General features: G+C 42.7%; 1 protein-coding gene and 1 pseudogene across 1 annotated transcript; one reads left to right on the top strand and one right to left on the bottom strand.

Annotated features, from left to right (window-relative positions):
- The first annotated feature begins 14606 nt into the window (after positions 1–14606).
- On the top strand, positions 14607–36692 carry EMB1793 (LYR family of Fe/S cluster biogenesis protein). Its single transcript, XM_086488091.1, has 2 exons — positions 14607–15289; positions 36559–36692. Exon 1 carries the CDS (start codon positions 14674–14676, stop codon positions 15112–15114), a length of 441 nt encoding a protein of 146 aa, XP_086344217.1. The 5' UTR covers positions 14607–14673; the 3' UTR covers positions 15115–15289; positions 36559–36692.
- A 710-nt stretch (positions 36693–37402) lies between these two features.
- LOC147436085 (histone-lysine N-methyltransferase ATX4-like) lies at positions 37403–38237 on the bottom strand (annotated as a pseudogene).
- Positions 38238–72089: the final 33852 nt, after the last annotated feature.

The raw sequence follows: 72089 nt of genomic DNA, 5'->3' as shown, positions 1-72089 counted from the left end.
CCTTACAGTCTTCTACGCTTTGTGCTATATAGCACGTGTTGTTCCCGCTCCGTTTCTCCTATTTTCGAGCAGTTTTCACATCAAGTGCAACATTTACCATGGCTGACAACAACACAGATGTCTTCAAGATGTTTGCTGCTGAGGACAGGTTGGATGAGGACAATTACCCTATGTGGGCTTATATGATGCAACACGTTCTTGTGGCAAAGGGCATCTGAAATATTGTGCAGGGCATTGATGTACGTCCTGGTTCTGAGGATGTAGGCGATGTTGAGGATGTTGCAGATCTTGCTGCAAGGATTGCTGCTATTAGAGTTGTTTTGCCTACGACAGAAAAAGCTTGTTGGGATGTAAACGATGCGCAGGCTCATGCATTGATTGCGTTGTCTGTGAAGCGCACCATTGTTCCTCACATCCGTTCAACAAAATCTGCAAAACAGGCTTGGGATATTTTGGCTGGTCTTTATGCAAGTCGCAATGAAGCTAAAATTGCTTTGCTGCGTAAAGAGCTGGAGTCGAAGATTATGCATGAGGAAGATGATATGGACACTTTCCTTGCTAGTGTCAAGGATATCAATGAGCAACTTATTTCTGCAGGTGAAGTCATTTCAGACAGTTCCCTTGTGCATACTGTCCTTGATGCCTTACCAGATTCTTACCAGACTTTGCTAGTACCTGGAGACTTATGACCCAAGGAAATCCAGAAGTTGCAAGTTTGATGCATCATGCACATTGCTGTTGCAAGAGTCACTTTCTAGAAAAAACAGAACTAGACAACGTGCAGTTGAACAGGCTTTTATTGCTTCTCAAAGAAAGGGTGGTAACAGCAATGCAGCCACTTCTTATGGTTCTGCTGCGAGTGGCAAAACTTATGTTCCCGATGCTTCTGCTAGCAGCACTTCGTCTGGCAATTCTGGTGATAAGGGCAAAAAGAAGATGCGTTGCCATTATTGTAAAGCTAATGATCACTTGATCAAGCAGTGTCCTAAGTTGAAGGCAAAAGAGGCTAAGAAGAAAGAGGGTGGTTCCACTCCAAATGCTGGTTCCACTACAAATGCATCCATTGTTGAGTCTTCTGTAAAAGGAGACAGTAATGCTGACATTGATGCAGAATAGGCTTTTAGCGCAGAGTGCACTTACAATCCTGCTGTCCATGATGCATGCTTGTCAGTTGCTACAGATTCACATGTGTGGTATTTCGACAGTGGTGCTACAAAGCACATTACCTCAAATCGTGAATTGTTCACCTCTCTCGAGTCTGTCCCACATGGGAATTCAGTCACTTGTGTCAACAATGCCTCTTATCCGGTTCAGGGAGTCGGAAAGATCGTGCTTACTGCTGCAAATGGCAGTTCCTTCACACTTGTTGATGCACTTTATGTACCTGGGATCAAGAAGAATCTCTTGCCTGTATCCGCACTTGCTAGACTTAGACTTGTAGTCAAATTTGTGGATGATAGATGTACAATTCATGATCTCAGTTTTGGTGATGAAATTGTTGCATCTCGCCTTTTGTGCTGTGGGTTGTATAAGCTCACTTTGTATGACAAGTGTGGAATTTTTTTTGCAAATGATGTTGCATATTCAACGGCTATTTCAGATGCAAAACTTTGGCATGCACGTTTTGGTCATCTGAATTTTGCCAGTTTGCTGCGTTTGCAGAAATCTGATATGGTTGCTTCTTTGCCGCCTCTTGAAGCACCTGTCAAACATGTTTGTGAAGGCTGTATTTTGGGTAAGATGCAGCGTTCTAAGTTTCCAAAGGATGGTTCAGTTCAGGCCACATACATGTTGCAGCTTGTGCATAGTGATGTTTGTGGGCCCATGCAAACTCCGTCCTTGGGCAATTACCTTTACTTCGCGACTTTCATTGATGATTACTCCAGGCATGCATGGGTATTTTCTCTTAAAGTGAAGTGCGAAGTTTTTATGTGCTTTAAACAATTTCTGGCTATGGCTAAAAATGTCTCGAAATGTACTATGGGCACCCTCCGTTCCAATCAAGGGGGGGAGTATATGTCTCATGAATTCAATGCAATTCTGGCTAGTCATGGGATAAAACACCAATGTACAGTGCCTTATACACCTCAACAAAATGGTGTTGCTAAGAGGAAAAACAGGTCACTTACGAAAATGGCACAATGTACGGTCAAAAGTCAAGCTTTGCCGCATTCTTTTTCGCTTGAGGCCATCATGTGTGCCACTTATGTACTAAACAAGTGTCCTACGAAAGCTTTGCAGTCTATTACTCCATATGAAGCATGGCATGATAGAAAGCATTCTATTGAGCACATGCGTGTTTTTGGCTATTTGGCATATGCTTTGGTGCCACAAACACAACGCTGAAAATTGGATGATAAGGCTGTCAAATGTATTTTTGTTGGCTATAATGCTGAAAGCAACGGTTACAGGTTGTATCATCTGCAAACAAAACGTATTCTGGTTTCACGAGATGTAGTGTTTGTGGAAGATTCTGTTCAGCCCTTGCTGTCATGTACTAGAGACAGTAATGTGAGCTCACAGGACATTTATGACACTTTGTTGCCTCTTTTTAGTGGTGGAAATACGAATGTAAGTTCCAATGAGGCAAATGTACAGCCTATGGGGGTTTCTGAAAATGTTACAGGTCAGCCTATTACTGATGCAGATGTACATGATGTACTTGATGAGGAAAGGGCTGAAAATGATCAGGCTAGAGGTATGCCAAAATGGCTGGTGCACACTTTGCGTGACAATAAATTGGATGCACCTTTGTCTAGTCGTACTCGTTCAGGCTCTCGCCATGCATCTTATGCATCAGATTGTTATGCTTTGACTGTGTCTAGCTTACATGATGTTGAGGAGCCTCTATCTTTTGATGAAGCACAGAATTCAAAAAATTGGATGGATACCATGCAATCGTAATATGATGCACTTATAGAAAATGACACATGGTCTTTTTGTGATTGCCTCTTGGCAAAAAGGCCATTGGTACGAAGTGGGTTTACAAGTTGAACCGCAAGCCGGATGGTGAGATCGATTGCCATAAGGCTTGACTTGTTGCAAAGGGTTATGCATAGCAAAAAGGCATAGATTATGAAGAGACTTTTGATCCCACTTGTCGTATGACTACTGTGCGTTTTCTATGTGCATTAGCAGCTCATTTTGGTTGGGATGTACATCAATCAGACATTGTTACTACTTTCTTGAATGGTGATATATTTGAGGAAGTTTATGTAACGCAGCCTCGCGGTTTTGTCATAAAAGAACAAGAGGACAAAGTGTGCAGATGTAAGAAGGCTTTGTATAGGTTGAAGCAATCTCCTCGTGCTTGGTATGAGAAAACTGACACTCATTTGGTCAAACGAGGCTTTCGTAACAGTCCAACAGAAAGCACATTGTATGTAAAGCATGAGGGTGATGTACTTCTCATTGTGGTTCTTTATGTAGATGATTTGCTGATCACTGGACCAAATGAGAGACATATTGCTGAATTTAAGGCTGATTTGAATGCTACTTTCAAGATGAAAGATTTGGGGTTGTTGCATCATTATTTGGGCATATAGTTTAAGCAGTGTGACGGTGGTATTGCCTTGTGTCTGAAAAGTTACATAGAGACATTGCTATGTAAGTTTGGACTTGAGGATTGCAAACCTATTGCCACTCCCATGGAAACAGGTTTGAAGTTGAGTCTACATGATGCTGGCAATCCTGCTGATGTCACTCTTTATCAAACTACTGTTGGCTGCCTCATTTATGTATGCAACACGAGGCCGGATATTCAGTTTACAGTCTCACAGGTTGGTAGATTTATGCATAGCCCAGAATCTAAGCATTAGGAGGCTGTCAAGAGGATTTTCCGCTACCTTAGTGGCACTTTACAGCTTGGCTTGTTTTATCCTAAGGGGGAATCATTGCCGCCAGACTTACATGCTTTTTGGACTCAAGTTGGGCTGGTTGTTTTGACACGCGAGTGTCCACAAGTGGTTTTTGTTTCATGCTTGGCAGTTCATGTATATGATGGTTGAGCAAGAAGCAACCTATTGTGGCCACTTCGAGTTGTGAGGCTGAGTGCAGGGCAGTCTTCACAGCTACGGTTGAGTGTGTATGGCTCAGACGCCTTATGGATGATTTGGGTGTTGGACAGGACACTGCCAACTCTATCTACACTGACAGTCAGAGCGCATTGGCAGTTGCGAGGAACCCAGTTTTTCATGCTTGCACAAAGCCCATTGAGGTGCATTACCACTATGTCAGGGAGAGGCTCTCAGAAGGAGAGATCATCTTGGCTTATGTGCCAACACAAGACAACCTTGCAGATCTTTTCACAAAGGCATTGTCTTGTGAGAAGCTTGAAGCTTTTCGCAAAGCTTTGGGCTTACTCCCTTTGTGTACTGATCATGTCCTGAGGGCATGTCACTTCCCTTTACTTATGTGCTAGCTCTCGTTCACCGCATCACTCCAGAGGGGATTTGTTACCATATACATGTGGTAGTGATGTGTGTGAACACACTAGGACCGCCGGGGCATTTTTTCCCTCTTTAGGAGGTTTTTTCCCCCGAGCATTGTATATACGCCCATCACTCTAGGGCTATATATCTTTTCCATTGCACACTAAGTAACATACTCTCTATTGTGTGCCTTGAGCTTCCTTCATCTTCTCCTAGCTGTGTGCATTTCTCTGCAACCCTAATTCCAACACCCTTGCCCTAGAGAGAAGTGGTTTGGCTACTGTTCTCGCTATTTTGGAAGGCGTGTAGAGGGCCTTCCTCCTTTCCCCATACAACTCATCTAAAGAAACTATCTACCACGGGTGAAACCCAGTGGGCCAAAGATGAGCTACAATTAAATGGTGTGGAATTCATACAACGAGCCGATTACAATAACTACTTGCAACTACTGCTAGCTAAAAGGCTAAGAGTGGTCAAACACGTCACCATTACTCAGGGTATAAGTGAGTACTCTACACTCTGTGCATAATGGATAACAGATCAATCGCTTTTCCATTTAGATTTTTGAAACACATGCACGTACATATCTATGTAGATAGAAAGATCTTCTATCAGCAAAAGATTGTGTTTTTGTTTGGTGTTGCGGTTCTAGGAGAGATTCTTAGCTCCCCAAATCCCATTATCCTCCCCGTGTTGGATTACCATCACTACTTTAATGTTTCAATTTTCATCCTGTTTTGATCTATCCACCCAACCTTGTAAGAAGCCGCTAAGCTACTTGTGTTTATAAAAAAATAAAAAAGATAAAAAGAGATTGAAAATCATGTTTTGCAATGGCAAACGTTTCCTTCCCAACCTTCATGGGTAAGGTGGGGAAGATGCTTCGTATTTCTTAGATAATCTTGAAATAGCATGTGTCGTCTCTGGAAGGGATGACGATGCTTCGTGTCTGCGTATGTTTCCACTGTTGATAAAAGTGGAAGCAAGATCATGGTACAACGCCTTGGTGCAAGCCACCAAGGAGAGGTGGGACCTGCTAAGAGCAGCATTTATAAGGCGCTTTGGAGAAGATACCACATCGGACAAATTATGGCAATTGCTATGGAGTTGAAGCAAGGAAGTATGGCCGAATATGCAGCATACGAATCAAAGTTCGTGGACCTATGGGGACGATGGGTTGCATCGCTGAGGGAGGGTGAAGGGGCACCCGATTTCCTAAAGAAAGACCGGTTTGTGGCTGATTTATGGCCAATTATTAAAGAGAGGTGAAGGGAAGGTTTTCTACTATGTATGAGGTAACAGTTGAAGTGGCTCGCCTTAAAGATAAGAAATTGCGTCTACAAGGCACGACTATCGAGGAAGAGGAATCGGGTAGGGCCCGACCACACCTAGTGACACCTGTAGCAGCCGTCCAAAGGAATGAGCCACAGGAACCGGCTGAAGATCAACAAGACCTTCTTAACCGAATCACCAACCAGTTAGAGAATCTTTCAGTACATCTGGTGCAGCAAGTGCATGATCCTAATATGCCAATGTAGCATTTGGGAACGGGATTTTCCTCAACCTCCTCATAACCGTAGTTTGCAATGTAGCCAAAATCGAGAGTTGGCAATTTTATTTTATGTATTGCCAAACGCAGCGTGTTGTCATTGATGGCCACTACCACCCTACAAAACCAGATGTATACCTTTATTACAAACTTTTTTCTCAAATCCATGTACCATTTGATGTTGACAACACTTTGTTGATAGATGACACACCACAAAATGGTTTGCTTAATCCACTAGGCACAACTCTCTCCCCGCGCTCATTTGAAGGGCATGAGCATGACTTCTATCTAGGAGATATTTTGATCCGTATCTGCAAAATTTGTATTATAGCCCATTGACTGTTTCAATATTTATACTTACAAATACTCTTTAAAATGTTCTCTATACATTAATATGATTCTTTGTACCTATCGATGTGGTGCCAATGAAGTGTGTGTGTGTGTGTGTGTGTGTGTGTGTGTGTGTGTGTGTGTGTGTGTGTGAGAGAGAGAGAGAGAGAGAGAGAGAGAGAGAGAGAGAGTACATAAGACAGCAAACTCTATATATGTTGTACTAAATGTAAAGAAATGTTACATACTTGCACAAAGAGAGACACAGATAGACAGATAAATTCAGTTAAAATAGAGATACGACCAAATGTCGGAATCATCTCACTGTTGAATTATAAGATTTCAATTGAAAGAGACAGTACAATGGAATTCGTGAGTATAGATTTCAATTGAAGGAAAAATCACACCCAAAAGAATTCATCCAAGTTACGTTGGGATAATTTGAACTTGGCCACTTTGCTTTCTACAAGCAATCTCTTTTTCCCTTTGTTGCATTACTTTGCGTCCACCTAGTAAAGAAATAGATCTGTGAGGGTTCATTGTCTGTAGTCTCCTATACTATGTCATGCCAGAGGTGAAGAAGGTTGCATTGCTCCCTTATTGTGATCAATTTTCACAAAGTTGAGCTCTTTGTCCACCACCTCCACATCTATGACAGTGTTGTCCTCCAAGCCTATAGACTTTTGATAAATAGGCACAAACTAAGAGCAGTCTACAACAAATTGAGCGTGCTTGTATCAGAAAGAGATGAGAAGTGACTATGCGCCAATCGTACTTGGCCACCAAAAGTGTCCAGTGTAACCTCACAATGTATGTCGTCCATCCTCTATGAAGAAGCTTGTCACAGAAGCAAGAGTCTAGAGATTTACATACTAGCATAGTCTTCGCAACATGTATGTGGTAGGTGTGAAAAAGCTCCACAAATAAACTTATAGGATAGAAATTAGCAATCTTCACAAATTTGGTGGGTACAGAGGTTCTTAGGGACCTTTGCACATCCCTAAATAGCTTGCTCTGGAGAGCTTCACTCACTGTCGTTTTTGGGACTAGCTAGTCCATAGAGTTCCAATTGGTAGGGAGAGGGAGTTTAACCAACATACCTTTTTGATTTCTCTGGTTGAGCTGGTAGAAGTGTTTGTAGAAGAAAAAGCCCTCATTTGCAAGGCTCTTGCTAGATCTTCCAGCATACTAAAAAACACCAATGTGAGCATGGATTACAAATATGAGCCCTACAATACACTCCACTGGCTCCCATTCCTCATATGAACAAGGATAGACATCTGCAAGTGTAATAACCAAATGTAAGAGACCCTTGAGCCTTGAGACCTCCATAGAATGTAGACATGTGAATAGAATGTAAGAGACCTCCATAGAATAGAACTCTTGAGAGCGGTGACTTATACATTTACATAGCTTATTGACTAACCCTACTGATAGTTCTTTGTTATTTCCTTGTTATTTCTTCTAATACAATTCTACCTCTTCAAAAGGAAAAAAAAAGTAAGACACTAAGTCTAAAAGGCAGACTACAAAAGGAAGGCTAAGAAAGCACTTACAATTGCATCATGGGTGATGCACCATTGAGACATTGCCGCCATTCGCAATCACATCAGAGTAAGTGTAGGCATGCTGAACTAAAACCTCCTTCACAGTCTTCTTACCAACCTCCACTTTGAAATCTAGCACTCGTGCTTTCCGTGCTAAATGAAATAGATTTGTTGTAGAGGATCTCTTTCGCCTTCTTGGTTGCATGAGAACCCATGAACCTTTGCATATTGTCTGCTCTTTCCATTGACTATCTATAGTAATAGACTTTGAGATGGATATAGAGCAGATACTGCTGCTTGTTCTCCTCGGTAGACTAATGATCAGGCTAGCTAGAGAGAGAGTAGAACAACCCCTAGAGCTTTTAGGTCAGGAAGAAGAAGAAGAAGAAGTCATGGTTCTTTCTGAGTGGAAGAAGAAAGCATCAACTTTCTTACAATGGAGGGAAGATCAATTTTGAAAGCTTCCTTAGTGGAGGAATACGTTTTTTTGGTGGGAGTGTGGTAGCTTTTTGTAGCTGTCTTTCAATACCTTCAAGGCTATTAGAATTTGTTTACAGGCGGGTCCACATATGGATATTGAAAACCCCGTAAAAACAAGAATTTACCTCATGTTTGAGCAATTTTTATTATTTCTTCATTTATTTTAACTATTTTCTACGTTAAGTTGCCTTGCTTCTCATTGGACGTGCTTCATTTTCTCTCTCTCTTCAATATGGCCCTCTAAAGAACCTCCAAAATCTCCTAATGCAGAATGCAAGGGGGAGGGAGTAAAGGGGGATGTCCTGGGATAGGCGATGAAAATTGATCAATTGCCCAAATGGAGAAATAAGAGGTGCTTCAAAAAATTCCAACCCACCATATTGTGTTGTGTTGGACAAAGGGATTGAAGGGAAATTCTTTTCACCAAGTAGCACAAACGACGCGAGGGCAGCCCTTCTCACCAAGTTAAACTAGGCCTTATTGCACCATGCAAGACATAGAAGGTATGGGAGTCAATTTCTTGAACGACGCAAGGAAGGGGGTGCAAGCATGAATGGAAAGCCCGTATCGCATCGTGTGGGATGTTGGAAAAATGGGAAAGAAAATGAGGGAAAAATCTAAACATGCGAGGTGGACCGTAAGATACGGAGCAGGGAGTGACAACAACGTGCACGTGCCATTATGTATTTATATGACTGACATTCCGTATAAGTGACCATTTGACACTTTCCATGTGACACACGCACACACTTTCCACATGTCACCAACGCTCAATTTTGAATGGCATATATATGCTCTTGGGTCACTTTTCCATTCCATCCCATACCCACCATGCACGATGCGATACAGGCTCTTCGTGTTTCTTGCAAATCCCACTATCTTGCCATTTTGTCATGCCTCCACTGTCTTAACGGCACTTTCCTCTTCTCCCCACATGATGCGATTGGGCCCTTTCGTACATTCTCTCTCCCTTTCTCTTCACGTCATTTGGGTACGGTCCCATTATTCTCATTCAACCATCCATTGTGGTCTCTTTGCATCGTTTGGGTACGGTCCTATTATTCCCTTTCAACCATCCATTGTGGTCTCTTTGCGTCGTTTGGGAACGGTGTCCGTGTTCCCTTTTGGCCATCCATTGTTCCATTTATGTTCTTCTATCATCCACTTTCTTTCCATTAATCACTTCCCTTTCTCCCTCCTATCAATTCTTCCCCAAAGCTAGAGCAAAAGTATGAGTCTAATTCTTGAAGGTTGAGAGGAGATTTTGGGAGAGAGCCCAAGTGAGAAGATGTTCATTGTTGTCATGATGGTGGTGACATGAAAGTGATATGGGTAGTCATTTCCTTATATTGCTGATGTAGAAGGAATATATACAAGAAGTGATATGGGTAGTCTAGATTAGGGTCTAAAACCTGGATGATCAAAGGGAAAATACCCAGTGGGAAAAAAGTGCCTTTGGTATACGCTCTTATTGGAGTTGAGAATTTGTGGACTTTAAGTACATGTTCATGCAAGGTGAGTGCTTCAGAGAAACAAAAGAAGAGTGCCTAGTGCAAGTATAAATTATGGGACACTCTATATATGCTTACAGGAAATTTGTCAAACAAAATCATTCACTATGAAAGATAGGATTGAGATAGGCATGGAGAGCATGTCAAGCACTACAATTTTAGCCTATAAAACCACATTTTGACAACATCACTGCATCTTGGCATGTAGGCATCAAATCTCATTTAATGGCCCCAAAACCCACAGTTAGCATACATTCCAACCATAATAAAATCTACCATAGATCATAAGATTGCCAAAACTCAAAAATACATGCAGATCTTTGTCTTTCATCCTGCGCCCCCAAAGCAACACAACATCCACCCCCTCTAAACATGCACATCCTCCGGCATGTGTTAACCTTTAGAAGTCATCTAAGTCATTATTTTCATGTGAAAACTCATCTTCATCATCCAAATTGTTCAGGCACACTCATATATTCATCTTCAATTTGAAGCTCTGCATCTCTCTTTTTATACATTTTGACACGTTTACCTACACTTGGAACCCTCAGGTCCGTGCCATCTATTTCACTCAACTTGTAGGTAGAATCAGGAAAAGCATGTTTAACCACATAGGGACCAAACCACCACTTAACCATCTTGCATTTAGATGTGTACTAATTATCCAAACTGCTATCAGAAATAAGAACCCAATGCCCTTCTTGAATAGCACTTGGCCTTAGCCTATGCTGTTTGTCAAAAGCATCCTTATTCTTTAAACGAGCATTCCTCAATTTTTCTTTTGTAGCTTCACATCCTCGCTTATCCTTTCCTCGCTTATCCTTTTTAGCTGTCTCTTAAAGCAAGAAAATCTTCTCTACTCATTTCTCTATCCCAAGACAATATACTCCATGTAGCTACCACCTTCTCAAGAGGCATAATAGGCTTTCGACAATATGATGGCATGAACCCTGTAACTATACTATGTGTAGTACGGTATGTTGGGTTTGTGGCCTTTGGCCTAAACAACGACAATTGGTGCGAAAACTATCTCTTACTTATGAAAATCCTATGTGAGGATGAGAGATTGTGTGGCAAGAGATTTGTATGCTTTTAAGAAAGTAAAGGACTCTCATCCGGATAGACTTTGGGCCTTATAAATAAAGGCTTTTCATGTACATAAGAGATTCTATGCTATGCAAAAGTGAATGTTTATTGAGTGCTGCAAGTGTTTACTTTTTCTCTCTCTATCTCTCTCTTTCCTCTCTCTCTCTCTCTCTCTCTCTCTCTCTCTCTACTATGTGTAGCTATGGTTGCTCTCATTTTCAAGCCACACTGAGCTCAATTGCATCCACCTGATCCTTACAACTTGTATCAGAGCTTACGATTAGGGTGCATTTTGAGTCTAATCCTATTAGCCTAATCACTTTCTCTCTCTACTCAGTGGTTCTACTCAGTATCTCTCCATTATAATAAGCTCACTTGTTGAGCATCATCTAAGATAGTTTGATTAATATTATACGTGTGTACTTATTATGCTCTAAAAAGTCCAATCTAGCATTGTGCAGGCACCTCAAGAGTCGGCAGTAAGATCGGCAAGTTCATACACAATATCTGCAATTGGTAGCGTGGCACATAGCTGCCCACTGCATTTTTTCAAGCACATCAAGGAGGTAGTGAATGTCTTGTAGTCTTGCCACCTGATGCAAACATTGGCTCAACATATTGGGTGTAGCTCTTGGTGTGTGAACACATAGTGTTTGGCAACTTGCAAAGTTGTGGCCAACTCGCATACACAGATCTTGAACACTCTCTTGAAAATACAACCCATGGCTTCAAGCCCAGGGCAAAGGAAGGCATCCTAACATTGTTAAGAAGATAATTGATAGCGTAGTAGCAACTTGTTATGCATAGAGTTTCCACACACTCAAACTCTCAGAAGCATAAAAAAATACCAAACTTGCTCGAGCTCTCAGCAATACAATAGCAAGGCAGTGCTAGTTCAAGCACATCAACACTTGAGCCTCCACGGGCTTAATAGTTGCAATTTTTTGCAATCATTGGCAATAGCTCCAGAGCATCGAACCACACACACACCCACGTACCCACACGTGTTTAATATTTGCCATATCTTGCTCAACAACGCCTCGACCCGCATTCATGGATGCAAAATCAACAGCAGGGCGACCCCATCTACATTCTTTGGTCACGCAAAACATTGAAGCTCCATCAAGTCGCCATTGAATGACATATGATGCTCCTCTCTCACTTCACCATTTTCCAGTTTCAATTTTTTACTCGCCCGCCATTACACACTCTCTATAACCTTTTTTTAAAAAAAGGTGATCTTTAATATTTTGTGGGCTAGTGGAGCTTCACACACCAAAAGTCGTCAAGCCTGACATCGTCGCCAAGCTCAACATCGGCAAACATCTTGTGACCCGTTTTTATTCAACCAAGCTTTTGAGATTCATAACTTCAAATCTTCCGAGCTTTTAAACCTATGAGCTGTCAAACTTCTGAACTTCAAAAGCGGCAAGCAAAGCTTCACTCGAGCTTTAAAGGAGAGCTTCTTCAAGCATTCAAAGGTATCCCAGTCAAACTTCAAGGCTATTCAAAATCAAATCCAGGGCTTCACCAACGATCTTCAAGCTTTGATTTATTTATTGTGAAGAGGCACTTCAACTTGGTGAAGAGGAGCTTCACATAAAGATAAAACTTTCTCTCTTGCAATTAAGTCTAAAAATTTTGCAATCAAGCACCATTTGCATTGTATGTCATAATCTACATTTATGGAGATGATTTTCTAGTTGTGCTCGTTTAAAGAGGTAGACACTGGCTAGAAGAGTCTCCTAAGCTAAGACCCCTCTATTAGCACAATGGGGGAGAAGGGAATAGAGAAATTTTATGGGGAAGGGTTCCATACATGGAAAAGTTAAGGGGATGCCTTATGAAGAAATGTTTGTGGTTTGTTATCAACACAACCTTAGCAAGTGCACATAATTTAGCCAAAGATGAACAAGCTTTAGTAATTATTATCACTTCCTTGCATGACAACTATGTGCATTTCATAGACGCATGGAAGCATGCACATGAAGCTTTGCAAGTTCTAGAGAGAAATTTTGGAGCTAGGGCTAAAGAAGTAAAGTTAGACTCAAAAGAAAACTTTACAAGCTCACTATGATTGAAGGGGAGGATATTGCTAGCCTAGTTTATAGGCTTAAGAGCATTGTCACGCAGTTCGCTTACATCTAGCGTGAGGTACCAGAAAATGACAAAGTGGCCATGCTTTTAAGTGCACTTTCACCCTCTTATGACCACTTAGTCATCATCCTTGAAGAAAAAGAAGCGGCTCCAACATTACAAGACGTCATCAATTCACTTCAAGCAGAAGAGAAGAAGCAAAAGGGCTCATTGACATCAGCAGGAGGATATTTTGTTGCATCCTCATCATCAAATGTAAAGAAGCGTTATGATTGTGGAAGAATGGGACATGTAGCAAAGGATTGCTACACCAAAAAATATTGCAACAAATGTGGTAAGAAGGGGCATCCTCCTTCTTGATGCTACTCAAGTGGAGGCAACAACATTGGAGAAAGCAGTAGTGGCAGCAACAACATCAGAAGCTACCAAGGCAAGAAACCTGTAAGAGGATCAACTCATGTCTCAAGATTTTATCTAGAAACATGGTGCTCTTTGTCTCCGACTCACATGAAGACTCTTTGCTTGTTGAAGTATGATTCCATGCTGTGTGTGCAAAGTAGCGGGTGAGAGACGAGATTGTGGAAGCAATCTTAAGAGACCATAAAGATGGTTCAACCCTTGTGACATGCGGGAGTGGGTGTGGGGGCGCAATCCAGTACAACTAGCTGGTTACAAAAGAAAAATCAAACTACTTTCCTCATTTTATTCAATTAATTCCAAAATTCCTAGCGATTCCGCTTCTTAGGACTCAGGGATTGATCTCACACCCTCATAGACGGAACGAGCCGGATTTGAACTCGCATGGAATGGGAATCCACCCCGATAGTGTTGCGGTAGACCATGAGGGGGCCTTGCTCGTGCACTAGAATGCTCGCCCATAATATTTTGAGTGTTCCCCTTCCGACTCCCACTTGCGGGTATTCTGCATCCCCCCCCCCCCGGAACCACGCCTCTTTCGCCTCCTGCTTGTGCGACTTGTGCCTACCCCCCTGTGCGCAATCTTTTCTCACACCTTCTCGCTGATCCAATGCAAAGCCCTAAAGCGAATATACTCTCCTAATGAGAGATTTTTTGATTTTACTCCAATTGCGTACCCCTACTTCATGCTGCAGTCGGGACTTCTAGTATGGTTGCATCTGCCAAGATTCGCCACGACTTTCTTTTTCCTAAGTCGTGGGCACATCCTCGCTTATATTTGACACGGGGTCCAACTCGCGGGATTGACGGCAGGGGCGAGTTCACGGCAGGGGCGCACGATTTGGGCCGTCGGATCTCCGCAACAGGGGGGGACATGGTTTATGTACACCTGCAGTCGCAGTACCTGCAGTGATGCGCGATAGGCGGGTTGGATAGAGCTGGGGAGTGTGGCGGGGGAGGTCCGGGGTTCAAGGCACGACGGCCGGCTGGGAACCCTAACTTTTTGTTCTCCTGGAGCTTTAATCGACGGTGGATCTCTCCAACGCCGTCGATCCCTCGAGTTGGCCCCGTGTCCTTTATGGACGAGGTGGGCACATGGCAAAATAAGAGAGAGAGAGAGAGAGAGAGAGAGAGAGAGGCGTTAGAAGCCAAAGCCACAAAAAGATTAATCTCCATGTTGGTCCCGGAGTTGCCAACAAGAAGACCTTAGACCTTCTTCTGCGTCCATGTTGAGAGCATTCGCTGTACGTAGAGGTAGGTGGAGGAAAGGAACCGGCTGCGGCAACCGTGCTCTGTGTGTCCACAGTGGACCAGACAATCTCGAAGAGCTGTTGGACAAGCACGTCGTCACTGGTAGCAGCAAGAAACCGGCAACCGAAGAGGAGGGTCGTCGACGCCTCACCAGCACTCGTAGAGAATCCCTTGCTCTCTACCGAGACATTTTTCGTGCTACCAGGCTCTTTTTGTGGCCCAATGAGCAGGGCATCCTGTGGAGGGATGTCCTGCGCTCCAGCACCCGCAAGGAATTTGAAGAGGCTCGTTTCGAACAGGACCCTGAAATCATAGCTCGCTTGCTTGTGGGTGGACGCGATGCTCTCCAGCAGGCTGTGGAAAATGCAATCAAGCGGGCCCAAAAGAAGGCACCCAACAATGATCCGCCTCAGTGATTAATGGTGATACACATAAATGGTGCAGAGACTAATGTCAATACTGAAAGAGTACATGTGCATGCCAATGAGAGCAGACTCATGCATACTGTTTTCCTTTTCTCAAATTACACCCAAGGTTCAATAAAGCTGGATATGGCCACAAAAATTGAGGGTGTACCCTTGTCTTGTAAATGTAAGTCCAAGCTTGCAAACTATTGAAAAGGTCTCAATTTGTCCTTTGAGCAGTAAGAAATTTCATTTTTTAGACCAATCTCACATGTAACTTAATGGGGTTTTGATGGATATTGTTTTGTTTTTCTATGCTTGTGTGGCATTATTAGTAAAGGTACAGGAGTTATTGCTATACCCCTTCGTGTTGGATGTGGACATGGACAAGATCTTTGAAATCAGTAAAAGCACGATTGTTAGTATTCTTACGGTTTGCAATCTCCAATAACTTCTATCTCTAATCTCCTCCTGCCAGGTGATTTATGTAAGGACAATGGGCTGCCAAGGAATGGCTGATATTTCCGATGTATTGCCAAAGCCGCAAAGCTTGCCAGAGATATGCCAATTTGCGTGCTGCAGGAGGGTTGTACTTTGGCTTCTACCGTTTGTCTGAGATGGCTGCAAAAATGCCATAGAGAGGCAAGGCTGTCAAGATGAAGAAGGCTGCCTCTGCGTGCCCCGATCGGCAAATGATCACCGAGGCTATAGGTAGTCTGCGTACTGATGAGTGTATGAAAATGAGATGTATTACTTCATTCTCAGGGTGTAGTGAGGCAAAAACACAGGAGCTTCTTTGATAACTGGCTGTGTAAAATGCAGCATATGGGGGGTTTGTCTGTCATCCATGACGGCTGAGAGCAACGGGGAAGCTAGTGTCTGAGGTAGAGCACCAATGGTGGTTGCAAGGTGCTGAAGTGTAGGATATCATACATGCCTGAATGCTTGAACTACCTCCCTTTCGCTTGGTAATGTCTGCCCTAGGCCTCACTTTTGTACCCTTTTATTAGCTTAGAGTTGAAAAGCCTATAAGTGACTATGCTTCAATTTTGACCTTCAATTAGGTATTTGCCAAAAAAGGCAAATTGTCACAATTGTATAGCTTTAACATCTGCTTGGTAGCTCATAGTGGACATAATAAGGATGGGGAAGTTGATGTAGAAGCTACCATGGACACCCTAGCAGTATATCTACTATTGAATAGATCTTGGAGAATGCAACCCCATAGAAACGCAGGCTTGAACATCATCAGTACGACTACTATTAGATACACCTTGGAGAATGCAACAACTTGTTTCCATAGAAATGCAAGCTTGAACATGAGTCGCTTCATAGAAAGTTGAATGCAGACCACTCAATGTCCAAGGTTTCCCATGGATTGAATTTTGAGCACCACGTTCAAGACTCTTGAAGACAATAACCTTAGAAACACATCTTACTGTTAGATGCAACGGAATTGGGAGGAGAGAGAGAGAGAGAGAGAGAGAGAGAGAGAGAGAACACTGGTGTTTTCTCTCATCAGAAGGCCTAGCGTTTTTGCACCAAATCAGCCAGCGTTTTTGCACTTGCAGATTCCCGGCGACAGTAGACAACAGATCAGCCCTAGTGTTAGCAGATTCCCGCAGCAACACGGTAGATTTCCTAGCGTTAGCAGATTTCCCCGCAAGGTCAGTTTTCAGCCCTAGCGTTTTTGGTTTGCAGATCAACCTCAGCGTTTTTGCAGATCATTGCGACAAAATCAGCCATAGGACCAGCGTTTCCAGTTTTCAGCCTTTAGCACTCGCAAAAGAACCCCCGAACCTCGCACATCTCACCTTCCCGCAACACATCCTCGCCGCACGGTCAGATTCTGCAAGGTTTACAGATTCAGCCCGGAAAACACAGATTTTAGCATCTGCGTTTTCAGCACGTCGTCGTCGCGTCGTCATCATCGACATAGAGTCAGAATTCAGCAGATAAAGATTTGCAGATTTCAGCCCTTTTCAGATTTCAGACCGTCTCGTCGTCATCATCGTTGTCGACATCGTCGGCAAGTCCAAGCATTGTAGAGATTTGTGCAATCATAAGTAGACCGCTCTCGTCATAGAGAGTGGGGCCTTCAGAGGAGGGTTTTACAACGTCTCTGGTGTCGTATTCTCTTCTCTATCTCTCAGTCTCATGCACTTCCATTCATAGTGTCCATTCACTTTGTTTGTGTCCATTGCACTCTCTCACTAAAGGAACGGAAGGCTCTCCCTTCCGTAAGTAAAAGGAACCTTGAGCACAGTTCGGAGCACTCATCTTGAGCAAAGTTCAACATTCACACTCTTGTACTTTGAACTCAGATTAATATAAAAAGAAATACCAAAAGGGGCGCCAGTCTTTGGGGCCAATATCTCTAGGCACGGATCCGTTGGGCCAGTGTTGAATAAATTGTGAAATGTGAACTGTTTTGAAGTGGTTATTTGGTATTGTCGTGGTAGATTCTTGACTTGGAGTGTCCAAGTCTGTTACAAACACTCACAAAAGTGCCAGATCAATTCCTATTCTAGACTGGCTTCACTAAACTGAACCCTGGTCATGCTGTAGCTTGTCCACGGACACATAGGGTTGGATGTGTCACGTGACAAGCAGCCATCAACGTTTTTGACCAGCGATCAGCCCTTCACTATCGCCATCAACATCCCGTCGCCGCAGCAGTACAACAATTCAGTCCTACAGCACTTCAGCGTTTTTCAGATTTCAGACCATAGCCTCGACATCATCAGTTTCCAGCCTTAGCCTCGCTGTACCCACAACCTACCGTAAACATATCAGCATCCTAGAACCATTGTACCGGATTTGTGCAATCTAAAGCAAATACCTCTCTAGCAATAGAGAGGGGGGCCCTTGGAGGGGGGTTTGGGATCCCATTTGGTCTCTCTCTCTCTCTCTCTCTCTCAACACTTTCACTCACAGTTTGCATTCTCTTGTTTTGGTCTATGACACAATCTCTCATGAAGTAAAGGGGGGCTCTCTCTTCCCTTCAATAAAAGGAACCTTGGCACGAATTGAGCACTATCTTGAGCATTCACCATCATTCTTTTTGCTGCACATTACAGGTGGAGTCTTATGTATACTTGGGAGGCACCTTTGCTAGCTCACCTAGGCGCTTCACCATGGCGAAGGCTATTACGGATACTCATGAGAGGCTATGTGGCGTTGGCCATGCTAGAGAGGAGATGTCATCGGACACACTTTCAAGAGCACCACACAAAGGGTTACACAAAGGGTTACTCATTGACACCTTGGTCACCCCAGCTTTGATGTATGCTACAATAGTATGGGCCCCTGTATGCTACAATAGTATGGGCCCCTGGACTATCAACCACCTCATGTACTCAGATTGAGAGACCATGGATGTGTGATATCACGCCTGTTTCGCAGCAAGCCCTCCATACCACACGACATTATTAGAGCTGAATTAGCCACTCCACCCATGCTAGTCGAGGCTATTTTCTAGACAGTTTGCCTCATCTAGAGGGTGAGAGAGATACCATTAAATAGACTCACACACAGACTCTTCGAGCCTCCAAACAGATTTTAGAGTCAGTCGAGCAAGAGTCTTGGTACTTGCAGGTGAGAGTTGGATCACATGGACTAGACATGGATAGATTACCACCCTTCCAGTATGACCTAGACTGCCCCTTTCCAGCTCTCACACAATGAGAGGAAGATAGTACGCAAACAGGATCCTTGGTAGCTCTACATCAAAGAGACATGGAACGCACCTAGACAACCTCTTCCCTCGAAGATGCTATATTACAGTGAGCTCTGCGTGACCATTCTAGATGAGGGGTTTATTCAGAGACCACGCTACATGGATACATACATGCCACATAACTCACGAGTGGCGATTGGTCAACTATGAGTATTATCATGATGGCTAGAGATAGAGGCAAGAAGAGCTGTTCATACCCCTCGAGCTGAGAGGTTTTGCCAGCTTTGCATAGAGAGGGTGATTGAGAACGAGGAGCACTTTGTTTGCAGTTGTAGAGCATATGGGAGTATCAGAGACAGATATAAGGCTCTTTTCACAGGACAACCCACCTTATGATCGTTTATGGAGTCTAGTAATCAGCGTCAGTTTGGTTGTTTTTTAGTGGAGATACATGGACATAGAGAGACACTACTTGCACCTTCCGCGGGCAGTCAGTCACAACTTATAGACTTCTTCCAAAGGACCTCCACCCTACCGCCACCTGTCAAACGAATATAGCGAGGGGTCGCCCTATAGCAAGTTGAGACGGCGAAAGCTAGGAGACGCCCTCGAGCTCCAGGATACACAGCTCGGAGGCTCCATCACATGTAGGCAACCCATGAGAGATTTGCTATGATGCTGGAAGACCTAGCCACGATCATATGCAAAGCCCTTACACCACACCCACCCATGTACGAGATCTTACATCCATAGTTTGGCATAGGATGGAGCTAGTCGGCTTGATGCATCATCATGCACTTCATTATTGTACTTCCGTGAGCATATAGATGTGCACCCATACCTGCTAGAGATAGAGCTCCTCCCTCCCTCTGCATATACCATGTATTTTGTATCCTAGCCTCCCATAGATTACCCCTTCCCCCCTTACGATATGTTACTTTGTACTTTTGTCCTTTCTGATAGATGAATCACACACACACACACACACACACACATCACTATCTGCTATGTTTTGGCTTTTTTCATACCTGATCCTATTCCACACAAACCCACACACATGTCACATAGGATGCATCTATTGATTATTTCACTCCTTTATACATACGACTCAAACTATTAACCTGACCCTGCTAGAATATTTTTCTATATTAACCTTACCCTAGCCGAGATTAACTAGGAAACCCTTACTTATACCTACTAAACACTTTTTACCTACTTTGATTTGATAGTGCCCTCGAGCTTACCCTTGTATAGAACCCCACCCTAATGAACTCCTTGAGAGTATGAGCAGTGGAGCACACTCTAGGGGTGTTATTACCCGGGTACATTATTAGACGTGGCCTTTTATGAAGACGCTTCACCCAAACGTGATGATCATCAACCTTTTCCTACCCCCGATGCTGTGCGGCATTCTTTGTTGCCCTCACTCTCTCATGCACTCTCTCACCTGCACCCTTCCACCGTCACTATACACCGGCTTATGAGCTCTGTAGGTGCTCACCTTGGCTTGCCCTGTCACAAGACGGGCACCACGTGCCCGTAGAAAAGAATAGACTGAACACACTTTTAACACTTCAATAACAACTGAACTGAAAGAGAGAGACGACACGCGACACGGAGTGGCGGAATTCCACCCTAGAGAGTATTGGCCCCAAACCTTGGCGCTCCTTTCTGTATTTCTTTATATTGCATCAACACAACCTTACGTTCACTTTGTAGTTGTTCTTCGACCCCTTTAATATGCTTTTAAATTACACGGAGCTGGTACTCCAGACTCTGCACCTTCGCCAAGAAGCATGCCAGAGAATGAGCCCTAGCCTCATATTTAAAGGCCCTTGGCCTGAAAAGTAGTTACAGTGAAAAGCCTTCAAAACTCAAAAGCTCTGGTCCAAAAAAGCAATGCCAAAAGCTGCTAGCGCAATTTACGGAAATCCGTACAGCCTGCCACGTCATCAGCCAACGCAAAACGCGGAAATCTGTACAACCTGCCACGTCATCATGTCAGCGTAATTTTCGGAAAACTGCCACGTCATCAGTTTTCGCGTGTGTCCGGATCTTGCTTTATTTTAATCCTATATGTCACTTGGGGCCCCATCGAACGGGGTCCCCATAAGTTAATAGGACTTCTTCTTCTTCTGCTACTTGTTCTTCTTAGGGTTTAGGCCCCTCGGCCGGCATATGTAAGTTGGCTCCATTCTTTAGGGTTTTGCCACGTCAGCAGTTTGTTACATCTCCCCTTCTTGAAATAGAGTAATCGTCCGCGATTACGGCATATTTGCAAAACAACTCAAGTTAGCTCAAAAAAATAAATAAATTCCTAGGGTCATTCCAATGGACAATGAGTTTGCTCTTTTTATTAAGGAGTTAGCGTCTCCTTTCTGCTCTTTTGATCAAGGAGTTAGCTTCTCCTTTCTGCTCTTTTGATCAAGGAGTTAGCTTCTCCTTTCGTCCAGATCAGAACTCTTGATATTCCGGCGTAGTAAAATTAGCCATCACACCCAAACCGTACTGATCTTCCACGGGTGTCTTGATGCACTAAAAAATTACATACCCAGGCAATCTCATCCAATTAGGAATATTCAGTAATTGGCACATCACAATGCAACACAAATGCTCACATATGCATGTTACAAGACATAGAAACATAAAGCCGCCGATGAACACTCCCCCCGCAAATAACCATCCAAGTCGGGGCCATGAGCTGTTCAACGACTCCCTCATCACTCCTCCCGCAAATAACCTAAAAAGGTTCGGGCCATGAGATATAGAGGACTTTTACAACCAAACGCCCCCCAGACCGCAGCCTGCATCGTTTGGAGGTGCTGAGAGTAACCACTGCTTAGACTTCTTAATACTCCCACCGTAAATAACCATGCAGGTGCGGGCCATGAGTAACAACAACAATACTCCCCCTGTAAATAACCACAAGGGTTCAGGCCATGAGTAAAAACAACAATACTCCCCCCGTAAATAACCACAAGGGTCCGGGCCATGAGTAAAAACAACACTTTTCAATCATTTAATACTCCCCCCGCAAATAACCACAAGGGTCTGGGCCATGAGTATGAACAAGTATTCTCAAACATCTTTTCTCACTACTCCACCCGGGAGTAAAATCACCAATCATTGAAACCAGTATTAAAACCAGAGTCAGACAATTCAAATCGGCACCAAGATAGGTTCAAAACAGATACCATCCATTTCAAACAAAGCTTCAAACAATACTTTCTCAAACAAAGTTCAAAAGTATCTAACTATAGAACAACTAGAGAGTTCATTCAGGGTTTTGTTCGGACAACCGAACTTTGAGGACGACTGGCTTGCTCTTCTGCATCACGGTGATGGTTTGGTTCCGAACTTGGGAGAGTCGCATCGTTCTTGTCATGCCAAGGCATATGCCTAATAGAACGTCACAATTGCCCAACTTCATAATGTGGAAATCGGCTTTTCCATGATAATCTTGGATAGTCACTGGAAGAGCACCAATGAGTAGTACCACTTTCTGAGTTTGCCCTGTGGCTAGCTCAGCTTCAATTTCTCCCCTCTGCATCATAATCAAAGTCCATTTGCTTCAAGAATTGTGGATGGATGAAGTTCTCTGTAGCTCCTGGGTTAAAGAAAATTAGGGCTTTCAAACCGTTGACTTTGCCATATGCTCGACACAATTCATTTGTACTTTCAAGTCGTATGCCATAGATGTCAGGTACTAATCCAATAGCCGGTTTAGCTCGTTTGGCTGGAGATGGTCCTAGGTTTCTGTCGACTGTCGACGCGGGAGTCGGCTCCGCAGGTCTGTCAGTGCGTTGGGGACAACCAAAATAGTTATGTCCTGTTTGAAAGCATCCAAAACATTGGCCTTCCTGTAGTAAGGTGTCTCGTTGTTGACGTGTCAAACGAGGCCTTTGTGGTTGACTTTCACGAGACTCTCGAGAATTTGTTCGTTGTTGCCGAGAGTTGTGGTTAGTGGCCGGAGATTCTTCTGTGGTAAACTCTAGCTTTCCCTTCATCAGTTTGTAGCCGACCGCGGCATGGTCCATAAGTTCTTGCATGGTAGAGACTTGCTTGGATAGACAATATTCCTGCAATCGTGATGGTAGACCAATGGTGTATCGCTCGCACTGGGCCTCCAAGGAAACAAATCTAAAAAAAGACACCGGAAGGTACACGTCGAGAAACCTTTGGTTATATTCGTCCATGGTTTCGGTGGCAAGCATTTTCAAGTTGCCCCACTCTACCAAAATCCGGACTTCAAACATCGAAGTCATGTAACTACGTGCAAAAACTGTCTTGAAGGCTTGCCAGGTCCTTGGAGCATGTTATTGTGTCGCGATTGAACACCATTGCATAGCATTATCTTTAAGAAATCCCGCTGCTCGAGAAATCTTGGATTCTTCTGTATAGTTCCCCAAAGCATAGATGTTGTCGAATTTGTTGTAGGAACTGCAATGCTTTCTTGCGATCTTTCACCCCGGAAAAAGTGAAAAATTTGATTGTCGTGCCACCATCTTTGAAATCTTTAGGTTGGTTAGGCACATATCCCGGGTATGGATAATAAGGGTATCCATATGGGCTTTAACCATTGTACCCTGGTGGCGGTGGTGGTGGAGGTGGGGGCAATGGCGGTGGCAAAGCGGTTGCACTGGATCAGGGTCAGATGGTTGCACCATACTCCCCTAATTGGAACAGACGGCTGAGAAGGTTGCCGGCTGGAAGCTCTCGTACTTTCTGGTGCCGGAGGAGGAGGTACCACCTGGGGCATCAGAGGGGGTAACATGTAGTTCAAAAATTGTTGAAAACTTTGCAGCGTCGAAAGATTCTGCTGAGGATGCCGGGAAAGAATGTCGTGGAGTTTGTTGAGCAGGAACTGCAAATATTCTGCTAAATCCATGAATTCCAAGTATTGGGTTCTTAATTGGCTTATGCCCTGTAAGACACTGCGGTGAAGACGGGAGCGCGCCCGATGCGCGATGAAGTAAGGGTGGTGGCTAATAGGTCCGGGTTGGAGGGGGAAGATACCTCGAATAAAATTCCAATAGCTCTGTTTGCTCTTTTGTAGGACTGGTATGCTTTCAGAAAAGCACACGCCTGATGCTCTGATACCACTGTCACAAGATGGGCACCATGTGCCCGTAGAAAAGAATAGACTGAACAGACTTTTAACACTTCAATAACAACTGAACTGAAAGAGAGACGACACACGACACGGAGTGGCGGAATTCCACCCCAGAGAGTATTGGCCCCAAACCTTGGCGCCCCTTTCGGTATTTCTTTATATTGCATCAACACAGTACAAGCCGATACTCCACACTCTGCACCTTCGCCAAGAAGCATGCCAGAGAATGAGCCCTAGTCTCATATTTAAAGGCCCTTGGCCTGAAAAACAGCTACAGTGAAAAGCCTTCAAAACTCAAAAGCTTTTGGTCCAAAAAAAGCAATGCCAAAAGCTGCCAGCGCAATTTATGGAAATACGTACAGCCTGCCACGTCATCAGCCAACGCAAAACGCGGAAATCCGTACAGCTTGCCACGTCATCATGTCAGCGCAATTTTCGGAAAATTACCACGTCATCAGTTTTCGCGTGTGTCCGGATCTTGCTTTATTTTAATCCTTTATGTCACTTGGGGCCCCATCGGACGGGGTCCCCATAAGTTAATAGGACTTCTTCTTTTTTTGCTACTTGTTCTTCTTAGGGATTAGGCCCCTCGGCCGGCATATGTAAGTTGGCTCCATACTTTAGGGTTTAGCAGTTTGTTACAGGGCTGCCACAAACAATGTAACACCCAAAATCTGTCCGTTTCAGACCGTTGGAGGCTGCCAGTTTTTTGACTGTTACTGTTGTTCCGAACGTTCCAGCCGTTCCCCACCCATCGTTCTGGTATTGTCTGTCGGAACGCCATGCCGTTGTTGGGTTAAAGGCCTAAATAACCCCTTTTTGTACATTTTTGTACTTTGTCATATTGAACCTGGACACATTTTTTAAAGGTCACTTATAATAAAAGTGGGAAAACCCAAAACTCAATTATTGAGTTTTCCCCAAAAACGTGAGCCCTCTCTCTTCTGCTAGCGCTTCCTCTCTCGCTGGCCTTCACCTCCCCTCTCTACACACACACTGCACTTCCTCGCGTGCTCTCTCACTTGCACACACCGCCGCGCACTCATCAACTGGTATCAAAGCCCGATTAGGGTTTGCCCCAAACCTGCAAATGCTGAATTTCAGCCAAGAAGGTCAACTTTCACACGAGATTTTGCAATTTCGTCGCCAAAGGACTCGTCCCCGGACACTAGAGAGCTCTCGGCAACCAAAATTGACCTAAAACAGGCTGAAATTAGGTCAAAAAACAGGAAATTACAGGTTATGACAACAAAATACAGGTTTTGCAAATGATGTATTAAGGTGTGAGAATACTTTTGCTGAGTCCCTGCTACCCGAAAACACTGAAATTGCCGAAAAACAAGCCCTAAAACATGTGTGTTAAGCAAATTTCAGATTTGCGCAGGTTTTTGCAAGTGTTTTTTATGGTGCGATTACATTGGGGAAAGTGCAAATTGATGCAATCTACGCACATTTGACAAATTTTGTCGATGTATGACCATTTGTGGCTCAATTTCATGCAATTTTGATGCTACAAATTGGGGCTTTTGTGCTTACATGCTTCTAAAGGTTGTGTATTAGCCTTATGTATGTTTTCTGAGGCTAAAAACAACTAAATTTGTTGTTTTCGAGCACAAATTCCCTCGCTGAAATTTCTTGCGCATAAATTTTAGAAATTGAATTTTGTGCCCAAATCGACCTATTTTGCCCCAAATTGCTCTTGTGACCATTTGGAGCTGTAGTGCACATCTCTGTGAGGCTATACTCCGATTTTTGCGCATTTTGCCCAAAAATTCAGCGTATTATCCCTCTTATTTTGTGCAACTATGGCCTCATCTTCTTCGGATGTGAAGAACCTCTTCGAGATTAGGAGGTTCGATGGTACAGGTTTTGATCTTTGGAAAGACAGGATTCAAGGAATCCTATTTCTTAAGAATTGCGAAGGGGCACTTGAACAGGTGAAGCCACACAATATGACGGATGAAGCATGGGTTAGCATGAACAGGAAGGCCGTTACATACATTAAAATGGCCATGACCGATGAGACCGTCATTGATGTGAAAGGTCTCACGACTGCTTTTGATGTGTGGGAGAAGTTGAAGGGAATGTATGAAAATCAACGCCTGTCAACCAGGTGCACTTGATGCGAAAACTTGTTGGCATGCAACTAGATGAGTCCAAGAGCGCGGCAGAGCACTTGTCATTATTCGCAGGTACTTTGTCGCAGTTACAGGATTCTGGCTTGCCCCTTTTGATGATAAGCTGAAAGCTATCTTCTTGCTTATGACCTTACCTGAGTCATGGGAAACTTTGGTGGTTTCGTTGTCCAATAACCCCAATTTGACCTTTGATGGTGTTAGGGATTCTATCTTGAATGAAGAAATCAGGAGGAAAGCAAGTGGAGAGGGAGGCAGCTCTGCCAACATGGTTAGAGGCAGGACAGAAAAGAAGAATGCTTATGCACAAAGGAGTAAGAGTAAGAGTAAAGAAAGGGGAAATACAAGCAAAGGCAAGGGTGATGTGACTTGCTATCAATGTGGCAGGAAAGGTCACAAGAAACCCGATTGCAGGTACTATAAAGCTGAGTTAGAAAGGAAAAAGAATGGTGGAGACAAAAAGAAAGAGAAGAAGGAAGTCAAGGCAGATGCACAGGATAGCTCAAAGGACAAAGAGAAGGCCAATGTGGCTTCTAGTGTCGTGATTGAGGAGCTGTCAGATGTAGAGGACATCTTGTGTGCCACTTTGTCAGATGATGATGCTTATGACTTTGATGCGTCTCTAAATGTTCATTCACAGGACATGCAGATCACCAAGAGTGATCTTATTGATGCTTTGTTGACTGTCAATGATGCATTGTCCCAGACTTGGATTGTTGATTCCGGTGCTTCATTTCATGTGACTCCTATCAAGGAGTGTTTGTCTACTTTTGATGCAGGCAAGCGTGGCCTGGCCATGTATACCTTGGAAACAATCATGCATGTTCCATTGAGGGTATTGGCACTATGCATCTCTCCATAAATGACACAAATGAGCTTGTCTTGCATGATGTTCGATATGTGCCTGGAATCAAAAAGAGTCTGCTTTCTGTTGGTCAGATGGATATGCATGGTTACAGCATCTTGTTTGAGAGAGGATCATGGAAAATGACCAAAGGCTCAAGGCTGATTTAAAGGGCACAAAGAAAGGGACACTTTACTGCATGCATGGAAAGGCCGTGCTGGGCAAGTTTATTGCATTGGCTGAAATTAACTCTCACATGGAGTTGTGGCACAAGAGGCTTGGCCATATGAGCCAAAAGGGCCTTTCTAAGCTTTGTACTTTGAACAAGCTTGATGCTAAAGGCACAAAGCTTGACTTTTGTAATGAATGTCAATATGGCAAGCAAGTAAAGCGTTCTTATTACTCTGGTGTCTCTCGTAAATCTTGTGTGCTTGATCTTGTACATTCCAATGTATGTAGCATGCCTACTAAGTCTATGGGTGGTGCATGTTATTTTGTCTCCTTTGTGGATGATCATTCTAGGAAAATTTGGGTTTATTTGCTTAAGTCTAAGGATGAAGCCTTTGCTGCGTTCAAGAGATTTCATGCATTTGTAACCACCAAACATGTAGAAAGCTAAAATGCTTGCGTACAGACAATGGGGGGGTCCGGGGAGTACACAAGTGCTGAATTTAACTAGTTTTGTGAAAATTTGGGCATTAAGAGGGAGCTTACTGTACCATACAGCCCCTCTTCTAATGGTGTGGTTGAAAGATTCAATAGGACACTTTGTGAGAGGGTGAGAGCATGCTGTCCACAGCTAATCTCTCTCATGGATTTTGGGGAGAAGCTTTGAAAACTGCAGTGCATATATGCAATCGATCCCCTCACATGTTTTTGAAAGGTGACATCCTTGAAGAGGTTTGGTCTGGCAAGCCTGCTCTATATGATCACTTACGTATTTTTGGTTGCGAAGCTTTTGTGCATGTTAGACCCGAGTTGAGGAGTAAACTAGATGCGAAGTCCATTAAAGGCCTCTTAATGGGATATGGTGAAGAAGGCGAAATGGGTTACAGGATTTGGTTACCTCAGCTCAAAAGGGTTGTACGTAGCCGGGATGTTGTTTTTAATGAGGCAAGGCTGCTTTAAAACAATTGTGCCTCAAAGCATGACCTTGAAAGGGTGAAATTTCAGCATGACCAGCCACCTGTTAGGCCTATTTTTGACCCTCAAGATGCACCACAAATGGCTGAAAATGTAGATGATCCAGTGGTGTTTGAGCCAGATGATGTTGGACAGCAAATTGAGGCTCTTGAAGGGCATTTGCAGCCAAGAAACAATGCTGAAAATGGTGCTGAAAATGATGTACAGCAGCCCATTGTTGATGATTTTGTAGCGCCACCTGATGTAAACCCATTGCCGGATAATGTGGATCATCGGGTGAGGCGTCTACTCGTCAAAGACGGCCTGTGAGTCGATATGACCCCTCTTTGCATTACATTATGTTGATAGATGAGGGAGAGCCTCTTACGTATAAAGAGGCAAAGACATGTGAGCACAGCGACAAGTGGGAGCTTGCTATGCAGGAAGAGATTAAAGCTTTGCATGCTAATCATACTTGGGATTTGGTTGAATTGCCCAAAGGAAGGAAGGCTATTCCTAACAAATGGGTGTATAAAAGCAAAACTGTTGATGCAAAACCCAAGTATAAGGCAAGGCTTGTGGCAAAGGGATATGTTCAAACCAAGGGCATAGACTTTCATGAAGTGTTCTCTCCTGTTGTGAAGATGACCACTTTGCGTGTATTGTTTGCCATTGTGGTTGCTCTTGATTTGGAAATGTACCAAATGGATGTACATACAGCTTTCTTGCATGGTGATGTGGAAGAAGAGCTTTACATGAAGCAACCCGAGGGTTTTGTCACCCCTGGCAAGGAACATTTGGTATGTATGCTCAATAGAAGCTTGTATGGGCTGAAACAATCATGTAGACAGTGGTACAAGAAGTTTGATCGCCTTATGCTTAAACATGGTTACAAAAGAAGCCATGCAGACCATTGTCTGTATACCAAACGTGATGAGGATGGCAGTCCGATCATTCTTGTGCTCTATGTAGACGATATGTTGATAGCTGCATAGAAAAGAAGCACTGTAGATGCTCTTAAAGGGCAGCTGAAATCTGCGTTTTCAATGAAAGACCTTGGGACAACTGAACATATACTTGGAGTGCGTGTTACACGGCAAAGAGACAAGCGCCTATTGTATTTGTCGCAAGAAAAGTACATTGAAAAGGTACTGGACAGATTTAACATGGCTGAAGCAAAGCCTCTTGGCGTGCCATTACAACCATATGTTAAAATCTCCAAGGATGATTGTCCGAAGTCAAAGGAAGAAGCCAATGACATGCAAAGTGTGCCTTATGCTTCAGCTTGTGGTTCACTTATGTATGCTATGGTTGCTACTAGGCCTGACATAGCCCATGCAGTGGGAGTTGTGAGCCGGTTTATGGCTAATCCAGGCAGGTTGCATTGGGATGCAGTGAAGTCCATTATGAGGTACTTGAAAGGGACTAAAAACAAATGCCTTTGCTATGGTAAAGGACCAATGGAGTTGAAGGGATTTTGTGACTCTGACATGGCTGGTGATGTGGATACACGGAAATCCACAAGTGGCTATGTATTTACTCTTGCGGGAGGTGCTGTTTCATGGTGTTCTAGATTGCAAAAGATTGTTGCATTGTCTACTACAGAGGCTGAATATATTTCAGCCACTGAGGCTTCCAAAGAAGCTATTTGGTTAGCACGCCTATGCAGTGAGTTCGGCTTGCCTGCCAAGGCACCTATGCTTGGTTGTGATAGCCAGAGTGCTATATGTCTGGCAAAGAACGCCATGTTTCATGCACGCACAAAGCATATTGATGTGCGGTATCACTTCATACGATAAGTGCTTGAGGATGGCCTTATTACATTGGTTAAGGTCCATACATCACAAAATCCAGCCGATGCTCTCACTAAGTGCTTACCCAAAGCACAACATCATCTATGCATAGAGATGGTGGGAGTCACGTAGCTTAAAGGCGCCATTTATGCCTTTAAGTGGGAGGTTGTTGGGTTAAAGGCCTAAATAACCCCTTTTTGTACATTTTTATACTTTGTCTATTGAACCTGGACACATTTTTTAAAGGTCACTTATAATAAAAGTGGGAAAACCCAAAACTCAATTATTGAGTTTTCCCCAAAAACGTGAGCCCTCTCTCTTCTGCTAGCGCTTCCTCTCCTGCTGGCCTTCGCCTCCCCTCTCTGCACACACACTGCACTTCCTCGCGTGCTCTTTCACTTGCACACACCGCCGCGCGCTCATCAGCCGTTCTGGGACATTCCCTGCTCCGACGACCTGTCGGAACGCCGTTCCGACGTCCCAGGCCCTGGAAGGTCGTTTCCTGGTAACTTTGGCTTTAACCCTATTGTTGTTCCATAGGTCTCTGTGTTTATGTGTTTATGTAGCGTTTTTTTTAAAGCTACTTCCTAAAAAGTATATATTTACCAATTGGATCTCTTTATATGATTTTTTAATGAACCACGGGTAACTTGTGATCTTGAATGTTTAGTGTCTGCCAAACAATGGATAACTTTACTGTGGTTTTTTTGAGAAAAAAGACTTCCTTTGCAATCTCTCAAAAAACACCCAGTAATCAGGCCGCTTTTATAAAACAAAGTACAAGCCCAAAAAAGTCGTTTAAAGAGTTTGTATGAGCCAAAAAAAACATTCCCTAGATAACAAGAACCGACTAGTGCTTAAAAAGAACCAACATAGTGTTATTTAAACACATCAAAGCTAGTAAAGCAGCATACTCATTTGATACCCTACGCCAAAGTAATGGTTATTTTCCCAGCCCAAGGGAAGTAACAACGAAACCAATTTGTTTTAACAGAGATATTAGTCCTCCCACCCTCTCTCTATATATTTTTAAGGCAGAGTATTAAGTCAACTTTCTTTTTTTAAAAAAATATAGTAAATGCTAATTGCGGCAGTTAACCAGTAAGCCAGTGACCCAGAGAACATGGCGTATTGCAGAAAAAACCCCAGTAGGGCTAGGCACCAACTTGAGAAGCATTGCCGTGCTCGATCATCTCCATGGATTCAAGTATTCACACACTTTAATCCCACAATAACGACATGCCCTCAATCCTCTCTTTTACATACACACACTACACAATCAAGGGTAAGTGTGGGGCAAAAACTTCCCTCACCTTTAAATAGGGGAGCCACCACCGATAGTTGAACAGAGACCACCGCAAAATATGCTCATGAGATCTACACAACGCCCAAGAGGGCATGTAACAAAGTGCTTACGTGGCAAAACCCTAAAGAATGGAGCCAACTTACATATGCCGGTCGAGGGGCCTAAACCCTAAGAAGAACAAGTAACAGAAGAAGAAGTCCTATTAACTGATGGGGCTCCAGTCCGATGGGGCCCCAAGTGACATAAAGGATTAAAATAAAGCAGGATCCAGACACACGTAAAAACTGATGATGTGGTAGTTTTCCGAAGATTGCGCTGACATGATGACGTGGTAGGCTGTACGGATTTCCGCGTTTCGCGCTGGCTGATGATGTGGCAGGCTGTATGAATTTTCGTAAATTTCGCTGGCAGCTTTTGGCATTGCTTTTTTGGACCAGAAGCTTTTGAGTTTTGAAGGCTTTTCACTGTAACTGCTTTTCAGGCCAAGGGCCTTTAAATATGAGGCTAGGGCTCATTCTCTGGCATGCTTCTTGGCGAAGGTGCAGAGTCTGGAGTACCGGCTTGTACTGTGTTGATGCAATATAAAGAAATATCGAAAGGGGCGCCAAGGTTTGGGGCCAACACTCTCTGGGGTGGAATTCCGCTACTCCGTGTCACGTGTCGTCTCTCTCTTTCAGTTCAGTTGTTATTGAAGTGTTAAAAGTCTGTTCAGTCTATTCTTTTCTTCGGGAACGTGGTGCCTGTCTTGTGACAGCCCTTATAAATTGCCCCCTCTCACCCCTTTCCTTCACAAATGCAACAAGCTCTCAAGCTCTCTCTCTCTCCCTTGCTCTCAAGCTCTCTCTCCCTTGCTCTCAAGCTCTACCCTCAAGCTCTCAAGTTCTCTCCCTTGGGCTTGCCCTCAAGGCTTCAAGCTCTCTCTCCCTTGGTCTCAAGAAGTGAAGCTTCCCTCTCAAGCTCTCTATTTCAAGCTCTCACGGAGTCAAGCCTTTCTCTCAAGCCCTCTCTCTCAAGCTCTCTCTCTCAAATCCTCAAGGATCAAGCTCTCTCTCTTTCTCGGATAATCCATGACCTCTTCTTCTCGTACAACCCCCTCCGTTCATGCGGGCAACATTCAAAAGGCGAAGGAATGTCGTGGTGGGATGAAGTGACCTCGGAAGGCACCTTGTCGGCGGCAAGAGGTTCTCGTGCATGGGCATGCAAGCTATGCTCTTACCCGCGGAAAGGGGGGTATGACAAAGTGAGGGCACACTTTCTTCGAGTGCCAGGACATGAGGTGAGATTTTGCACCAACGTAACCATCGAGAAGAGGAAGGAGCTTGAGGAAAAGGATTGGCAATTCAACCATAAAGCCAAGTCCGCACGCAAAGGTATCGACCCAAAGACCCTCATTTTCTCTTCTTCTTCTCTACCCAGTGCTGGTGGCTGTGGATCTTCATCGGGTCCGATTCGTCGCCAAAGGACCGTTGCAACCTTTTGGGACCCGAAGAAGAAGGAAGAGGTGGGTGCCGCCATGGCCCGATTCTTCTACCACGACCATATCCCATTTGTCATGGCTCGGTAAGCTTTATCGATCTTCTCTCTCATTTTGTTAGGTGCAGCGGAATGAATGTTTACGCTTTGCTCAAGATGAGTGCTTTGAACTGTGCTCAAGGTTCCTTTTGTTCTTATGGAAGGGAGAGCCTTCCGTTCTTAATGAGAGAATGCTATGATCACAAACAAAGTGAATGGACACTGTGCGTGCAAGTGTATGAGACTGAGAGATAGAGAGAGAAGAGAGATACAACACCAGAGACGTTGTAAAACCCTCCTCCGAAGGCCCCTCTCTCGTCGGCGAGAGTGGTCTACTTATTGATTGCACAAAGTGGTACAATGATGATGCATGGAAACTGATGCAACTTGGGACTGTGCCGGTGACGATGACGGGGATGGCGACGACGACTTAAAGGCTGAATTCTGCAATCTTCTATCTGCTGTCCATAAAAACGCTATGGCTGAAAATCGGGGACTGATTCGGGACTGCTGAAAACGCTGTTTTGGCTGCGTTTTTGAAGGCTGAAAATGACGAACTTCTACAATGTCTAGGGCTGAATCTGCTGCTATCCATGAATGCTGAAAACGCTGACTATCTGTTGCAGAAATGGGCTGAAAATAGAAAACGCTGGCTGGCTGGTAGCGTTAGTAAAAACGCTGGGTCTGTGGGTATGCTGGTGATGAAGGAACTGAAAACGCCAGGGCTAGGGAACTGTGGTAGGCTTGCGGTGGAAATCTGCTGGAAACAGAAAACGCTAGGGCTTGGAGAAAACGCCAAGGCAAGGGAGAGGGAAATCGCCAAGGCAAGGAGTTCTTGATGGTTCTTGCTGAGAAGGTGCCTGTTGAGCGGGGAGCTCTTGCTGCCTCTTCTGCCATTTAGTGCTAACTTGGGTTTGCTTATATATTTTCTTAGCAAAATTGTCCTACCTACTTTTGTTGGGAAGTCACTTAAATTAATAAGTGAAAAATGTCAAAAATAGGGAAAATAGGCTAAATGCACTGGAAAAATCCCCTAACTGATTCTAATGGATTCTGATGGGAATACTAATGATCATGCTGTGTGCAACCAGAGGATATGCATCTACACTAAGTGACTGGGCATGCACGGTCTACGAATATACTCACAGAAGTGCGAGATCACTTCTAATTTAGACTGACTGAACCCTGATCATACTGTAGCTTGTCCACGGACACATAGGGTTGGATGTGTCACGTGACACATTTCTTCTGTTATCGTTGTTTCCGCCACTATGATCTCTAAAGTTCAAAGTTTAAACTATGAATAATCATACTAACTCCTTCTATGTGTGATCGAAATAGGTCAGAGTATTGGAAAGTTATGGTGCAATGGATAGCGGAGTACGGTACTGGCTATGTGCCGCCATCTTCAGAGGCTCTTCGAACGCTTTGCTCGATTGAGAGAAGGCGATCGTGGAGCAAGCAACACTCAATATTCAACTGCTCTGAGCAAAACATGGTGTTTCCCTCATTGCAGACGGGTGGAGCGATACAAGGAAGAGATCTATCGATGGCCTCGTTGCATACTCGAGTGGAGAGATGTACTTTGTGCACTCTCATGATGCCATCGAAAGTGGCAAGTCCGCCGATGTCCTCGCTGCAGAGTGGACAACGGCCATAGAAACGATCGGTGAGCAACATGTGATGGCCTTTGTCATAGATCGGGAGGCATCAAACAGGGGAGCAACAACCATTGTAGACGGCCACTATTCGCATGTGACAGTGTGCTTTTGCATGCACATTGCTTGAACAACCTTCTAAACGACATCGGCAAGTTAGAATGGATCGCAACAGTCATTGCCGATGCAATGAAGATTGTTAATTTCATCAACAATCACAACTTCATTCGGTGCGAGTACCTCAAGAGGTCGGGTGGCAAAGTATCTCTAAAGTATTCAGACACTCGCTTCGCATTCAACTTTCTCCTTGTGGGCAGGCTGTCTGAATGTCAAAATGTGGTCTGACGGGTCTTCATCAGTGATGAGTTCACCACCTCCCCCTATGCAAAGACAATTGCAACTTGTAGGGATTCTCTGCAAGGAGAAGGCAGAGGATCTTGAGTTTTGGAAGGAGCTCAAGGTCTAGACGAACAAGTAAAACCGGTGGTTCATTTGCTTCAGGTTGTGGATGGCATGGACCCTTGCATCAGCAACGTTTATGAGGCAATGGACCGCATGATCGAGCAGCTTGAGCTAGATATAAAGCGATATGATGAGATCCTTATGCTTTGCAGCTCGAGGTGGAATTCATATGCCTCTCCTTTACACGGGGCAACATACATGGTGGATCTAGAGTTCCAAGGTGCAGGGCAAGAGACAGATAAAGAAGTCATGAACCAATTTGCAGAGATCTTAAACAATATGGTTCTAGACAGAGATGGGCGCCGCATTGTATGAAATCAATTGAGACAGTACAGAGAGATGCGGGGGTCATTTGGCAGTCCAGATGCTCAGATTGATCGCAGGAAGATAGGTTCAGTGCTATGGTGGGAGGACTATGGCTATGATGGCCCTGAGCTTGAGAGATTGACGATCCACATTCTTAGCCAGTCAGTTAGTACCTCATGCTTGGAGCAATTGTGGAGTACCTTTAACCACATTGCTTCCAAGAAGAGGAATCGGTTTGGAGTAGAGAAGGCAAATGATCTTGTCTTTGTCAGCACAAATTTGAAAATGGTTTGCAAGAGTACAAGTAAACAGAGAGATTCTTTTACACAGTGGGAGATGGAGCAAGAGGCTCCTTAGGCAAGTGGAGATACAGAGGCACTGACACCAGGTACTTTGTCCATGGCCGAGGTCGAGCCGGGCTTAGAGCTTGATGATGAGGAATGGGAGGATGTGCCTGACATACAGGCGGCTACTACTAATTGGGAGGCTTCTCAAGCTAGTGGCTCTTGAGTCTTGAGAGTCAAGACTTTAGGACTTCCATTATCCATACCTTTTTGTATTGTGGCTTGCCGCTTGACCCCTTTGTAGCATCTTTATGGTATTTGTCACCTTTTGTCTTTTGGTATTGTGGTTTGCTCCCCTTGTAGTCTCATTATGGTATATGTCACCTTTGGCCTTTTTGTAGTGCCTTGGGGGGCCTTGTTAGCCAAAATTAAGTGAAAAGCATATTTTGCTCAATGTTATGGCTCAACTTTCAAGTCTTGCAATTATAGAGCTCTAATGTGTAATTGATTATTGCATGTGTTAGTGTATGGGCATTGTGTTTGTTGTGTGTGTACTATGACCGTGGCGCCGCACATCACAATCAAGTCATAATAAGGTTGAATGTATAGTGAATCGTGTTTTTTGTGGGTATTAGAGTCAAAGGACTCTAGTACTACTTGTGTTCAAACACATAACGCTAAAAATTGCATTATTTGGGTGTTTTTTATGCCTCCTGTTCCGCGTTGTTCTTGTTCTGGACCCCTTGCCGTTCCCCCGTTCCGCAAGGGGGCCAATCGCCGTTCCCGTTCCGCGTTCCGGGTAACTCTGGTTAAAGCACTTGGATCAAAAGGGGTACTAACCCTTTGATCAGAACTTGTTCTAAATAAATATTGAAGTTCTTAAAAAATTGGGATAATTAGCAACCTTTACTATAACGTATAAACTCACTTGAATCTTAAGGGAGTGATGGCCTTTTCGATTTCAAGTTGAAAATGAACCTAAAATGAACTGAAGGAAACACACATTATACTTCAGCTATAAAGCAATGGCTTTATGATTACAAAAAAAAGCTATAAAGCAATGGCTTTATGATTACAAAAAATGACAAGTAAACAGCCCCAGACATTCACATTATTTTGGATAGTAGGCTTAAGTTTAAAAAGGTTGTAAGATGGACATGGATAACAACTGATAGGGTTTGTCGACACTTGTAATATGTAGTCAAGGCTAACGAATCTGTTGTCTTGTTTACATGGATGCAGGTGAGGACTCTTATCTTTTCTTAGGATCTTTTTGGCTTAGTTGCTGCCCGTCATTGATGTAAAAAAACACTAAAATGATATCTCATCTCACATTAATTGTCCCTTGTCTAAATGAACTGTTATGTTCTTTTGTGTATATGTGTTAGTTTAAAAATAGCAAAACACACACACACACACACACACACACACACACACACACACACACACAGAGTAGCTGAGGGTTGAAGCGGAAATTGGCCGCCACCTAGACTTGACGAGGCAGCCAAAAACTCCACCAAGAATCTCCAATATTAGACTCTAGATCTCCAAAGCCGCATTGCGCATGATGCATCCCAAGAGAAATAAGCATCACCACAGCACAAAGACTTTGTTACACTCTTCCATTCCTCCTTTGTGCCTAGCCTTTCATGTTCCTGTTATATCTGAAGGATTTTTTCACTACCAGTTCTGTTTATTTTGTGTTCCCTACGGGCCAATGTAATGCCCACGGGCCTGTAACTTGGTTATGTAATACAAAGGATCAAGCCCTCCTCTCTCTTCTCTCTCTCTCTCTCTCTCTCTCTCACGTGCTCGTGCGCGCACGCGCGCACACACACACACACACACACACACACACACACACAATGGGAGGCAATAAGAAGCCTGAAATGTTAAACCTTTTAATAAATTCTTGCAGATTTTCTTTGTAGGTCTAAATGATTGTCTGAAACATTTTGAGTTTGATTGTACTAATAACAATGGGTTGTGGATATGATTGTTGTGTTTGATCTTGCAACACAGAGATGTGGAGGAGTTTTTTTGCATCATTGTAATGGCCTTGCCTTGCTTTTGTTATGCCATCTTTCTAACATCTACTGCACGAAATTTCACCCCTGCATTTTATTATTATCTCCCCCTCTTCAATGTCCTGTCGTGCAAAAAGGGCCCACTTGTGTATGACGGATTTCCTGAAACAACTTCGCGAGCTCTGTGTCCGCTCTCAAGGTCTACCAGTCTTTCTTCAATAGAGAAGATTTCAGGTGTTAGGAAGATTCCTTAACGATCAGGATGCTCGTCAATTGTGGCATGTAAATCTGCACGCACGTGCGCCATGTATTGAGGAGGCCAATGATAACACATACAACCGAGAGCATATCTGTCCCATTTCTTTATTTTCAAATTCATGTCTCTTTCTCTCTTCTGATTCTTGGCTGCTTAAGGAGACGGGGGTCGGCACACTTTCTTCAATGTAATTGCTTGTTGCCCAGCTACTCGCTAGCTCCGCTTCTCATCGCAAGAGCTCCGCTTCCAAAGCAGCAGTTATCAGCCTTCCATTCTCGGATGGTTGTCTATGCTGTGCACCGTATGACACCTTTTTATATTCATTCGTGCGGTTATGGTACTTATCTCCATTCTGTATCCTGCTCTAAATGCACAAGTTGGGTGGTATGTGGTTTCACATTCCTCACACCTTATACAAGCTCCATATGACTGTTTATATATCCACATTGTTGCTTTAATTTTGACATGTCCATGGAAAGAATCCCATCAGCAGGCCCCACGGTGGTAGTATTCTGAAAGAAGATTCCTTCCGCAAACTATGCACAAAACACATGCATGGGGATGATGGTCCATTTCATGCACCCCCTTGGACAGCGCATAAATAGCATCAGCATAGCAATTTTTGTCACTATCACCATCACACGCATCAGTGTACCTACCAGAATTTTCAACAATTTCATTACGCTTCTGCATTTCAAGTTGGGCTTCTGAAATGGCAAAGTCCAGGTCTGCACCGTACCTATGCATTAGACGTCTGCCCCATATCTGTGCCTAATGCATGCTTGTTGTATGTCATGTAATTTGAAAATTGCATTGACATGCATCCAACAGTAATCTCTGTTCCTCCCTCTTCTTGGAAAATTGCCAAGAAATGCGCTGTGTAAGTTCTTCTCACATTCTGCTGGGCAGGATCAACAATCACACCAGGCACGGATACCCCCAATATACCTGTGTGGGTTTACGTGCCTCTTCAAGTTCCCTTGTTCCAGAAGTCGTGTACTGATTACCTGTTAAAGATGGAGGCTGCAACATTATATCCATCTGACATTTGTTGTATGCGATCCTTCATTCATTGCTCCAACTTCACAATCCACCTCACAATAGCCCGTCGTTCTTTTTGTCTGCATGTAAGAATCAGAAGCTCAGCATTCTTCCATGTAATCAGGTGCAGTCATAGTGCTAGATGGTAGACCATCATTCGCATGTTACTATAAATTCATCTCTCAAGGAAGACGCACTTTCAGATTCCCTGTTAGCCACATCCAAGCTTGTGGGTTGGATGGGCAGAGCTTCGACCGTCGCACCTTTTGAATGATATGAAGCTTTCAACCTACGACTGGCAGTGAGCCCATACTTGGTACTTGAATCATGCATGGCCGGATACCCCTTGGTACTATCTTTCGCACAATTTGCAACAGTATCAGGCATGCTGTTATGTTCCGCTCACAGGAGAGGGGATCTAGCCCAGATGCCGTCGGGATGGGCGTCCAGTGTCCGGGCGGACGTAGTGTGGACTCGGCTAGTGTGGCCGGCCATTATTATAAAAGGGAGGTTGTCACAAACGGGAGCGCATAACGCTATAAAATATACTCCGATAAATCGAATTTATCACTTAATATTGAAGCCAAAGGATATAGAGAGAGAGAGTGAGAAGACCGACATAGTACTGGGGACCAGAAGATGGGCTGGTCCCCCCCCTTAAAGAGAATCCTTTATTAGGGAGAATCTTTTTACAAGCACAAGAACCGGAGAAAACCCCACCGTTGTAATTCTCTGACTCGATGGTCGTTCCTTCCCATAAGGGAAATCCGAGAGACGAGCTCTCAATCCTTTTTCCGTCTGTACTCGGAGTCGAGACTCCGCAGACAATTTCCGAATTCAGTTCTCGAAATTCCCAAGCGTAAGCCGAAGCCTTCTCGCTTCTCCTTCGCGATGAAGTACCTGCAAACACACACACAAACACGCGACAACAATTCGTATGGCGAATCCACAATAGATACCTATCGCTCTTGCGCGGGAAAAGCGACTTTTGTGCTTCGTAGTCTCGCGATCTCTTGTGTTATCTGGCGGTAAAGTTTTCTCTTGCTGACGTTTGTAACTCCCTTTCAGTGAGGGCATGTGGTGCTTTTATAGCTCCTTGGCCACGGCACGAATAGCTACTCGTGTAGAGATTGCGGCTGTTTTTTTTTTTTTTTTGACCCGAAATAGGGAGAGAGAATTTGCTGGCTGGTTTTGTTGCTTTATTTTTTAAGTGGTTGCCCACTTATTAAGTGGGTGGCCGGCATATTTTAAAATTGGTCTGAACCTGCCCAAAAACTCAATAAAACCTTATAAGTTTAAAACAATGCTTTTCACAACACTTCCCAGGTGTCCCTGGATGCAACCACATGTACAAATGCAATGTAGACATAGATTCCTCGCGGGAAAGCGTTTGCTCTTCCCGGAAAACTCATTAAAATTTTCCGCTTTTTAAGAAAAGCTTCTCAGAACCCATCTTTATTCTTGTGCTTGCGTCTTTACGCGTATTCCTCTTTCCAGTTCGGATTTCCTCTCGACTATGGATATCCCCTTTTCGATGCACCCGTCACCCACCTTGTGACGCATCAAGAATACCCATTACCTAGTCCTTTCCTACCGAACTTACGGTACAATCCCCTTCACGATGCTCTATGTCACCCATCCTGTGACGCATCAGAGATGTCCGTTCCCGGATGGTCGGATACTTCTCACTCATGCTCACTGTCACCCATCCGATGTGAAGCATCAGAAGTACCCGTTCTTGGTGGCCTTACAGATATTCCCTTTCACAGTGCTCCTGTCATTACTTTGAATGACGCACTAGGGATACTCTGTACTCGGATGTCTCCAGTGAGAAAAACCCTCTCACTTAAAATTCCAATAATTCATTTAGAATTATTTTCCTGGAGTTCCAAGCGAGAAAACCCTCTCACTTATAAATAAAATAATTCATCTAGAATTATTTTTATGTCAGATAAAGCCAATTTAGCAACAGAGGCCAAGGTCTCATTTACGGTTATCGACCCCCACTGGCAGAGTGCCAGTGGTTAGCCCACGAGGCTAGGAGTGCACGAGGTCACCTCGAGGAGGTGAGGCCGGGTGGTATGGGACGCTCAGTCTTACAGGTGCACGCCTACGTCCTCGGACGCTGGCCCCAGCACGGGGGAGCTGCCGGATGGTGGCTATGGTCGGGTGGTTCGTCCGACGCGTATCTGTAGGTGGTCTGTGTAGCCGGGAGATCCTCTCTCCCCGTTTGTTTCATGGTATTAGAGCCGGCTTGGCTGCACGAAGGACTGTGTGCACACCTATGGACTGGTCACAGTCGGATAATCACTATTTCATGCAGGTTTTGATGAAACAACCGTTTAATTGACTGTTTTCTTCTCATGAGCATGTTTATAGGTGAAAATTAATCCTCGGCTGCTGATTTTTGGTAAAAATCAGCATATTAGCAGGTGGAAGTGCTGAGAATTCGAGTTTTTTTAATTGGTTTAGCTGAAAAATCAGTAAATTTCTTATTAAATTTCTTTCTCTGTAACTGTCCCCTCCTCTGTGCACAGAGAGAGAGAGAGAGAGAGAGAGAGAGAGAGAGAGAGAGAAGTACTTGCTGAGCAGGGTGTTCGGTGTAGGAAGAGAGAGGGAGACATCGTTGGTCTTTCTGACGTGGAGGGAGCAGCCAGCGTGGGATCCAGAGTGGAACCAACGTGGACTGATTTTTGTGCGAAGGTCCCGTGTTGGGCACACGCATGCGCAAGCGATCTCTTCCCTCCTCTAATTCCACGCGCGCTGATTCTCTCTCTCCATGCGGCATCAATTGGCCAACGCTGCCGCAAGTTAATCCACGCTGCAGGTTTCTTTTTTCTTTAACGCTGTGTCACTTAGGCTTGGTTTATTTAATCAAGTGAGCTTTTTTTATTTAAGGGTGTCCATGGCACATTGGGTTTTTTTAAAAGGTATGAAACCTGTCATTTATTAAAACTCACTCACAGAGTTGTAGAGTTTACAGAGCCTCACTTTTTGAGCTCCCTGCTCCTCTCTTGCCACTCTTCTCTCTCACCTGCTCACGCTCCCGCGCTCCCGCCATCACCTGCTCGCCTTCAGACTCACGCCGACGCGTGGAGCTCCTCGAACTTCAACTTTTCGCGATCAAAAAGTGCACTAAAGGCCCGGTTTCGTGTGAAAATTCCAGTTTTTCACGCACTTCGCCATGGATTCCTCCAGCTCCGATGTGTAGCGTGATGACGCGCCAGGTAACATCCAAATTCCATTCACGCATGCTCTCTACACATGGATTACAAGTACTTTCCAGAGTTTCGACCAGCGTGTCACCACTCTGGAAAACGTGAACGTTCAGACAAACCTTCTCTTGGCCTCTCTCGAAGGGGTCGTGCAGGGGCTCAGTTCCCGACTCTCTACTCTCGAAAATATGGCTCAGTCGACGACTGCGCGAATTTCCGAGGGCGAAACCTATCTCCAGCAATTGCGGATGCAGATTGTTGCTTTTGGGTGTTCACAGGGTGGTCCGACTGCCACGATTCCGTACAAAACTACAAATTTCTCAGGGGCAGAGAAGGAGTGTACGGATCTGGCCGTAAATAATTGGTTGCACGAGTGGACCACATACTTTGATCTCCATGGGGAGCATGATGAACGGAGGATTCAGACGACTCCTCTCTGTCTGCGCAGTAAGGCGCTTACCTGGTGGCACGACATGACAAAGAAGCCCAGGACGTGGGCTGATTTTTGTGTGAAATTCAAGAGGGATTTCGCTAAAATGAACCCTTTGAAAGCTTATGCCAAACTGCAGAGTCTTTCGATGAAAACTCTGTCTTTTGATAAGTATACGACAGCTTTCAAAGAGGCGCTCACCTTCTGCAAGGTGGATTCTACGCACGCTGTGCACATGTATCTGTTGGGATTGCATGAGGATTACCGTTGGGCCTTAATTAAGGATAAAGCCCCGATTGATGTCGAGGATGCAGTGGCAAAGGCAAGGACGTTCCATTTAATAAATGGAGCGAATTATGAGAAGAAAAGAACTGCAGACCATCAATCCGGTGAGGGTGCTTTGCGGAAGCGACCCCGATTGTAACAGACTTGGACACTCCAAGTCAAGAATCAACCGCGACAGCACTAAATAACCACTTCAAAACAATTCACAGATCACAATAGATTTGCACTGGCCCGGCGGAGTTCCGTGCCTAGAGATATTGGTCCCAAAGACTGGCGCCCCTTTCGGTATTTCTTTTTATATTAATCAATCATCAAAGTACAAAAGAGCGGTTAGGGTTTCACTCTCAGACTCTGCGTCCAGATGCTCTGAGAAGTGAGGCCCTCACCACTAATTTAAAGGTTACAAGGGATGCCCAAAAGCAGAGCCCCAAAAGCTTCAAATCAAAAGCAATTGCTCTCTCTCTCTCACAGAGAGTCAAAACATGAAAGCAAAAGCATTCTCTCTCTCTTTCTCATTTAAGTAGAGAAAAAGCGAAATTTGCGTCGCTCATCATTTCCATTTTTTTTTGTTGTAATAATCCGCCTCCACAATTTCCGGAAATTAGGGTTTCAGGCAAAAATTAGGGTTTGCAAGAATTTTAGGGTTTTTGGCAGAAATTAGGGTTTCTGCTGTCCGCCACGTCATCACTTTGTGACATACCCCCCTCTTGAAAGCATTGTAATCGACCGCGATTACGCATGCAAAACCGACAAAAGCCATAAACCGTCTTAGCAGACACCGACTGTTAGTACCTACGTACTAGGAACACACATCTAGCACATGTACAAAATCGATAGTCACATCACACGACATCACAGGACATCAGCAGACATCACAGGACATCACATGACATTCAACATTCATTCGGATCTTAGACCATGATTTATCGGCAATGTAGCTAGCAATCACATCTAGGTCCAATCGGGACCTCAACGATGTCCGATTGACTAACCCCTATTGCAACCATGTCTATTCGAGATCAATCAGACCAAAATGCTGCAGTCATTTCGGCTATCAGTTCCTGCACTCACAAGAAGTCAAGAACAAATCAGTATCATAATCAGGAATTCCATTTCATAAAGTCATCCAGCAGAATACTGGAAGCTCTCAGTATCCCTGAAGCTCAAAGAGACATCAGTGACTTTAGTATCAAAATCGAGGCATCTGTTGACAAAGGAGTGGAGTGACTCCCCTCTTGTGCATCCCACTGCACCAGGTCTCCGGCCAAGCTGAATTCTGGGTTCCGTTTGGAGTAGACTATGCTAAACCAAAACATCGAGGTAAAGTTTCACAATCCGAGGAGTATCTGCTAGGTCCTCCTCCTCCATCCACTTCGCATCAAATGCAGAAAAGTTCTTCGCCAACTCTGATGGTCTGTAAAGACAGTGAAATCTGCTCCGAGTAGGTAATGCCGCCACTGAGTAAGAGCGTGGATAACTGCCAAAAGCTCTTTCCCATAGATCTGTGCTGTCATCTCCGGCCTAGAGAACAAACGGCTCTTGTAAGCTATGACCTGGCCTTCTTGCATCAAGACCGCACCCAGACCACGACCACAAGCATCACAATATACTTCAAATGACTTCTGCAAGTCCGGCAAAGTCAAAATAGGTCCCGTAGTCAATTTCTCTTTCAATGTCCGAAAGGCAGTCACCTCTGTGCGTCCCCACGAAAAAGGTACTCCTTTCTGTGTCAAGGTATGCAAAGGGGAAGCAACCTCTGCAAACTTTCTTATGAACCGCCTGTAGTATGAACACAGTCCCAAGAAGCTTCTAACTTCATGGACATTCCTCAAATCGGGCCAATCACGGATAGTCTCTATCTTGGCCGGGTTCATTTACACTCCTGTTGTTGACACAATGTGTCCCAAAAAAATGTATCTCTGGTAGGAAAAATTCACTTTTCTTAGCATTAATCACTAATGTGTGATCTCGTAATGCCTGAAAGACTTGAAGCAAATGATCTCTGTGTTCTGTCTCATTCTTGGAGAAAACAATGATGTCGTCAAAGAAAGTGCCAACAAATAGCCTGTACTCTCGAAAAATCCTATCCATAATCCAGTTAAATGTCGCAGGAGCATTGGTTAAGCCAAAAGGCATCACCAAAAACTCAAATAACCCAAAAGTCGTCCGAAAAGCTGTCTTGTAGACATCTCCTGGCGCTATCCTGATCTGATGATATCCACTCTTCAAGTCAATCCTGCTAAAGCACGAGGATCCCTGTAACCTGTCGAGTATATCATCGATCCTAGGAATCGGAAATCTGTTCTTGATGGTGATTTCGTTGAGAGTGCTATAATCGATGCACATTCTCCAAGATCTGTCTTTCTTCAAAACCAAAAACACTGGAGAGCAATACGGTGAAGTACTAGGCTGGACAAGACCCTTTTCCAAGAGGTCTTTCACTGAGTTCATAATCTTTTCATTCTGTACTCGGCTCACACGATAAGGTGGCCGATTCGGTGGCGTGCTTCCAGATATCAGATCAATGGTATGATCTTCAGGCCCTCTCAAAAGCAATCGACATGAGCGTGGAGAAAAAAATCTTGATGTTCTTTTCTTTAGGTCAAAACATATTTAACTTTTATCCATCGTTCAGTTCTCCCAAAAGAATGAGTAAGAAAACTGAAGTTCATCAAGTACAATCTCCAAGCCCTTCATTTATCAAAGTCGCTTTCTCGGCCCAGTAGTCAACCACGGCGTAGTTCTTGTGGTACCAAGGGATCCCGAGTAGAACGTCACTCGCGTGCCCTGAACACCCCTGTCATTGCAAACGAAGTTTGCCAATGCTCGGTGTAATGGCAACATCCCATCCGGTTGCCAATCGAACTACCTCCACCTGTGGCGTCAGTCTGTCGGGCGTAGTTCCAAATCGAGCTGCCAATTCCAAGTGAAAAGAAGTTGGCCTTGGCTCCTTCAAAAGAGCTTCCTGATCCTTCACTTTGCCCCGAAAGCGGCAAAGTTTGTACTTTCATTCATTAGATTCGGTGCAGGTTCCATGCCATGTGGTACGAGTTCTGCTTTTCTATTTGCCTTTTCTGCCACATTCCTCAGCTGCTCTCAAACTCTCAGACCTGTCGTCGTCTTTATCATTCTGTTCTTTCTGTGCCTTATCAGGGCACTTCGCGGAAATATGTCCATGTTCCCCGCATCCAAAGCACTTCCCCTCTCTGATGAAGCGAGCTCTCTCCTCAGGAGTAAGCTTGGGTCGTGCATCCTTTTTTTTCTCTGGGTTGCTCTTTTTCATTCTACTTTCATTCCCAGAAGTTTGTTCGGCTCGTTGTGTCATGGCCTCATCTGTGGGGTAGGTCAGACTGCCAGAGTGAATGGCAAAGCCCCGCTTTGCATGACTCATCAACTCCTGAACAGAAGCTGACTTCTGTTCCAAGCAGTGATTTCGGATCTCTGTAGGTAGACCCAAGGTAAACCGCTCAATCTGTTCTCTGAACGAGATCTTCTTGAATGAAGAGGCGGGTAGAAAAGAGCTCCAGAATCTTTCGCAATAAGAATTCACTGTATCGCTCTTGGTCATCCGGAGATGGTTCCAAGCAGCTCGTATATCTCGCTCAAACTCTTGAGTCAACCAAGAAGAAATAAAAAGCCTTTTGAATTTCAGCCATGTAACTGGCACAGTCTTGCTTAATAGAAGCGTGGACCACCAAGTACGAGCATTCCCCTTAAAGTAAGAGGCAGCTCTCCGAATCTTGGAGTGCTCTGAATAGCGTCCTCCCGCGAAAGCGATGTCAAACTACTGTATAAAAGACAGCCTTCGAAGCATCGGAGTATCCCGAAAAAGTATCAAACTTAAGTGCTTGGCCACCTTCCTTAAACTCTCGGACTTTCTTGCTTTTATCTTCGAGAAAGTCATACTGGTTGGCTTTGTAAAAATTCTTCTTGTTCGCATAAAACTTTCTGTCATCGGAATCTGAGCTGTCTGTAGACGAGTCCTCAGTAGAACTGTCAGTCTCTGGGCGAGATTTAGCCTTCTTTGCCTTTCTCTTGCCCTTTCCAAAGCGTTGCTTCTTGCTTCGCTTTTTACCTTTTCTGTCTTCTTCGCTCGAATCCGAGGAGCTAGAAGAACTGTCAGAAGAAGAAGAAGAAGAAATGGGTAGGTCTTCAAACTTGACGCGCTTCTTCAATTTCTTTGCCTTGTCAAATGTCGACCGACGACCCAAATATGCCGGGAAGTCAGTGCCTTTCTTCTGCTTTTTGCCGTGCTTTTTGGCTTTCTTTTTGCGTGTCAAAAAGCTGAGCAATCCGTGCATCAACCACATTCTCTAGTTCCTTCTCCGTATATTTCTTGGAGGCAGAAGGTTTCTTGAGAGCGGGTTTCGGGAGTGGTGTTGTGGTTCTCTGCCACTCCGTCTGTACCTCTTCCAAAGAGGTCTGGTTCATATATTTTGCCATCTTCGGGTCCTTGGAAAAATTGAGCATCATCTTTGTTGCATCGCTGATCAACTGGCGACGCTCTATCTCTCGCCGCTCCGCCTAAGTAGGCCAAGGCGGGCCATACTCTCTGCCTGAATCTTCGTTGTTATCCCAGCCCGCATCTCCAGATGCAGAGGGAGTCGACTGATCATTGCCTGAAGCCATAGGTGCCGCGGAAAAAAATTTCGGGGATCGGATTTCCCGTAAAAGAGAAATCGGCCGTGCTCTGATACCACTGTAACAGACTTGGACACTCCAAGTCAAGAATCAACCGCGACAGCACCAAATAACCACTTCAAAACAATTCATAGATCACAATAGATTTGCACTGGCCCGGCGGAGGTTCGTGCCTAGAGATATTGGCCCCAAAGACTGGCGCCCCTTTCGGTATTTCTTTTTATATTAATCAATCATCAAAGTATAAAAGAGCGGTTAGGGTTTCACTCTCAGACTCTGCGTCCAGATGCTCTGAGAAGTGAGGCCGTCACCACTAATTTAAAGGTTACAAGGGATGCCCAAAAGCAGAGCCCCAAAAGCTTCAAATCAAAAGCAATTGCTCTCTCTCTCTCTCTCTCACTCTCACAGGGAGTCAAAACAGGAAAGCAAAAGCATTCTCTCTCTTTCTCATTTAAGTAGAGAAAAAGCGAAATTTGCGTCGCTCATCATTTTCCAAATTTTTTTTTTTGGTAATAATCCGCCTGCGCGATTTCTGGAAATTAGGGTTTTTGGCAAAAATTAGGGTTTGCAAGAATTTTAGGGTTTTTGGCAGAAATTAGGGTTTTTGCTGTCCGCCACATTTTTTGTGAGGGAGGCACTGCATACCTAGCTAGGTATGCGGTGCCTCTCAAGCAGAAGCTCATGATGTTATGCATCGTATGAAGAACACTGAAAAAAGCTACGTTTTCCTAAATGAGAAAATTTCTAAATCTTCTTGTGTATGTGTGTTGCAGAAAGGTTTCGAGCACTTTTGAGTGAGAATTTGGAGAAGTTTGGTATGAGTGAAATGTTTTGTTATGTAGAAAAGTCTGTCTCTTTGAGCGCTTCCTTTTCTATGGTTTTCATGCTCGTTGGTTGCTCTAAAAGTGAGTGGTGTAGATTGACATTTTTTAAAGCTCATTTTGGAACTATTTTGAAATTGTAAGCTAGATTTTGAGAAAAGGCTCATGATTTTGTTTGTGGAGCATCACACAACAGTTGTTAGGTCTCTAGAGAAACGTTTTCATATTTTATAACGTGACTCTAATTCCTGGTCATTTTTGAGTTATAAGTCTCTATAAAGGGCTATTTTCGATTTAAAAAAAAAGCTTTCATCCTTCTATTTTGTAAGGATTAGAGAGGATTAGTGAGTGTAGCATTCATGGTGTGTGTGTGTGTGTGTGTTCAATCAAAGAAAGTACAGATACAGTGTATATTTGAAAATAACACTTTGGTTTTGCATTAAAAAAAGAAGAAGATTATAAGCCTTTTACATAGGGGCATCATGGATGGTGACATCATGGCTACATCATTGGGTGAAACCTCACCATACATCCTAAGTGAAGTACATGACTCATGCCACATGTATCCTAGTAACTAGAGAAGTTATACTCGGAGAAGGCATAAAGCATAGGGTAAAGCCCATAAAATACAGCCCCCCTCTTTTTAGGATTTGGACCATGATAAAGTGACAAGACACACTCTGATCGAAGAGCAAAAACTGAGATCCTTGATACAAGAGAGAAATTTCTACCTATCTTTAATTTAGGAGACATCACATCCCTAATCGAAGAGACAAATTTGGACCTCTAATTTGAGACACGCACAGAAATCACCTCTCTTCGAACAATGTAGACAAATTTGAGACTAACCGAGACCAAGCTAATCCAAGCTATCTCCAATGTGACTTGACTCTAAGACGATAAGGAAAAATAATATAGAAGGCATCTCTGTCAAGGTCACAATAAAGATGGTTGTTGCTACTTCTTTTGCTCTTGATGTCCGTCATGACGATCTACATCGCATTTGGCTTTGTTTTTTCTTGTTGACAATGATCTTTTCCTTGAAAGATATTGGAATACATATTGTGTTTTGAAGTACACTCAAAGTCATCTCTAATGAAGACATACATTACAAAGATTTCTTTCTTTGGGACGTATGATAAGAGAATGTTGCTTTATGCTGTTTAATGCAGATATGGACTTATGTGAATCAAATGTTAAGTGTGAAACTGTGTAAATGACCATTAATAAATGTGAAGACCCGTATCTCATATGGCTTGCAGAAATCCAAAAGAATGAACGTATGCCTTACCTTATATCCAAGAACCTTGATCTGAAGGTCTTCTAGCACTCCAATAGGTTTAGCAATAGAGTTATTTTTCATTTTTACAACAATATTTGTGGCTCCAAGGCAAGGTCTTTCCATGGATTTTTAATAATTTATAGTGACACTCTTGACTCTTGCACCACCATCAAGGATTCCCTTTGCAATTAATCCATTGGTAGTAATAGGTAGGGTAGCATTAAACTCATCACCTTCAAAGTATTGCCCCAACTTGTGGATAAGTATCTCAACAATAGACAAGTGTCCATTTAGCTAGGTTAAACTCATCACCTTCAAAGTATTGCCCCAACTTGTGGATAAGTTAGGGTAGCATTAAACTCATCACCTTTAAAGTATTGCCCCAACTTGTGGATAAGTATCTCAACAATAGACAAGTGTCCATTTAGGCTAGGTTATGGTTCTATGTATTCCTCTATACTTGTAATCGACTTGAGATTATTCATATGCGTGAATTGCGGTAATCCAATGTTTAGCTCTCCATTGAGAAATGTGTAAAGTGCTAAGAATAGCTCAAGATCTTGGTAGAGATGATTGTGGTTTTGACTTCAGAAGACATGAAATCCATCAATTTGAAAACATTCAAAGAACTTCTTGAGATTCTAGACCATGACGTAAGGCTTGTGAAGTTGAGATCTCTACCTTTTTGATAGGGTTAGGTATTCCTTCACTAAAACTCCTCTCAAACAGATAATGTACATGCCCGTTTTGCGATGTCTTACACTCACTTTCTTTCCAAATGATACTAGGTATGGCTAACGGTTTGTTTTCTTTGTGAGATTGAATTTTCCTGGGAAACACTGTGTCTGTATTCTTGATCTGCGTAGACTCTAGCTCTAGCTCCCTTTGGGTCTCCTCTACTAAACTCCTTAAGTGCTTGACTTGCTCAATATCCTCTATAGGATTTGGATGACCTCTTCTAAATGCGTCTTTTCTTGATTCCCTCTCTTATTGTCCTCCGTTGGGTTTTTCCTTCATGGTGGGAAGTCTAGTTTCCATGTTTTCTATTGAAACTAAATAATCTTCAGGGCCGTTTATATATGCGGGCTCATCACCTGTCCCTATGTTAGTCTTTGAACTAGGGTTTGAATTCACAGCTTTTAGTGATTTATTCCTTCGTGTTTTCTTTTCTCTTGCTTGGGTGGTTGATGCAACATCTCTCTCTTTGAAGATATAATGTTGATTTTGGAGCATCGACCATGTGAGTGCATTCACTAGTATAACATGTGTGGTTTTTGGTGTCCCATAGGTGATCGCAAAATCAAGTTAGATGGTATAATATTTGGTGCATTTAAATTATGGGGACATTGAGCCGTCAAGTTATCTACGCCACAACAATTATAAGTGATTATTGGCATTGCAAATGTGATCCCTTGGTTTTTTTTGCATTGTTGTGGCGTTCTTTTGTATTCTATTAGGACACTCAGTTACACAATGTGGTCCACCATAATCGTAGCATTAAAGGGGTGGTCTCTTGATAGTGGTGTTGATATTTTGGCCTCTTGCTACAAGAGCAACTACTTGATATACATGCTTGATTTGCCCCAAATGCTCTTCTATGTAGTACTGGGGACATGATTAAAGTGTGTTGACTCTATATGGAAAGGTAGAGTCTATGTATTCATTGTAATCCAAATACGTGCTAGATGGTTCACACCCAATTTGGTTTATACGAGTAACTTTAGGATGTGGTGATTGCGGTCCTAGCACTCGAGGTGGCAAGGGTATCGAATGGACAACATTTTGGTTCCTAGTTAGGGACTAAGTGCTGGGATGGTTGCTCCACAAATGTGGTAGGCATTAATGCAAAAGTTGGAGGCACATTCGTCTTGAGTAATGGTGGCTTATTTTCCATCATACGTTTAAGTACTACCACGTATTGCAATTCTTGTGAAATTTTGCTAGAAAGGTAGGACATTCACTCGTGCTATGAGGAACTAATCAAACAAAACACCATTGTTTCTGCCCTCTTGGATACACATGAGTATTTTGAGGAGCTCGATTATCACCAAATGTTGAGACACTGCCGATTCCCAAACCATGCCAAAGGTCGTGGCCTTGTTTAATCTGTTGATACTTGTTAATGTTGGCTTATTTGAAGTGCGTGAGCAATGTGTGTGTGTGTGTGTGTGTGTGTGTGTGTGTGTGTGTGTGTGTGTGTACACAACAAATACTTGTGTTTTCAGGGGCAAAAACACCTTGAATGTGTGAGTCCCTTATTTTATTATGTACATAAAAGAAGAAGTGTAGTGGGTGGGAGCTTGGCCTAACCGGCCACATGGGGCTTTACCCCAACAACCTCCCATGTAAAGGCCAATGTGACCGTGATGGAGAAAACAAACGAAAATCATACAAAACCTGTACAAGGTCATCATCAAGTATGACCTAAGTGAACGCTCATCGGGTCACTGAATCTGTGTGCATCCACCTCTAACTATAGAGGAAGTATAGAGAGATCAACCATATACTCCTCACAAAGCTTCACACATCTCACAAGTATCTCACCATACGTTACAAAGTGTCCCTATGCTCAAAGCTAGTACCAGCCGCTATCATGGTTGACTGCTCCCACAAATGCACCTATTGCAAATGCAATCTTGGGTCTCGAGATCAGTATCTCATACATGAGACTCTTGAATGCTAATGCAATCTTGACAATCTTTGCAAATATGACCATCTCAATCAAATCTAGCTTAGAACTCCACTCATGGAAATCATCCGGAGTTCATCCTCGTGTCCATCACATATCACATGCATACAAAAAGTATTTGTTTGTCATGAACTTGTGTATCGAGAGCAATGCCTAGGTTCAACTCACACAAATCAACCTTTTGCCCTAAGCATATCCATGAATGACTAAATCACGATTGAATCCTCAGTGCTCAAGTCATCCATATTTGTCACTGCATCCACAAATGAAAAACCTTGTTGCACAACTGTTTGTACAACTGGCTCAACATGCTCACCAAATGGAGCATCATGTAGTCTCCTCACAAAGAAGACACACCTCATCTCTCTACATGATTGCGTACACACTAGGGAAAATATGAACCCCAAAAGGGCCCTTTAAGATCAAAGATACTTTTGGAATATACTCTCTACATTAATGACAATGGGTGTGTGACCAGGGTCTTACCAATTTTTGCATTTGTTTGAATGGCCATAAATTGATCATTTTAACTTCAAATTTGTCGCGAACAATAGTGCACTTGGATCACATTGCCAATCTCTTTCCATAGATATGTTACATGATAAAGTTTTGAGGTACGTAGATATGGGCTATCTATGGATTTTATGCCCTTTTGTTGAGCAAAATCTGATTAGTTGCTCTTAGAAGGCCCTTTTGGGGTTCATATTTTTTCTCATGACTCACAAAGACTGTACGTTTTGAAGGTGACGTACTCGCATTGCATGAATCGTGCCAGCACTAGCATCTCCCGCTATGACTAGCTATTTGTGATGCAATCTAAAATAGTGTCATCCATAATTTCCAAGCATGCACTCTCTCCTAACTTACTAACAGAGATCAAGCGTACGCATCATCTACCATGTGATATGCGTACGTCCTCGTCTCACATGTCTCATCTACGTCCAAAAACAATGCATGCGTACATGCCCTGTATAACCACAATGCCAACACACAATGTCTCTCTATCTACAAGATTGTCCTCTAACTATATGTTAGGGTATAAAGCCCAATGTGGTCGCCCAAGTAAGTGGGCGGGCCGCCAGGTATGTATACATATTCTTTTGTAAAAACCTAATAAGAACTCACTATGCTCTACACATCTACAGTAGAGCGAGTTCACCATATCGTCGTGCTCTTCTTCTCGCACTCTCTCTCGCGTCGCACTTCCGCTCGTACTCCTTCAACTGGTATCAGAGCTCAGATCGAGGCTCGGGGCAGCACTGCAGGAGGCTAGAGTCACCAGCTTAGATTGGAGTGAAATTCGACAGGCGAAGACACGGCCCTAGATCCTGTGGGTAAGCCCGAAGGGCTTGGTGCTCTCAGAATTTCATTCTGAGGTCATCTCGGCCACCGTTCGGCTTCGACAAAGGTCTGCGCAAGCCATTTTCGACTACGTGGTCTCGGCGGGTGCAGATCCGACTCTGCAAATTTGGGGTTTTCGGCCTACGACTACATGTGCTGAGGATATCGACACTCCCAGAGTGTTGATTTGTGGCTGTCTACACATCGAAGGACGACTCACAGTTCTTGGAGGCGTGTCACATACAACACGGACGCATCTACACACAGACTGTAGGCGACATCCACTAGTTCATCTGGTAGCTTGTGTTTGCTGCTTGATATTCCAGATTTCATCCTGACATTGCAGGTACTTCCACATGGGATGTATTGTCAGAGATGATGTATGTCTGTTAAGGGTTTGCTGGCTGTGAGTCACGCAGCAAACAACCGCCGCAGCGGTTACAGCATATAGTGGGAAATTTGTGGATGTATGACTTTGTGGGAAGTCTATGTACTGTCAGATTTCTGCAGCCTTTGTTGAGGGTCGAGTGAGGTTTCATTGAGCTGGGGGATTCTCGAATGTTGAGATCCTTTCGGTGATACAGGTCTTGGAGCGATCCCTCGAGCACCCTTAGATAGGCAGCTAGGATGTATTGACTGTGAGTTAGACAGTTGGGATTGCATCTTTGCTTTACTGCCGTTGAGGCATTGTCGCAGTCTATGCTTACAGGACAATGACAGGACAGTCAGAGACAGTACAGGTGCAGGACAGGTTTACCCACAACTTACAGTGTCAGAGAGACAGTGTTTTTGAGCCGTTTTTTGGTCTATTTTTTTAGTACACCAGAGCCATTTTACAAAGGAGACTCTGCTGAAATTTATGCAGAATCTGAAGCTTTCTTGGTTCATTTGACAGGTTGATATTGGTTCAGAGGTCAGTTTACAGGGGAAACTCTGCAGAATTTTTCCCAGGAAAGTAAACTACTGTGAAGCGTAGCTATGGCTGGATCACAGGACACTGCTCTTTACAATATCAAGAAGCTGGATGGAACCAATTTCCCATTGTGGAAGAAGCAGATTTGGCACGTGTTGGTACAAAAGAAGCAGATAAAACCTATAAATCTCAAGGGGATAAAACCAGAAGATATGGACGAAGATGAATGGAGAGAAATGGATGAATTGGCACTTTCTACCATTATGCTGACTTTGGCAGAAAGCGTTTACTTCAATGTAGCAGACGAGATGTCGGCTGATCAAGCATGGTTAAAGCTGAGTGATCTTTATGAGAAGCAGAGTGCAGCTTCGCAGGTATACTGGCTTAAGAAGCTTGTTGACTTGAAGATGAAAGAAGGGACACCTATGTCCAATCATCTGAATGAATTCAACACAATCTATAGTCAGTTGTCAGCTCAAGGTGTCAAGTTTGATGAACCTGTTAGAGCTATGTTCCTGTTGATCACATTGCCGGAAATTTGGGACACTTTTCGCACAGCTTTGAGTAATTCTGCACCTCCAGATGGTTTGAACATAGCAAGTGTAGAAGGAAGTCTGCTTACTGAAGAAACCAATAGAAAGACAATGGACAAAGGCAAAGGAACAGCCTTAGTTGTCAGGGGAAGGACCAAAGAAAAGTACAAAGGTGGAAAGAGGAATCAGTCTTGTAGCAAGTCCCGTAGTGCTAAAGGCAAGAGTGACATAGAATGCTACTATTGTGGCAAGAAGGGTCACATGAAAAGAGACTGCAGAGAATGGAAAGCAGAAAAAGGCAAAGAGAAAGCTGAAGACCATGGTGAGAAGAACAAGTCCTCAGTGAAGATTCAAGAAATAAATGTGACAAACACTGTTGCAGAGGATGACAGTCTAGTGTCAGGAGACATCTACTTCTTGAAGAATACAATGGACTCAGCTCTTCTTACAACATCTGATGGAAATGCACTGAGTGACTGGATTATAGACTCAGGGGCATCACTTCATGTGTCTCCAAACAAGGAGTGGTTTACCTCTTATGTGACCACTAAAGATCATGTTCGGCTAGGCAATGGGAAGACATGTGAGATCTTAGGTGTTGGAGATGTTCAATTGAAGTTTCAGAATGGCTCTTCTTTCACGCTGAAGAATGTGAGACATGTTCCCGCAATTACAAAGAGCTTGATCAGCACAGGTTTACTTGATGATGCTGGCTACGTCACCACTTTTGGACAGAACATGTGGAAGATATCCAAGGGTTCTATGACAGTAGCACATGGAGTAAAGTCTGGAGGACTTTACATGATTTATGTATCAAATGTCTCTAAAAATGTAATCAATGTAACCGAGCAGCCGAACGTTTCTTTGTGGCATAGCCGGTTAGGACATATGTCCAAGAAGGGAATGGAAATCTTGTCTCGTTCTGGTTATTTGCCTGGCTTTTCATTTAATGATTTTGAATTCTGTGAACATTGTCTGTATGGTAAGCAAACACAGCAGCCACATAAGCATATAAGCAGTAGAACAGATACACAGTTGGCACTTGTTTATAGTGATTTGTGTGGACCTATGCCTAACCTATCTCTAGGGGGAGCTTCTTACTTTATGACATTTATAGATGATTACTCGAGGAAAGTATGGGTTTACTTTCTCAAGCACAAGGATGAAGCGTTTAGTGTTTTCAAAACGTTTGTGACACTTGTGGAGAATCAGAGTGGCAAGAAGCTTAAATGCTTACGCACTGACAATGGTGGAGAGTATGTTTCAAAGGCCTTTCAGGACTTTTGTGAGTCAAAAGGTATAAAACGTGAACTTACTGCTCCTTACAATTCTCCTCAAAATGGTGTTGCTGAGAGGATGAATAGGACCATACAAGAGAAGGTCAGAAGTATGTTGTCTAATGCACAGCTGCCAAATGGGTTTTGGGCTGAAGCTGTATCAACAGCTGTTCATCTTGTAAATAGATCTCCTAGCAAGGTTTTGGAGAAGGATTCAGTGCCAGAGATGGTATGGTCATGAAAAATGCCCTCATACAAGCATCTCAGAGTCTTTGTCTGTGAGGCATATACTCACGTTCCAAAGGAATTTAGGAACAAACTTGAGCCAAAAAGTAGAAAGTGCATCTTTCTAAGCTATGGTAATTCTGGTGAGATGGGGTACAGACTTTGGGATCCCGAATCAGAAAGGTTGTCCGCAGCAATGATGTTCACTTTAATGAATCCAAATATCATTCTAAACCAGAGAGGGTTGAGGAGATTAGAAGAGTTGTCTTCCAAGAATATGGACCTGCACGTACAAGACAAAATGTCAGGGCTCAAGAGGAGCAAGGACAAGATAGAGTGGAACCACAGGTTGTGGCTGAGCCTGAGCCACCTTTTGTGCGTAGATCTGGACGTGTCACGCGACCTCCTGATAGGTTTGTTCCATCTATGAACTATGTCATGTTGACTGATTGCAATGAGCCTTCATGTTACAAGGAAGCAGTGCAAATGAAGGACTCCGGGAATTGGCAATTGGCCATGCAGTCAGAGATGACAGCTTTGCATAAAAACAAGACATGGAAGCTAGTTAAATTACCACAGGGCAAAAAGGCTCTACCTTGTAAATGGGTTTACAGGTATAAGATCACCGCTCATGATAGTCAGCCAAAGTACAAAGCAAGGCTTGTTGCCAAGGGCTTTAAGCAAGAACAAGGCATTGACTTTGATGAAGTCTTCTCTTCGGTGGTCAAGATGACTACATTGAGATGCTTTCTTGCATTGGTTGCCATATTAGATTTGGTGTTGCACCAAATGGATGTCAAGACAGCGTTCTTGCATGGTGATTTAGATGTGGAAATTTACATGCAGCAGCCAGAAGGGTTTGTTGAGAAAGGCAAGGAAGATTGGTATGCCAGTTGTTAAAGAGTCTTTATGGCTTAAAACAATCACCGAGGGCATGGTACCATAAATTCCACAAGTTTATGCTTTCTCAAGGCTACAAACGTAGTGAGTTCGATCACTGTCTATATACAAAGAAGGCTAAGGATGGTAGTTGGTTGATCCGTATTTTGTATGTGGATGACATGTTGATTGCTGGCAAGCACTTGGAAGAAATTTCAGATTTGAAGTCAAAGATGGCAAAATCGTTTGACATGAAAGACATGGGTGAGGCAAGTCATATACTTGGTATGCGCATTGAGAGAGACAGATCAAAGAAGTTGATTTGGTTATCTCAAACAGAGTATATTGACAAGGTTTTGCAACGTTTCAATATGGAGAAGGGAAAGGCACCGAGTGTTCCATTGCCACCATATGTGAAACTTAGCAAACAAGATTGTCCTGTGTCTGAGGAAGAAAAGGCTGAAATGGATAAGATTCCATATGCGTCTACAGTGGGTAGTTTGATGTATGCAATGATTGCTACTCGCCCAGACATTGCATTTGCAGTGGGAGTAGTAAGTCGATACATGTCAAACCCAGGCAAGAAACATTGGGAGGCAGTGAAAGGAATATTGAGATACCTGAAAGCTACAAAGAGTATGCGTATATGCTATGGGAGTCAGGAGCTAAGTGTAAAGGGTTTTACAGACTAAGATTATGCAGGTGACTTAGACAACCAAAGGTCTACGTCAGGGTATGTCTTTACATTGGCTAGTGGAGCAGTATCATGGCGTTCTAGATTACAAGATTGTGTTACTCAGTCTACTACAGAGGCTGAATATGTTGCAGCATCAGAGGCATGCAAAGAATCAATTTGGCTTAATCGACTAGTAACAGATTTGGGAATCAAAGAAAAGATGCCTGTGTTATATTGTGATAGTCAAAGTGCTATACAATTGGCTCGCAATCCAGTTTATCACTCAAAGACAAAGCATGTGGATGTGAAGTATCATTTCATCAGGGAAATGCTCGAGGATAAGCAACTTCAGCTTGTCAAAGTTCACACCACATAAAATCCTGCTGATCTACTTACAAAAGGACTTCCCTCAGAGAGCTTTGCGCATTTTCGCAAGCAGTTAGGTGTAGGGTAGTACATCACTTCTCTACATCTCTTGTATATTAGCTTGTATAGTAGCTTCTCTCACACTTAAAGTACCACATTGGACTTCAAGTGGGAGGTTGTTGGGGTATAAAGCCCAATGTGGTCGCCCAGGTAAGTGGGCGGGCCGCCAGGTATGTACACATATTCTTTTGTAAAAACCTAATAAGAACTCACTATGCTCTACACATCTACAGTAGAGCGAGTTCACCATATCGTCGTGCTCTTCTTCTCGCACTGTCTCTCGCGTCGCACTTCCGCTCGTACTCCTTCACTATAGGTATCTCTCTAGTCTCATTTGTGCCAAAAGCATTGTACAATCTTTGCCATAAAGCTCTAGCTATACATGATCGTATTGACGATCATCCCCAATCACTTGAGCTCATCCTGAGTGGTTGTATAGTTTCATGACAAACTATCTTAGTAGAAGTTCGAATCAATGTAAATACAAGGCATGATGTTAGAAATAATTGATTTTATAGCTTATAACACAATGTAAACAAGTAAAAGAGCTCCGACAATATTCTCGCTTGCTGCAAGTTTACTTGAGTGTAGCCTCTTGAAAATATCTACAAAAAGAGTCACATAAAAGAAATAAATTGAGCATTAATTTATCAAATCGAGTATATTAAACTGGGGGATTATCGTATAAAAAGATGTTGTAAAAGGTGGTGCAAAATTTGGAGATCTTAAGATAAAGAAGGAAGTAGAATAAGCACTAAGATGGTGCATTATACATGGAATCTGGGCCTGTAAAAAGAACTCACTCATCAAAGGAAATTTAAATGCTGTCATTAGACTTATAATAATAGAATATATTGAGAAATTATGTACCTAGAGGTTCTTTGAAGAAAGAGGTAGTAACTAAACTGATAATCAAGCCATGTCAATTGAGTTTGTGTGGTGTTCTCTCCTTTGAATGTGATTAATAAACATATTTTGGGAGTGTGGCATGGTTGTCATAAGAGAGTTAGTATGCTGAATGAAATCAGTACTATAGATTACAAGTTAGTCTAGATATTTATTGTGAAAGCAAAGACACTATCTTAAAATCTGAAATCTTGTTGTTAGTGTATTATGATTGGAGTATTGTGAATGATTTTGCAAAAATAAAAGATAACAAAACAAGGAGAGAAGTTATTTGATTGTCTTGTGTAAACTGTTAGTTTTTAAAGCAAGAAAATATTCACACATTTATATGTGTCACAAACCATAAGCCATACAAATGCATTTGAAACATTTAATAACATCAATCTATAGATTATAACGCCTAAATGATAATATCTAGTTTTCAATTAAGTGTGGGGCTTATAAAGCTATTTGAAAACCAAAAAAGAAAGAGTGGCAAAGAGAGAGCACAACCATTGGCAAACATATTGAGAGGCGGATGTGAAAAATAGACCCGGTGGCCTCTACACCAAGACTATGCACAATGGCCTCATCATGGGAGGTACACAATAGGGGCACCACCTAGCAAGATATGCGGCTAGGATGCATACATATACACAATGAAAAATGCCATGGAAAACAATTTCAAGATCCACGCCCAAATGTGGAATGGGGTGGTTGGAGAATAAGGTGAGAGGAGTGGTGAGTGAGTGAGAATGGGCTTGCTACTCGTGCATGTAGTAAGGAAGATAATGAGGTCAGGGAAACATGCAAGTATGCTCACTTCTCATACAAGAGGTGGCGAATCCGCACATCCAAGATGCAAGTAGCAAGATGATAGAAATATAAGAGGGAGAGAGAGTGTGTGTGTGTATGGTGGCAAATCTGCACACCTTTGAGCTAAAAGTTGAGCTCACGAGCTACAACTTTCATAGTGAACACTTCTTCAGATTTGGGATTCTTCTTTATGCAAAAAATTCAGCCAAATAATGTATTATTTGTGGCCGCAAAGGTCTTTTGGTGGTCCCCTTTGAGTGGACTTCTCTCTTGCCTTCAAGTGTAAGCTCCTTTATGTGTATGAAAACATGACCTAGAGTGTTGAAAAGATTGGCAATCATCTATTTGGAGGTATTATTGAAATTTGAAAGTGTTGTTGAGATTTGAAAATGAAAACTAGTGAATAAAATATTTGGTAGGGTGGAATAATATATATACATGAAAAATATATTAGAAAATACTAAATATATATAATGTGATTTAGAATATATATGTTTAATGCTTAAGGTCAAAAGAGAGATCAACAAAGAAAGCTTACTTATTTATGTTACATCTTGATTGATTAGCATAAGTCTTATTTATTTAATAAAGGCTAAAACGTTTGTGAAAAAGGAAAGAAAAATCAAAAGTAACGTATATAATAGGAAATATTTTTTGGTAAAAGGGCAAAAAATATATGGGGGGTTCCCATGTATGGAAAAGCTTGCCTCAATATCTATTGGAGCCTTGTAAGCATGACAACTTGCTGGTTATCAAGCTTCATATATTACCCATTGTAAGAGCTTAGTCACAATAAAATCATGAGTGTGTGTGCGTGTGTGGATGATTGTACAAGCAATTGATGCTTGCTTGGACAAAGCAAGATCATCCTTCAATAAAGGAAATAGTTTGTGAGATCCACTATGAAATATGGGAATAGGGGGCCATAGCCAAATACCAAAGCTTTTGCTTATCTATTTATTAGCTAATCACCATATGAAGCAACAAAGGTCATGAATACAGTAAGAGTTGTGGTAAAGTCAGGATTGGCCTGTATCATGTTATTTTGGAATATCAATGTCACTCTACAAAGCTAGGGAGAAAAATCCAGTTTCTTGAAGCAATTTATTAGACAAAACACTTGCCGATACTTTTGATAAAACAAAATTTGTCTAAAGGTAAAGCAAGACATGCTTGTGATATGCATTGTTTTGATTATCCGGGAAGTATCTTCAAATAATTTCTAGCAATATGCTTCAGACTGCTTATACAAATGCCTCTACTATTACTCAATTGAACACATTCTTAATTAAGTCAAGAAATTATGACTACTATCTACACATGGCTTCTACACAGTGTAAAACTATGATTACTTCTCAAACAAAATTGTTTGTGGGTGGGTAATTACAAGTACCATAAAAGCTTACAGAAGTGGGAGGCAGTGTCAGCTATAGGGGAGTCCTAAGGGGATTTTTGAGTGCATGTGCGTGTGAGTAAGAGAGAAAAGTGGCATGTGTGGGAGACATAATAGTTTGGTCAAACTTGGCCACATGCTGCTTTAATTGGCTTGAAGGCTCTCCAATTTTGATGCTGCCAATGATGGATTGGGGTGCACTTGACCCCATGCATTCCAACCATACTCTTCAGCATGTCACCAAGACACACTTTCTTTCTATACTATCCTTTTTAGATAGAGGATCTGGAGGTGCGATTAAGTTGCCAGTCAAAAGGTGGTTAGAAGTCTTATCGTCTATGTAATGAAGCTTCTGTGAGGTCGCCCAACGTCGCAGGCAACCGGTGAATAGTGCGCACCTATAGTGTGTGTGTGTGTGTGTGTGTGAGAGAGAGAGAGAGAGAGAGAGAGAGAGAGAGAGAGAGAGAGAGAGAGAGAGAGAGAGAGAGAGAGAGAGAGAGAGAGAGAGAGAGAGAGAGAGAGAGAGAGAGAGATTTTGATCTTGCATTGGGGTGGGTTGGATTTGTGTTATAAGCTATGTATTGATCATGAAAGTTTGTGTTAGAAGCTATGTATTGATCATGAAAATTGGAATTTTTTTTTTGGTGTGTGTGTGTGTGTGTGTGTTGGGGGGGGGGGGGGGGGGGGGGGGGGTATTTGCATGGCGCATCCAAAAGAGTGAGAGATAGAATTTGATAGCGACTATGCTAAGAGAGAGATGAGGCAACGAGAGACTAACTGCTACTCAATAGTCGCATGCAACCATAGCCCCAAATGTGAGGAAGGGTGATGACGATAATTAGGAGAGAGCAACTCAAGGTGAGTTCTAGTAATTGACTGAGGTAGAAAGGTAGGGTGCAGGGTAAAGTAGTCACATGGCTGCTGCATGCGAGGTTGGATATTGGTGGCCTCTTAAAATGGTGGGATGTGGGTTTTCTCCCTTCATGCAAGAGTAACTGCGTGTTTGACTTACCACTACATGTGAGGTAGATGGAGAAAAAGAGGGTGAGTGGAGTATGGCAGTTAGCACCCCACAGATAATGGTAGTGCACTGCATGTGGAAGATGGCTGACAGCTGGGGTGGTTGAGAGAGAAAGAGAGAATCTGCATGGTATGTGGCTACCGCTGAAGACACACTACTCTTGCTCATTGCAACATATGCAGCTTCATCGCTACTGCTGCTGTGCTATTGCTGACATTGTGGCCTGTCGTCAACACGTCCTACTGTACAATAGCTGCATGCTATCACTTTTCTGCTTAGTGCCCATGCTAATTGCATTGATGGACTTAGTGAAGTTAGTGACGATGAAAGTTAACACAGATAGATACACTATGGTTAAGGACATTGTCCACATGATAAGGAATGAAACCTTTCACAAAATCTTGATTTTAAGGTTTCCTGGGACCAGCTTCCACGACAAGGAAAAAAGAGAGAAGAAAAACACTTCGATTTCTCCCTACCCCTTCTTCCAGCCTGAGGTAAATTGGTTCATTGAGATACCTCTTGAGTAATAGTTTTTGAGTTTATGACTCATTAAATAAATTGATTTTGGGTTTAATTAAATGAGGACCGACTCCCATCTTTTTGTTATTTCCTTTGGTTTCTACCTCTCTAATTCATCTCTCTCTTCCCCTTTGATTTTAGACATTGTTTCGAAGGTCACTTGGGATTATCCCTACACTTTTAAAGGCTGATATGATTCTTCTTCTACTGCCTATTTTCAGAACTTCAATCTGTCCACTCTAGTACAAAGTCCCATCAAGCCTATGTAAATCCTCTTTCCATATTTTATCGCTTTACTTCAGATTTTATTCTATAATCCCTAGCAATCATAGCACCGGTATCTTTAGGTATAGAGGGACTACTTATGTTTGATTAACATAGTTACATTAATTTCCATAGTAACACAAGGAGGAAAGGGACTCTTATCAATCCAAAAAACCAATAGTGCTCATGTATGATCAACACTAATTTTTGCAAGCATAATCAATTAAAGGCGTGTGCAATTAGAAGAAAAACCATGGATTACTTAGCTTTTGATTATCCGAATCTTCCATCTTTGGAGTGTAGCCTATACTCTGATACCACTATAATATAATTTGAGAGTGTAGAGGGCCTAAAAAAATACACAAATAGCACGCAACCAATGATAAAGTCAACAAATCAACTTACTTGGATGATTGTAAACACATAGAATCCATAGCAAGACCGATATGAGAGGGCCAGAAAGCGAGAAGGTCTTGGGAAGAGAACTCCAAGCGCACCTCATAGAGAGGAGTGCTACACAGACATGATGAGAGAGAAGAGAGGAGAGGAGAGAAAATGAACACATGCAGTGGGTGCATTCTCCCCCCGTACAAGAGTGAGCATTTTCTCTTGCATGTATTTATTATAGAATTTTTAAATGCTCAAAATGAATACGGACTGTCTGTCCGGACATAAAGTGACCATAGCTCATAAAACAAGCTCTTTAATACAATGTTAATAAAATTGATATTCCTTTGCATAATCCATAGTCTTTTCCACCTGTTAGCTGTGGTGAATAAATATTTTGCCATTTTCCATTACACAAATGACCTTGGTTATCAATTTGATTACTACCTCTTTCTTTAGACAACCTCTAGGTACAAAATTTCTCAATATATTCTACTAATATAGATGTAATGACAACATTTGAATTTCCTTTGATAAGTCAATTCTCTCTATAGGCCAAATGCCTTGTATAATGCACCATCCTAGTGGTTATTCTACTTCCTTCTTTATCTTAAGATCTCCAAATTTTGCACCACCTCGTAAAACATTTCCTTATGCAACAATCCCCTAGTTTAATGCTCTCATATGATAAATGATCAGTATATTTCCTTCCATGTGAGCGACTCTCCATGTAGATGCATCTAAGGGGACACACCCAATCAATTATGCAATTAAGAAGAATGACACCGGCCGGATAAGTAGGGCCCGTTTACTTGCATAGTCTTATAAACTATAAAATAAAAAATCCCTAACATTTTGGCTCCTCTTGCACTGAATAGACTTACTATTAAGATGATTAATCACATGATCTGAGGCTCAGCTCACGTGATTTGGGAGGATCGACAACACTTTTTACGTACTTTACTATTTCAACCTACACTAACCTGGTGTCAAATAAGTAGTATTTACTTGCATAGTCTTATAAACTATAAAATAAAAAATCCCTAACGTTTTGGCTTCTCTTGCACTGAATAGACTTACTATTAAGATGATTAATCACATGAGCTCAGGCTCAACTCAGGTGATTTGGGAGAATCGACAACACTTTTTATGTACTTTACTATTCCAACCTACACTAACCTGGTGTCAAAAAATAAGTAGTAAATGTTTTGTCTTTTATGCCTTGCCTAGTCCATAGGTCACATGCACACAGATTCATAGATTTAGACAATGTGTATTATATGCTCATCTTGGTGTAGATTTGCTCATTTAGGCAACACCAATCAATAGCGTAGATTTAGGCATCACATCTCATTGGTTTCGATTCTCCAATTTAGGCAACACTGATCACAAAATCATGGTGCAGTGGCTAGCCACCACTGTTCTTAGTACGATTTTGTTACCCGGATATGTAATATAAGTGATTTTGGATTTGGCATTCAAGTAGGATTTGGGTTTGGTTTATGATGATCGTTTGTCGACATTATGTATGAAATTGGACTTGAAATTTATGAATTGATTATTGATTATTGATTGATGAGTGTGACCAATGATAACCTGATACATGAGGATATGACATATACTGTCTATTCTCGTGGTATGCGATACTAGAATATGCAGTATGTGGATGACAACATGCATAAAAAAATATTGTTTAAGACTTTTTTATTATGCTCCATGATTATTTTGACACATAATTTTAACCATTATTTTTGAAGTATGATTTGCAGATTCTTAACTTAGCAACGGAGGACAATTGATTTTTAACGGAGAGGTATGTAATGAAAATTGGTAAATAGTGATTTATTGCAAGTGGAAGGTGGCAACAACATAAGAGGTAAACGAAGAAATACGAAAAGATATCAAGTTTATTGACATTGTTTTATTAAAGAGCTCATTATGATCTATGGTCACTTTATGTCCGGGAAAACAATATGTATCCATTTTGAACATTCAAGAAATCTATAAGTGTCCATGTCTTTCTTCTCCTCTCTTACCATGCCTGTGTAGCACTCTGTTGTAGGAGGTGCACTTGCACATTCTCTTCCCCTTTCCTTCCTGCTATTTCCCCCTCTCGTATTGTCTTTTTAATGTGGATTCTATGTATATATGATTGTTCAAGTATGTGCAACTGTTGATTTCATCATTGATCGTGTTCTATTTGTGTATTTTGCAGGCCCTCTATGCTCCTCGCTATTGCAAAACATGTGGGATGCCATTCAAGTTATACCCACAAAATGTGTGAATACTTGATGGTATCTTGAATGGATATTTTGGAAAAATAGTGATCCTCCTTGAGTTGATCAAACAATTCATCTGCCCATGATTGAGGATACTTATTCTTTATTTTGACTACACTAAGCCCACAATAATGCACATATACATTGAACCATCCTTCTTCTTAAGAAGAAGAATTGGTGATGCCCATGGCAACACACTAGGTTGTATTAAGGCACAACTAAGGTAGTCAACAAGATAATGTTCAACCTCTTATGATTCACTATGACTTAGACATTAAGAAGGTTGACTCGCCGACATAATACTAGGAAGGTGTATGTCATGTATAAACCATGCTCGTCACAATCCTGGTGGAAAATTAGCTAGAAAGACATAAGCATACTCCATCAGTTGTTACCATATACATGTGGTAGTAATGTGTGTGAACATACTTAGGACCGTCGAGGCATTTTTCCCACTAGGAGGTTTTCCCCCCCTTGCATTGTATATACACCCATCACTCTAGGGCTAACTCATTTTTCCATTGCATACTAAGTAATAATACTCTTTATTGTGTTTCTTGAGCTTCTTTTTCTTCTCCAAACTGTGTGTATCTCCCTTTGCAACCCTATTTTCAGCGATTAGTATCAAAGAAGGTTGCATTCTCCCGGGCTTAGTCGCTAGCATCGCCACCATATGCTTGCTCACTTTTTCAGATTTGGGTGAGCTTTGGTGGTTAGCATTAGTAGGACAACAAATACTTTGGGCAAGCTTGAAGAGCTTAGTCTGCTCAAATTTCCCATTTGGACTCATTTCAGCCTCCATTTCCACTACAGGCAGTGCTGTGCCGGTAATTTTATCCTTTTGTGCAAAAGTTTTATCAGTGCTATTTTCTTCATAACAGGTCCCTTACATTATTCTTTGGGTTGTGCTATATAACACGTGATAGTATCACTTTGTTTGTCCTCTTCTTGGGCAGTTTTCACATCAGGTGCAGACATTCGCCATGACTAACAACAACACAGATGTGTTCAAGATGTTTACTGCCGAGGTTAAATTGGATGGGTACAATTACCCAATGTGGGCTTACATGATGCGATATATTCTTGTGTCAAAGGGCTTTGGAATGTTGTGCAGGGTGTTGATGTACATCCTGGTTTTGTGGATATAGGCAATGTTGAGGATGTTGCAGGTTTTGGTGACAGGATTGCTCCTACTAGAGCTGTTTTGCCTATGGTTGAGCAGGCTCGTTTGGATGTTAGAGATGCACAAGCTCATGCATTAATTGTGATATCTATGAATTGCACTATTACTCCTCACATTCGATTTACTAAATCAACTAAACAGGCTTGGGATATTCTAGCTGGTCTTTATGCAAGTCACAATGAGGCTAAAATTGTATTGCTGTGTAAAGAGCTGGAGTCAAAGATTATGCATGAGGAAGATGAAATGGACACTTTCCTTGCTAGTATCAAGGATATTAATCTGCAACTCATTTCTATAGGCAAAGTCATTTCTTACAATTCCCTTGTGCAGTCTGTTCTTGATGCATTGCCAGATTCTTACCATACTTTTGCTAGTACTTGGAAACTGATGACCCAAGGAAATCCTGATGTTGTCAAGTTTGATGAGCTATGCATATCAATGTTGCAAGAATCATTTTCAAGAAAGAATAGGGATAAACAACATGTAGTTTAATATGCTTTTTCTGCTGCTCAAAGAATAGGTGGTAGCAACAATGTAGCCACTTCTCATGGTTCTTTAGCAATGATCAAGAAATGCCCTTAATTGAAGGCAAAAGAGACCAGGAAGAAAGAGACTGGCTTCACTACAAGTGCAGCTATTGTAGAATCTTCTATGAAAGGAGATTGTGATGCTGATGTATATGCAAAGTGGGAATTTAGTGAAAAATGCACTTCTAATTCTTCTGTCCATGACGCATGTATGTCAATTGTTGCTGTAGATTCACATATGTGGAACTTAGATAGTGGTGCTACAAAGCACATTAGCTCTCATCGTGACTTGTTTACTAGTGACTTGTTTACCACTCTCGGATGTCCCTCATGGGAATAGAGTCACTTGCGCCAACAATGCCTCTTATATGGTCAAGCGAATTGAAAAGATTGTAGCTCTTTCACACTTGTTGATGCACTTTATGTACTTGGGATCAAGAAGAACCTTTTTTCTGTATCTGCACTTGCTAGACCTTGTCTTATTGTTTGTCAAATTTTTGGATGACAGATGTATAGTTCATGATCTCAATTTGGTGATGAAATTATTGCATATGGTATTTTGTGTCTTGGGCTATATAATATCCCTTTGTATGGAAAGTGTGGGAACATTTTGCAAATGTGGTTGTGGATTCAAAGGCTATTTCAGATGCAAAATTTTGACATGCACGTTTTGGGCATCTAAATTTTGCCAGTTTGTTCCATTTCCAAAAATCTGATATGGTGGCTTCTTTGCTGCCTCTTGAAGACCTGCACAACATGTCTCTGAAGGCTGTATTTTGGGTAAGATGTAGCGTTCAAAAATTCCAAAGGACGGTCCAATTAGGACTTCATGCAGATTGCAACTTGTGCATAGTGATGTTTGTGGGTGATGGGAATGGGATGTTGATGGGAATGGGATTGTGCTAGCTAGGGTGGATGAAAGAGAAACATCATGCACACAAGTGAATGTGTCTTGGCTATATTATCATTCTAGCGAGGTAGGTTCCAAGATCAATTAACTTGGACTCATAAACTCAATCTTGAGTATTTGCTAAGCTGTCACAAGCTTGGTCAATCGCCTTAAAAGACATCACAAGCTCACCATAAACAAGGAAGATGTAATGAAAAAGAGACTTGGTTTATTCATTTATAAATTGGGCTTTAAGTAGCTCTACAACCTTGCACCAATACATGTGGGATAACTCCACCTCTTCTCTCCTTCACTCACACTCTAGTGACTCTAGGACAAAGCTCACACATTACAAGCCTCCCCTTGAGGTTTGGACTAGGAAGAAAACTGAAGAAACTGACATCTGTGGTACACTCTAATCTAGGAGCAAAAAATAGTATCTCCAATGTAGGAGACCATCCCCAATCCAGGTGACAAACTATCTCTAATCCAAGAGACTCTCAACACCTCCCCTCAAATAGATGTAGAAAATTGAGACCAAGCTAGTCCAAGTTATCTCCAAACAAATACAATTGAAGGGGAAAGGCAAAACAAAAGAAACTAGAGAATGTCATAGTAGACCAGAAGACTATTGTCGCCTTCTTCTTCATCATCATCATTGTATTCTTCTGCCAAATAAAATTTAGGCCTTGGGATTTGTATTGGTGTTGCCTCTATCCTTTTTGAAACTCTTGGAAGGGAGATGACCCTTCTTTTCACAAATGGTGCAAGTCTTCAATGCTAGATAGTCCTTCGCTATCTGCCCTTCTTTGCCACACTTAAAACAGCTTTTGTTACTAGAGCCAACTGCAAAAGCTCCTCCCCCTGAAGTAGCATTCCTCCCTTGCTTCTTCTCCTCGAACATTAAAAAGTTGATGACATCTTGAAAATCTGGTCTTCTCCTCAATGATGGTCATGCTCTGGTCAAAGCTAGGTGGTACGACTGCTAGAAGAACTACGATTTTGTCCTCCCATGGTACTGCATTGTTTATATAAGCTAGTTGTGTGGTCATGCTTTTAAGGCGATTAACCAAGATTGCAATGTCTCTGTTATGTTTCATTTTTAATTTGTATAGATCCTTCTTTAAGCTTACTTTGCTCTTCTTTTTCCTAGCTCCAAAGTTTTTTTCTAGAGCTTCCCATGCAGCTGATGAGGTTTTACAATGGTCGGTAAAGTGTACATATCTGTCATGTAGTGTAGTGATTATGATTCCTAATGCATTCTTGTCCTTGGCTTGATTTTGTGCACTCATAGCTCGTGTCAGTATGTGTGCACCATCTGTAGATGTTGAATCAGTGATCCTTGGCTTGACTACTCCCCACAACTGTTTCTTCATTAAGTAGCCTTTGAATTTTTCTTTCCAAGTATGAAAGCCCTCCCCGTTAATTTCCTAATCCCTTTCTCTTCCATTGCACTAATAGAGGGGTCTTAGCTTAGGAGACTGTCCTAGCAAGTGTCTACCTCTTTACACAAGCAGAAATACTCTTTAGGAGATGATAGGAAATTTATTTGCAAGTTATTTTTCTTGGTTGCGAGATTTTGAAGTTTTTTAAGAGAGAGAGAGAGAGAGAGAGAGAGAGAGAGAGAGAGAGAGAGAGAGAGAGAGAGAGAGAGAGAGAGAGAGAGAAATTCCTTTGATTTTGTGAAGATCTTCTTCACTGGAAGTGAAACCCCTCTTCACAATCGTCTTTGAGGTTTTGAAGTTTCTGCTTGGAGAAGCTCTTTCGAAGCTCTCTTGAAGCTCGATAGATTTTGGAAAGCCTTCTAAATTTTGCTTGATCTTTGACCCATGGTTCATGAATGCCCTTTGAAGAGGTTGGGATTTTAAGTGAGCTAAGAGATTGTTAAACCAACACTGGGCGAATTAAAGCCTTGCTAAGATAAAAAATTAAACAATCCGCTTTAAGGTTAGCACATTGTGTGGGAACACATTCTAGATAACCAAAGATTGGAGTTTTTATAATGTGGCCGTGGAACTTTGAACCTCTGTGTGAATGAGAGCTCAAAAATTGAGTTTCAGTTTTCTTTGCCAAAAATACTGACTATAGGCGGTGGGGTGAGGTAGGGTAGCCGAGTAGTAGGTAGGAATGGGTGGGGCCATGGCCCTTGGATTGGACGTGGCACCTGGTTGCTTTGATGACAAGCGAGTAGGTGTGCCGGTGGAGATGAGGGCGCACAGGTGTAGGGTGACTTTTGGGGCTCATGCATAAGGCTTGAGAGACCCACTATCCTGGTGGCTTGTGAAGTTGTGAATCTTTAAGAAGCTGCCCATCGATTAGGACCTGCTTCTCATGCAGCACAATTTGCCCCTCTCTGAAGGCCATTGAGCGTAAATTGGGGGCGTGGTTTCTGACATCCTTCTACATGTGGTTCCCACCACTAAACCACACACACAAACATAGACTCTGTAATGGAAATGGCCTATGAACTTTGAGAAAATTAGGTGAAACACTTTTGTGAGATTACTTTGTGAGCATAGCGGGTGAACTTAATTGATGGTAGAAACATAAATATGGTACTTAGTTAACTTGGCATGAACAATACTTTTGCAAGAGAGACAGTTTAGAGAACATGACAATAGTTGAGGACCGGATTTATACAGAGCCGGTCCCCCCTCCAATAGGAATTTGTATTATAGTTTCCCCCATCAAGAGAGACTTGGTACAATACAATCTTTGTGTTCCTTGTGACCTAGGTGATGCAATGAAGATGGAAAGCTTCATGCATCACAAACATAACATAAACTTTGTAGAAAGCATTAACTATCCCAAGCCTCAGTCCCAAGGCCTCAAACACCTTCGAAGGTGGAGAGAGCTAGTGGGGAATGAGGATAGGGAAGAGGAAGAAGAAACATTCCATAGGAGAAAGAAATAGCTCCTCACTTATCATCACTCTTCTTGCTAGCATACGTAATAGCATAGTAATGAAGATGGAGAAGATGGCAAGCTTAAGCATTGAAGCATGGCTCTTGGTTGGATTTGCATTCCATAGCCAAGAGTGTTGGTGTAGGCTCTTACTTCTCACAAGCTTGGAGAACGAGGTGGAGTTCCTCAACTTTCACCAAGTGAGAATGAATCCACAAAATGAGTGTGTATGTGGTGTATATCCCCCTAGTACCCCCTTGCTTGCTTGGGGCGAGTTGTAAATTTTCCACATGCTGCAAGCTCATTGGACCACTCTCCCTCTAGCCAATCACATGCTGCATGCATTCAAGTACATGGGTAGTCTTTTGACAAGTGTCCTTAGAGAGAGAGAGAGAGAGAGAGAGAGAGAGAGAGAGAGAGAGAGAGAGCTTGAAAATATATAGATATTTGTTGGATGGAACTAGAAGATCATTGGACCCCTCTTTAGCCCAGCCAATAGCATTTAAGCACACCATGTGGTTAAGCATAGGGAGAGTCTGACATGTGTCCCATGTGCCCATTGAAAAAGGGGTGCCCTTTGGGTGAGTGGAAAGTTAAGTCAAATATTGTCCTAACTTTGGGACTTTCATGCATAGGAAGCTTCTCAAGCACCTTCCTCATTAAGTTTGTAGGGTCTCTTTTTGACTCAAGCACCTTACCCCGCCATGTACGAGAAACTTCTCAAGCACCTTCCTCATTAAGTTTGT

Source organism: Adiantum capillus-veneris, chromosome 18 (genome assembly GCF_014529385.1).
Source record: "Adiantum capillus-veneris isolate H3 chromosome 18, ASM1452938v2, whole genome shotgun sequence".
NCBI lineage: Eukaryota > Viridiplantae > Streptophyta > Polypodiopsida > Polypodiales > Pteridaceae > Adiantum > Adiantum capillus-veneris.
Note: the sequence above shows the minus strand (reverse complement) of the source record. Positions and strands in the feature narration are given on the sequence as shown.

Excerpts from the sequence above, each read along its gene's own strand:
- EMB1793 (XM_086488091.1), top strand. The coding sequence starts at position 14,674 with ATGTTGAGAGCATTCGCTGTACGTAGAGGTAGGTGGAGGAAAGGAACC.